Source organism: Coenobita brevimanus, chromosome 106 (assembly GCF_032717465.1).
Source record: "Coenobita brevimanus isolate Jiangsu-jjx chromosome 106, ASM3271746v2, whole genome shotgun sequence".
NCBI lineage: Eukaryota > Metazoa > Arthropoda > Malacostraca > Decapoda > Coenobitidae > Coenobita > Coenobita brevimanus.
Window position 1 is genome coordinate 16,384,672 of NC_137059.1, and position 72,089 is coordinate 16,456,760.

Genomic DNA, 72,089 nt, shown 5'->3' on the forward strand with positions numbered 1-72,089 from the left:
TGTCATCCACCTCACACTCTAGCTTTACATCTGTTTCTTCCTTTACCACTTCCATTATTCTGTTATGCACTTCACACTGTAACTTTGGACCTGGTTCTTCCTTTACCACTTCCATTATATTGTCATCCACCTCATACTCAAATTTACATCTGGTTCATCTTTTGCCACCTACACTATTTTGTCACCCACCTCAGACTCTATATATCTTTACATCTGGTTCTTCCTTTATCACCCTGTCATAAGATTCCCCCAAATTCTCTTAATTCCTGCCATAAATTAGTCTCCACTGAACAATACTGCTGATACAAAGGTCATTATTACTGAACAATAACTGCTTCTGCACTTGCAAGTACTATGTAACCATATTTTCAAATAAATAGTTCACTGCTGAGTTTTAAGCTATTAATGCAGTCTAAAATACCACTGGGTTCCTTATTTTACCAGTCCTTATCCAGTGTCTATGCAGCGGTTGTACAGCAGTAAATACAAAGGATATCACAACAGCTAAATGATCCTGGATCAACTCCTACCACTCATCCAGTGATTCACACTTCTTACAATGAAAGATATTATGAAGAGAGAGTATAAGCCACATATATTTGGAAGAGGCACCTCATGTAGGATGTACAGTACTGTACTGAGACAACGCAACATGTGCCTATATAATGTCGACACTTTACCATGTATATTTTACTCAGGTGGCTCTCTGATGACCACATTGCTTAGGTGTGCTTTGCAGAGTTAATTTCAGCTGTGGACCTGCAACAAGAGCTGCCATTAGACAAGAATCTCTATGAATTTAAAAACACTGCCCAGTGAGCCCTCATTTTGCATGTATCTAGTCCTTAAAAAAAAATAATAATAATTTGCATTTCAGCAGGTAAGCTTAGTAGAGAAATTTGAAGAAAGAGTGAGGTTATTAATGTAAAGGACTGGTTATATGAGTGGGAAAGTGAGGCTGGTATGGCAGAGTAAGTGGCAGCAGAAGTGTTAGGCATGGCAGGTAATTTAGAAACAAGAGTGGTCAAGGATGAGACCAAGCTATGATGATAGTGATGACTTCCAGGTAGTTAAGGGATGATGCAAAATTAAGAAACAATGACAGGTGTGTCTATCTATCGATCTAGAAAAGGGAAAATGTTCCCCCAAGCTAGACCTCACTAGATCATATAGCCCTGCTAGGTAAAAAGAGGGTGCTACCCCTCCTGGCATGGCAGCTACCGGGCGTGGTTTGAACTAAAGACCCCTGGTCCCAAGTTCGACACTCTACCACTGAGCCACCCTACCCCCTATATCTATCTAGAGCCAAACCATAAACCCATAAGGGGTGGCCGTTTGTCTCTGAGTTAGTGGTTTTACTAGTCCAGCGGATAAGGCAAACAATCGTTCACTTTTTCAGGAAAACATCAAATTTTGCACAGTTGTAGAAGGGACCCAGACAATCATTTTTTGAGATGGACCTCCAGAATCTTGGACCCCTGATGATCACCATCTTGGATTTCAAAATGGCTGCCTTTCAACCCATATTTTCTTCAATTACTCCAATAATATGATAGACAGAAACATAATTCCAATGGCTAACCCCAGGTTTTTAGGGTCTGGCACTTGAATGGAATGATTTTTCTGACCCGGCAAAGGTCGGCCATCTTGGATTTCAAGATGGTCGCCTTAGAACCCCATTTTCTTCAATAACTCCAATACTATGATAGACAGAAACAATTCCAATGACTAACCCTATGTTTTCAGGGTCTGGCAATCCAATGGAATCACTGTCCGATGTGGAAGGTCGGCCATCTTGGAATTCAAGGTGGCTACCTGCTGAAGCCCATTTCCGATATAACTCTGATGCAATGGCAAACATCTAATGCATGTCTTTTTGATGAAATTCTGATATTAAAACAATGTCCATCGCAGTCACATAATGACGTACACTGCAAGTTAGCCGTGTAGTACTTGCAGTTTCCTTTGCAAGCAGTTTTACAGTGGCAACTGATTAATTCTGAGCAGGTGTTCTGGACAACAGGCAACTTTGTCCATACAGGGTGCCAAGTACTGTTGCGTTTCTGCCAACCCCAGACAGATGGTGATGGGAGCTCTGGTTGGGAAACTAAAGCTTGGCCCCAAACATGTCCAGCCTGGTACTATGCTCTTTTGGTATGTTCCTCAGGTGCATCAGCTGTGAGAGGAATGTGTTCAATTGTCCTTGCCCTCTTCGGGAATAAGAACCTGTGCACGTCATTCACAGACTTCAAGTCCATTGTCCTGTCATACACCACTGCCATGAACCATTCTAGTTTGTGGAGTTCACTGGAGACAGATGCAGGTTTGGTGGACAGAGCATGAAAACTGGCTGTGATGTCAGGAAAGACCTCCCATGCCTTCCAGGCTGTCATCTTACCTTTGTTGGCAAAGAATGACACGGTATCACAACCTGTGAAGGCAAGAAAAAAGGCCAATGCCTCTGCTTTCCTGCGCCCAAGAGCTGATAAAACTGGTACGCTGCAACCGCTACCTCTTTCTGCCCCCAATCCACCCAGCGATCCCACTCAACTCTCCTGCCCAAAGACCCCAACACCCGCAGATCCAACTACAGTACTTAGCACCATAAATCACTGTACACATACATGAACATACCAACTGACATAACTCTTGTGTGTCTTGTAAGGTGGACTTGAGAATGAACTTGTAGTCTCTGAACTGAAAGAAAATGGTATAAATGTACTTCATACTCAATTTTGCAGAAATGGCCTCTCATATACCAGTATGTGGAAAAGGACAAAGCAAGTTGGGCTTTTATATTTCAGTTTTGGGCCAAGCAAGTTGGGTTTTTATATTTCAGTTTTCAATATTCACTTTTTACATTCATTATGTTTATACCTACCAACAGCTGGCTCTGAAATCATTTTCCAGTCAAATTATTCAGAACATTAAGCCTGATTAGAATTATAATGAAGTTAACTAAGATAACTGAAAATGTGATATAGCTTCATGGCAGTACCTTCTTTTCAATATGGGAGGCAGCAGCTGACGTAACTTACTAAAAACGTATATTTAGGGTATTTGAAAATCCAGTAAGAACAGAACTGAAACAGTCCTGGCAATGGTTGTGCTACATGATAGATCTCTAACCCTAGAAAATACAGGTGGTGTGTTTAAGCATAAACTTCACAGAACTGGGCCACCATCTTGGACTTCAAGATGACCGACACCAGATGATCATGAAAATGATTCCAATGAAAAGGTAGGGTTTGCCTTTGAAATTTTCCATCTATCTTTTATAGCCTTGCATTATAACAAAAGACCAATTTCAGCCAGCAGCCATACTGGACTTGAGATGGACCACCTCTGCCAGGTCCAACAATGATCCCACTGGATTGCCAGACCCTGAAAACATAGGGGCAGCCATTGGAATTTTGCTTCTATTTATCATATTATTGGAGTTATTGAAGAAAATACGGGTTGCTAGGTAACCATTTTGAAATCCAAGATGGCAGCCACCAGGGGGCCCAAATTTGGGGATCCATCTCGAAAATTGATCGTATGGGTCCATTCTACACCCGTGCAAAATTTGGTGCTTTCCTGACAAAGTGAACGATTGACCTGATAATTTGGCCTCAGCCGCTGGACTATACAGGGAGGGGCAATAACCGTCCACCAACCTACTTGTTGACAGGTAGGGAACGGGTGGGTAGGTTATACAAGGTCGGTTCAGGAAGTATCCGACTGTAGGTTCTACAAAATAAACAGCTAACCCGTTTAGCTAGGACACTATCTCCCTCAAGTAGGCCCCTTCTTTCCAGCATTCTTTCCACTGTCTGAAACATTTTTAAGACTGGGTTTTCAGTATCTTCTGCAGGTGTATATAACAGACATGTATATGTACAAAGGAAAAAGGGAAATAGATGTGTGTGGTAATCACAGGGGCATTTGTTTTCTGAGTGTAATAGGAAAAATATATGGTAGGATACTTATTGACAGAGATAGGGAAATAACACGAGGAATTATACTCGATTTTTTTTCACCTGACGATCCACTTTTGTGAATGTGGCACCTGTGCACTCCTGCCGCGTGATTGGTTGGTTTAAGTTTCATACATGAAGTATCCTATTTACAAAACACAGTTGTACCTAATATTCCAATTCTCATAAAGGGTGTTTTGCACTGACAGTGTACTATACAAAGAGACATGAAACGAGTATGTATCTGTGTTTCATCCAAACGGACAATGAATTTGAGGAAGTTGAATCTGAATTGAAATATTTGTTGTAAAAGGCACAGAGTTGTTGCACCTCTAATAAATAAATATATATACTTATGGACATATATACTTACGGATAATATGGGCGAAGGTATCGAAGCAATGGAGTAAGTGTGATCCATAATAAAGTCTGACATCTTGCTAGACGAAACAAATTGTTTTTGTCACTGTACTATACAGACAAACATGAAACGAGTATGTATCGGTGCTTCACCCAAACGGACAATGAATTTGAGGAAGCTGAATTTGAAATGAAATATTTAGTGTTGTAAAGGGTACAGAGTTGTTGCATCTCTAATAAATAAATAAATATATATACTTACGGATAGTATGGGCGGAGGTATCGAAGCAATGGAGTAGGTGTGATCCATAATAAAGTCATTTTTTTTAATATAGGGAGCTGCAACAACTCTGTACCAATTACGACAACAAAAATTTACATTCAAATTCTATTCTACCTATCTATCTATTGCCAGACGCCACAATCCCGTAAGGGGTGGCCATTTGACTCTGAGTTATTTGTTTTACAGGGAGGGGCACTAATCCTCCACCAACCCACTTGTTGACACGTAGGGAGCACGTATGGTTTGGTTATATGGTTACCACAACTTCCTCAAATTCATTGTCCATTTGGGTGAAGCACACACTCATTTCATGTCTGTTTGTATAGTACAATGACAATGCAAAACAGCATTTATGAGAATTGGATTGTAAGGTACAAATGTTTTTTGTAAATATGATACTTCAGGTATGAAACTGAAGCCAACCAATGCGGCAGGAATGCGCAGGTGTCACATTCACGAAAGTGGATCATCAGCTGGAAAAAAATCGAGTATAGTTGGGGAAGAACAGGGAGGTTCTAGGAAGGGAAGAGGCTGTGTAGATCAGATATTCATCCTTAGGTCTCTCATGGAAAAGTTCCTAGAGAAGAGAATGTTGCATGCCTTCACAGATTTGGAGAAAGCATATGACAGAGTGGACAGACAAGGAATATGGAAAATATTAAGAACATATGGAGTACATGGGAAGTTGCTGAATGTCGTGAAGTGTATGTATGAGGATGCTATGGCTGCAGTGCGTGTGGATAGCGAACCGAGTGATTTTTTTTGTATGAATGTTGGATTGAAACCGGGATGTGTCATGTCTCCATGGTTGTTCAACCTGTACATGGATGTGGTTATAAAAGAATTACAAGGCAGAGCAGTGGATGTTGGAGCAACCCTAATGAGAGAGAGAGAATCATTTGGAAACTTCCTGTATTGTTGTTTGCAGAAGTGAAGACGAAGGGGAACTGCAAGGCTTGGTGAATGAGTCTGGGAGAGTGTGTAAGAAACGGAATCTAAAGGTGAATGTTGGGAAGAGTAAAGTTATGGTCTTCGAGAGAAATGAAGTCACTGAATGTACAGTGAGGCTGGGTGAGGAGGAAATGGAAAATGTGAGTGAATTTAGATACCTGGGTAGTGTGATGAGTAAGGATGGAAATTTTGAGGGTGAAGTGCTTGAAAGGGTGCAGCAAGGAAAAAAGGTTGCTGGTTCTCTGAAAGCTGTGATAAGAAACTAGGATATGTGCATGGAAGTGAAAAAGTTGCTTCATGACAGTATTGTGATACCAACTGTAATGTATGGAAGTGAAGCTTGGACCTTATTGGCGGGATGCAAGTCAAGAGTGAAAGCAGTGGAAATGAGTTGTCTGAGAGAAGCAAGTGGAGCTACATGGAGAAGGAGACTGCCAAATGAGGAAGTGAGGGCACATTATGGTGTGGATGTGGATGTGACAGAAAGCATTAGGAGAAATACACTGAGGTGGTTTGGCCATGTGGAGAGGAGGGAGAGTGATAGACTAATGACGGGGGTGTATGTGCGTGAGGTGGAGGGGTAGGCCATGGATGAGATGGAGGGATGGAGTGGAGGGGTATATGAGAGAAGGAGGCATGAGCTGGGAGCAGGGGAGCAAAATGGCAGAGGACAGAGCAACATGGAGGCGATTTGTTTGTGGCCACCCCTTGCGGGATTGAGGTGTCTGGCAATAGATAGACAGATATCCAAAGCACAGTTAGTTTAAATTAGACCATAATCAGTATAAGAAATATGTTGGATTTATGGGAATGGGTTTTGAGTTTCAAGTCTGGAATGGACTTTGAAGGCTTGGACTCAGACCTACCTGACAGGCCCCAGGTGCAGACTGCCAGGGGAGATCAGGCCAGAGGACTGATGGAGACAACCTGAAAAGAATGGATAAGTGATACTTGACTTAGTGATTTATGGTGCTACCTCACACTTAACTCAAAACCCCTTGTATTTTTTAAAGTCTCCAAGTTAGAGTTAATAAGAAAAGAAAACTCACGTTGAGTTTAATTCATATTACCTACTCAGCTTGTCTATGAATACCCAGGTGGTTACTCTGGAGCAGAGCTTCTGAATTTAAAATGGGGGTTAACCTAGGCCAAGAGTTCCCCAGTCAAACACGTAGCATTTTTTGGAATTTAGTTTGAGAAGGGAACTAGGACAAGGTGTATGGTCAAACTGCACCCCAACACATCTTCACATTCCCTACTTTTCCACTCATATCGCCAATCACAAACACTGTCTCATACCTCCCAAACTTTTCCATTCACACTTCCACATTTGCCCAAAACTCTTCTTTCACTCTGCTTTCACAATCTTGCTTTGGTACACACACACACACACACACACACACACACACACAATCGCCCACATTTGTAATCCTACTTTCAAACTTATCCACACAATCCTTGAACCAACTGAACAATACTCTCTTGTATTCTTCTTCCATCTGTTGCACACAACAATACATACTCCATCTTTTGTTCTCTCATTCTCACCTATTCCCGCACATATATCCCATCCATATTCCCAATCTCTCAACCCTCCATTTAGTCTCAGTTAATTCACATATGTCTACTTTTGCACCATCAAGCACCTGGACAATCTCTATCTATCTCACCCCACCAAACACACCCCTTTCATTAAAAGTCATAATCCGTACCATGTCCTTTGCTCGGTAGTTAGTCGTCACCTGTTGGTCAGACCTGGTCCGATGCTTCTTCTTTGTATTTTTAGGTAGTTGTTTTCCGGGGAGGGGAACTAACTCTCTGCCAACCCACTTGCTGGCATGTAAGACACATGTGTTGGCTGGTTATAAGGTTACCATCCAGCGTATCAGATGATTTCCTGGTTTACAAGAAATCATTTGGCTTGCCACTCAATGCAGAGATACTCCCAAATAGAATACCACTACAGGTTTGTGACAGAGGCTTTGGGGGTATTTTAGGCTTTACAGTAAAGGACACTCTCCCTAACCCCACTGAACTGGACCTGGAGCAGTGGCATCTTCTCTGTGGGTCTACCCCCAAAAGCTGTCAAAGCAGAGGAGGAGGACAGCATGGGGGTCAAACCACCGTAAACCTCCCCGGCCCCTCATGGGGCCAAAGAACCTGGAAGTGGCTTCGGTCTCCCGGAAAAAGTACCACATCTCTCAACACAACACACACAACAACACCATTTTTTCTACACCGAGAAACAACTCCCCAGTGGTCATTTCTCGAAGACTTCTTCTAGCCGGGGACATAGAGAGCAATCCAGGACCTGCCAACAAATACATGTCCAACATGCTCAAAAACTATCACTTCAAGCCAACAGATAAAGGGTTCAGTTCAGTGGAATTCCTGCAAGAACTGGACCCATTACACCTGCACAACACTTGCATCCAGAAAATAATACTTACACAGACACCTGGACCTGCTCCTTATGCTCCTTCCCCCCACCCACTAACCCCCCCCACCAACCCCACTCCTACTTCTTCCAAACCTCCTTGGCCTAACCCACTGAACCTTCCCACACCATCCAATCCCCCAACCCCTCCCATTCCAACCCAATCTAATTTACCCCCAACCCTTACCTCCATCACAACCATTTTCTACCCCTTCCCCTCCACCCACACCCCCACCTCCCCCCTGCACTGCAGCACCCAACACACAGATGGCATAAACACCAAAGTGGAAAGTGTTAAGAATATATAGAGTAGATGGGAAGTTGTTGAATGCTGTGAAGAGTATGTACGATGGTGCGAAGGCTGCAGTGCGTGTGGATGGTGAACTAAGTGAATTTTTCTCTTTGAAAGTTGGGTTGAAACAGGGATGTGTCATGTCTCCATGGTTGTTCAATCTGTACATGGATGGGGTAATAAAAGAGGTACAAGGCAGGGTAGTGGATGTTGGAGTGGCCATGGTGAGAGAGGATAGTGTTTGGAAACTCCCTGTACTGTTGTTTGCAGATGATACTGTGTTGTTGAGTGAAGACGAAGGGAAGCTGCAAGGCTTGGTGGATGAGTTTGGGAGAGTGTGTAAGAAACGGAATCTAAAGGGTGAGAGAGGTGAAGTCAGTGAATGTACAGCGAGGTTGGATGGTGAGGAATTGGAAAATGTGAGTACGTTTAACCCCTAAAACGCTGATCGTCGCGTTTGCGACGCTCGGCCATAAGGGCAGGACGGCGGGTCGTCGCGTTTGCGATTTTAGTATATTTTGAATAACCGCGGGCAAGCAGGCTCCAGCTGGTATTGTCTATCAGTACCACCATCCTCTAGCTACAACTAGCATACTTTACCTTTGTACTACTGACCTCAGTTGTTGCCAAATATCGCGTTTTCCCCCCATACCCCCCCTACCACGGCCCGGCCAGCCTGGCTGTGATACATGGCAGCGCTCTGAGCGCTCAGAACTGTAAATCTGCGATCTCCTCTCACAAGCAGTTTATGCTACTAGGAAACGCTTGTTTCCCCAGTTGTAACACTAGCTTTTGCCTCTGTTTAGTGTCAGTTTACTGCAGGCTTTGAAAGTGAGATTATGGCGAGTTCTAGCTCTTCCCAGTCAGTGCAAGCGGCCGACAGGAACGAGAATAAAGTGGCGGACGTAAGGCAGAATAAAAAGCGCGCCGTGGTGATCTTTTGGGAAGTAATATGATTGAAAATAATGTAGTATACATGTTTTTAGTTGTGAAAATGGAAATGTTTGTTGAGTGATGGGAAAACCGCCGCCACAGTGCATGTCAGCCGTACGCTCCGTTGATTTTAGCCTTATTTTCAGTGCTTATTGTACAAATACGGATTCCTAACTACCTTTACGTTGTTGTATAAAGTGTACTGTGACAGACTGAGGCTGTGGTAGAAAGAAAACCGGGTTTCTGGAGGTGTGAGAGTGAAGACTTTGTTACCCAACTTTGCAAGTCTTCACAAGTCCTTTGGTAGTCAACGAAGGCTCAACATGTGGCTCAGGAGATAACTGAATGTAAGTAATATATGCCATAAAAATTTTAATGCTCTAGGGTTAATCTATGATTTTTGGCAAATATTTTTCCACAGGTACTCAGACCCCGCTACAACCCCGCCACAGGGGGGGGGATCGCGCGTACACAGCCGCGTTTTAGGGGTTAAGTACTTGGGTAGTGTGATGAGTAAGGATGGAGGTTTGGAGGGTGAAGTGCTTGAAAGGGTACAGCAGGGAAGAAAGGTTGCTGGTTCTTTGAAAGCAGTGATAAGAAACAGGGAAGTGAGCATGGAAGTGAAAAAGTTACTACATGACAGTATTGTGATACCAACTCTAACGTACGGAAGTGAAGCTTGGACGTTGTTGGAAGGACACAAGTCAAGAGTGAGAGCAGTGGAAATGAGTTATTTAAGAGGAGCCTGTGGAGTCATGTGGAGAGACAGGCTGACGAATGAGGATATAAAGGAGCGTTGTGGTGTGGATGTGGATGTGATAGGAAGCGTTATGAGGAACACACTGAGGTGGTTTGGCCATGTGGAGAGGATGGAGGGTGAAAGACTGACAAAGAGAGAGTATGTGAGTGAGGTGGAGGGGGGAAGAGGGAGGGGGAGGCTGAGGATGAGATGGAGGGATGGGGTGGAGAGGTATATGAGAGAGGGGGGTGTAAGTTGGGAGCAGGGGGGTGAAATGGTGGGGGACAGGGCGACTTGGAGGCGATTTGTTTGTGGCCACCCCAAACGGGATTGAGGCGTCTGGCGATGGATGGATGGATGGATAAACACCAAAAAACAAGAACTCACACAATACAACATAACATACACATTGCCATCTTACAAGAAACAAAACTACACAGAACACAAAAAACACCTACATTTCATAATTTCACCCCCATTCGACAAGACCGGGCTGACGGTGGTAGCAGTGGACTCATCATCCTGGTACACAAATCCATCAACTTTTCAGATACCAGTGCACACACAAAGTCACTTCTCCCACTACATAACACCACAACAGAAATACAATCAATTAAAATATGCTATCTATCTATCTATCTATAGCCCGACGCCCTAATCCCGCAAAGGGTGGCCGCAGACAAAACGCCTCCAAGTCACTCTGTCACCCACCATTTGACTCCCCTCCCCCCAACTCACCCCCCCCCTCCCTCATATACCTCTCAACTCCATCCCTCCACCTCATCCTCGGTCTACCCCTCCCTCTCCCTCCCTCCACCTCACCCACATACACCCTCTTAGTCAGTCTTTCACTCTCCATCCTCTCCACATGTCCAAACCACCTCAGTGTATTTCTCCTAATCTTTTCAACCACATCCACATCTACCCCACAACGTTCCTTCACTTCTTCATTCGTCAACCTGTCCCTCCATGTCACTCCACATGCTCCTCTCAAGTAACTCAATATGCACTGGTAACAAATCACACATAACAATCGCTAATACTGTACATACATTCCCCCCCCAATTGTCCCCCACAGTACCATACAATTACTCTCCACAAATACACCACATCACTAACATATCCAACATCATCCTGGGTGGTGATTTCAATGCCAAGGCATCAGCCTGGCATGTCAACAACCCTGACACTGACAAAGGGCTGATACTACAATCCCAAACAGATAATATTTTCATACTCAACAATCTCCATCAACATATCCACATCCCACACCAAGCCCTCTTCCTTCCATCATCTCCAGATATCACCTTTTGCTCCTCAAACTTCGCCCCCACAGCATCCTGGAGAGTGGTCAAAACCCCTGGCTCTGACCACCTCCCAATCATCATCACTACCAAAACCAGAATCACCCCAGCTGGGCCCAGACATACATGCACTAATTATAAGACATCCAACTGGGGGGCCTTCACAAGTGAAACAGAACAACACTTTGAAACATTAAACAGTACACCTGTCGAATTATAACAACAGTTCAGTGAAGGGTTGCTTTAAGTCAAATTCCTTCTATCTGTTTATTTCAAAGGTAAACTTGTACATATTTACGGTTATTAGGTTTGAAGTTTTCAAATGCTACTCCTAATAAAAGGAAAGGAAATAATTTCCCTTTCTGTGGAGATATAAATTAATATGAACCATAACTTGTAAAAATATAACTCCTATGATCGAGCTGCTGAAGCTTTGAATACTCAATTCAACACTTTAATATAGCCATGTAGAACTCAGAACTAAGAAATATAACTGTTTCAAATAAGAGTTTGACACAACAACAGTTTCACACTGAAGAGTCAAATTCGACAAGAGGTAAGAAATGAACGGCATAGAGTCATTACTGAACAAGACGGGGTTAAAGGCACACATCACCACACCCTAGTGATTTAATTATTTGAAATGAGTCTTTCATAGGTTACCTGAATTACCACAGCTACTGGGCTGATTTATAAACTCATCTTTGAAAGCTGGGTTAGGTTTGGTGAAATCATTAAGTTCCCATTGCTTTGACACGGGATACACTGATGCGTCCAGAGCAATGGTTGGTAAACTATGCGGCCAGCTGGGTATTGCCAATCATCGGTAAACACTGTCGTGGGCGACCTGGCCACTTCCATAAATGCCCAAAATAGGTACGGTATAGTTTTTGCCTTTGTCCATTCACTTCTTGCAGTCACAATGGAACAGTTAACTATCTGTGTTGTTTATGTACTAAAATTACTTACCTTGATATTGTGAGTTTGGTATAATGTAGGTGGAATTGCCGTACCAGTTTGGTAAAGCATTACCATTTTCTGTTGATTTTTTTGCTTTTGTTTTTATCATTACTGGTATGTTCCTTACGCCAAAACAGCACTTGTAATGACAGTTAATGTCCGGTACGCTTTACTTGAAGCAGTAGCAGGACTTTACCAATTCAGTTCATATTCCTTCAGTTTGTTTTCTGTTTTTTTCTGACTATTTTCAGGATGGTAAATTACCTTTTCCTGCCGAAAAATTTTCCACTTTTTATCATCACGACCTTTAAGCCATACATACAGTTGTCTGTCCAACTCAGCATACTCAAAGGTGGTTTTCATTTCCCAACATCCCAACTGGATGCCAGGGTAAGCTAGGTTAGGTTAAATTAAATTAAGTTAAATTATTAGATACAGTTAAGCTAGGTTAAGTCAGTCCCTTCCACCATCGCTGACTAAACGAAGTGACACAGCGGAACATAGCAAAAAACAACAGACAAACGGATTTCACTTGAAACGTTTACTTACTGCCCCAGAAATAGTCAGAAGAATAGAAAATATGGAAAGGCTGGGCTCATTTCATGAAGAATCAGAAATAAATTGTTGGTATAACTTTAGAAGTAACCAACGTTACCAATTTTCATTATATTACGTCCCTGAACTATTCTAACTAAGACTTACCTTTTAAACCTAGTTTGAGTTGGGGGAGCAAATTTTGTAGGGGTAGTCATATAGTGGCTTAGGTTAGGCTGTCGCTCAGTAACGGATGTCACGCCATATTGGCTGGTGCAGGTGTGTGCATTCGGTCTATGTCAGGCCCTAGGTTACGTTAGGTTAGTTAGGTCAGGTTAGGTTAGGTTGTTAGTTTGGGTTAGTTTAATGCAAAATAGCATGTTTTTAATTAATTTTGATCTTGATTTTGGGGGATAAACCCTCTTTTGGAAATCATACTCAAAATTCCAAAAGGGGGAATTTCCCCCCAAAATCAAGGTCAAAACTATTTAAAACACAGTATTTTGCATTGAAAAACATAAAAATAATAAAAGAAAACATTGGTTACTTCTAAAAATTTACCAAATTGTTTACCACCATGAAGTCAGAAAATACAGAGAATAAACTGGAATAGTATAGACTGAATTGGTAAGATCCATTTACGGTACTACATGACGTAAAACGTATATTTACCATTCCCAGTATTAAAGTCAGTGATTTCTATGTCTGTCATGAAAATTGGATGATTATTATAAAACAAGTGAATACAGCTGGAAAACTCTGAAAAAAAAAAAAAAAAAAAATTAACACGAACCCGAGAACACCGGATACACATCAAAATTAGCATACCACTTCAGTAACAATAACTTACCGGTGGTGACTATCCTTCAGTGCCAGAGTAATGGGTATTATTTCGGAATTACACCCAACTAACGCAGACTGGAGGTGATATGTTCACCATTTAGTTTGTGCAGTTTTAAATGATTTCTGTGCCCCCTCCACACGATCGTCCTGACGGGAATAAGACCCACAAAGCTACAGATGCTGATGTAGGTAGATGTGGAGTTAATGCGAAACATACGTCATCTGTGTAGTGGCTGGCGGATTATTTGTATGCGTTTTGAAGGGCAACAAAAGACTGGCAGATTATTTGTAGGCGTTTTGAAGGGCAACAAAAGACTGGCAGATTATTTGTAGGCGTTTTGAAGGGCAACAAAAGACTGGCGGATTATTTGTAGGCGTTTTGAAGGGCAACAAAAGACTGGTGGATTATTTGCATGCGTTTTGAAGGGCAACAAAAGACTGGTGGATTATTTGTATGCGTTTTGAAGGGCAACAAAAGGCTGGCGGCCTATAAGGGTCCAGCACAACTCACCCTCACAACAAATACAAAACAATTCCCCGTCTGAACGATTCCCCGTCATGTATTTTCATCTTAGTTTATTTAGCATGTACAGTATACTAGATTTTGAGTTACATGATTGCCAAGTGATTGCGGTTTATTGTTCCTGTAATAAATGTAAAATGTGGCATCAAATAGTGGTAACGAAAAAAATATAAATATAATGAAATGCAAATCAGACGATGTGCTGAACGATGTTTCACTTCGTCGTTTAACATTAGGCTGCATACAATCATTTATATAGTTGCCTTGTAACCTTAAGTGAACGATCGGTGTACGTTAAAAATATACGAACAATCATATTACGTGTATATAAATACGTAACTTTGAGATTGTCAACCTACTGTACCCAGAAATTGCTCTAAGCTTCACCAGATTTCACCGCTTGCGCAGATTTGAAGCTGAGCTTGGACCACCAGAAATATAATCAACAGGAGGGGGAAGTGTTGAATTATTTTCATATTTGTTTCTGAATTTTTGCATCACCTTGCCAGACAACCTATGGCAGGCAGCTCACATAACTGTGACCATGAGTACTATGACAAGACAGTGGCAGTAAAAATAATTATTATAATAAAGAAAAAAAAAAACGCAGTCCCCTGCCAGGAAAACTTAATTTTAATTGAAATTAACATGAAAAACTGAGGTGAACATGCACAGTTCAGGAAATGACATGGCAATTTTACTGAGAAGGACGGAAGCATAATCTATAAATATACAAAAGAGCCGCATTGTTTGTTTGTCTTTCAATCACGCCCAAACCAAGAGTAATGGGGTCTATAAAAGCCCGCGTTGCCCAGAAACAGGCGGAGATCCTCTGTTTGGCTCAGTGGTAATGTGCGGGCGTGTGCAGCGCGAGGGCCTGAGATCGAATCTCGGTCAGACCAGTGATTGATTTGTTAAGTTTCAGTTCGGTTATTACACAAAGGTCAGAGGAGTCGCACGCTGGGAACCATAGAGGTCAGAGGTCACTGCTTGACCTCCCTCTCTCGCCACACGACGGCGACCCACGACGGAAATCGGTGTCGATCTCTCACTACCCTGTCCAAACATAGTGCTCACAGCATTATATGTGAAGGTGAATCGGAACTCAAAACCAGTGGCATCCATAGACGACAAAATAAGTAGATGAAATGGAGGAAACTAGTAGCCAGAGTGCACAAATTATAACCTAAACCTATCATCGAGCCTAGAACTCCTCAGGCCAAGAGTGTGCCTAATACTAATGAACCAGTCACAGTCCCTGCTACCAATGAACCAACCACCAAGCCTACAACTCCAAAATTCAAGAACCTGCTCCTCCCCAAAGAATGCAAACTCACCGATGACGAGAAATTACAATGGTTTATGAAAGCACGTGGTGCACTACACCTGGGGAAAACAACTATCATACATGGGAAATACAGCTCCTTTATTAAATCATCAGACCACCAGGACAGACTGCTACTCACAACCACAGGTATGGAAGGCGTTATTCTGCATGAAAGTGGCCTTCAACCCTGAAATGCTGCTGGATGAATATAGTGCCATTACTCACGTCACCAGACACACTTCCAGGGGAAACCCTACAAACAACTTAATTGTCCTCTGAGAGGGCACTGTCTTCCCACCCATGCTAAGAATTGCAGGCTGTGGGTCGCCCTTCCCGGCTGAAAAATATGTAGAACCCCCAATAATGTGCTTAAAGTGCTGCCGCTGGCACCATGTTACATCCAAGTGCAGATATTCAGCTCGATGCCGGTTTTGTGGTGGGGATCACGATTCGCGTTCATATGCAAGAAAAACGAATGAAGGCGAAAATCTCACTCCCAAGTGTGCAAACTGAAGCGGTGAACACATTGCATCAAGAATAATTTACCCGCCTATTGAGAGGCACTCTTCCATCACGCCTCTAAGTACAAACATGCAACCAGCATCAGCCAGCTCCACTGGCTGCCAGGCAGGCACCACCCCTTGCTCAGGCTCAACGATGAAGAAGTTTTTGCTCCGATCCCCGCAAGTGGATGACGAGGCCCTGCTACTCAGAGTGCAGGAAGTCAGAGTGAATGCACCCCCACAAATTTATCCACGCAGCAAACACCCAGTGCAGTCCCTCCAGCCCTGGTCCCCAGAAGTGCATGGAGAGGCCCTGCTACTCTGAGTGCATGAAGTCAGAGTGAATGCACCCCTACAAGTCCACCCATGCAGCAAACACCCAATGCAGTCACTCCACCGAACATGGCCGACAACACTAAAGACTCCAGCCAAGAAATCATCTCTGCCATCAAGACAACAATTAAGAAAGTACTTCGGGAAACAATTGGTGCTGTTGCACAACTACAAACATAATGCAGGCAGTGTCACAGCAGTATCAAGCCCAAATGGAAATACAGACTGATATTCTCAAGACAATCGAACAGCAAACACAAAAGCAAACCAGTATCCTAGAAACGTTACTCAAATCGTTCTCTCCAACTTCTCCAACCCCTTCGTCATCCTCAGTCACCCCATACAACAAGAGAGACTCCCCAGTTAATATTCTACCTCCGTCCTCACTCGACGAAAGAGATCTCAGCCTGGAAATCCCCCTGGCTACCATGAAAACCAGGTACACAAACCTGGACACCAAAAAGAAGGAGGAACTCAGCCACTGCTATCAAACAGTCAAGGAACTATAATAGTGGCCTGGATGCGAGACGCCCTCAGTGAACCAATAACCCTGCCTTCCTCCCACCCTCCTGCCTCTCACTCTCAGTAATACAGACGAGAATTATGGTTGATCGTACCTGATATGAGTGCTCCCGCAGCGAGACCCCCCACCCCGCTACGTAGCTGCATCCCCACCCCCACCCCAGGAGGATACCACGGTGGGATGTGATGACAGTTGCCCGGCCTGAGAGTGAAATGGGCCCAGGTACACCCCGGCCATATGTCCCTCTTCCCTTCAACCTGCTCAATTACAACATCACAGGGAAACAAGACTACTCCCTTGCCGGAGCAGCCCTCGCCAGAATCGGGGTGAGACTGCTCCAGATACAGTTCCAGGCAGCACCACGGTAACAGCCACTGTACGTACCGGGGAGGGAACGGCCACTGTACGTCCCTCGGCTGTTTTCCCCTACAGCCCCGCGACGACAGCCACTGTACGCATCGGGGAAGGAATGGCCACTGTACGTCCTTCTACTGCAGCCACATCTGGAACCCACCTCGATGTGGCAGCTATTGAGCACACACTGACAGGGAAAGGCAGGAGGAATGGAACCGCTACGATGGCCACTGTATGCAGCGAGGATGGAATGGCCACTGTATGTCCCTCATCCACTTCCTCCTCCTCCTACGGGAGTAGCCCTACAGTAACGGCCACGCATGTACCGGGGAGGGAATGGCCACTGTACATCCCTCATCTGCCTCTTCCTTCTTCAGGAGCAACCCCGCAGCGATGGCCACTATACGTGCCGGGGAAGGAACAGCCACTGGACGTCCTTCTGCTGCTTCCCCAAGGGGCTGTGGAACCATGATGATGGCCACTGTACGTGTCGGGGAAGGGACGGCTACTGTATGCCCTTCATCCACAGTCCCGAGGGTTCTCCCGGGGGGGGAAGGTCCCTTGCGTGGCCCACCCTCCACCCCTCGGCTGCGTGGGATGCCCTTATCTCTCTCCCTCCAGGTGTGGTTCCCCGGAGGTGCTGCCATTCCAGGAGTGGTGGCGAGGTCCTGTCGCCGAAGGCGGGGTTCGTACCCTACAGTCTGCCCCTGGATGACGCCGGATCCTGACAGACGCGCCGTGGACGAGGTGCTGCAGACAATCCCTGATGGCTCCCCGACCTAGAGGCGACTGCAGTCCCAGGCCTCCCAGGGCCAGCCCACAGACCCTAAGGTGGGACCGCTCTGGCCCCACTCACCGTCAGCCCTCTGCCAGAAGCAAGAAGCGGCAGGCCCGACTTCTGACGCTGTTTGCCCCAGGTCCGAGGGCCCCTTGCCAGGTCGAGGCCCGAGCAGAAAAGGGCCTCCCTGCACCCCAGACCAGACACGCTCCCAGGCCGCGATGACCCGGAGAGCTGTCCCGTGCCTTCTGCGGGAGGGCTTCCCAGAAGGGCTCCCTCCCACTCCTGGGCGCCACCTCAGTTAAACCCAGGTCTCAGCAGCCCAGTGACGACGCCTCCAGATCCCAGTGTCGTGCTAAAAGACTTTATAGTGAAGTGACTCTCAGTGATATAAAACAGTGAGACAGAGACACCACCCATAAAGGTCTCTATTCCAGTTTATCCAGAGTACTGTGCATATGTCTAAGCACCCCAGAACCAGAGTAATATCCTAGTGTGTGGCAAAGAGACCAACCTACCACATATAGTCCAAAGAGACCGAGTGTATGAACAGTAACACAACGGCTATGTGATATTCTCCCGTGTATTAACTCAGACGTAAACACCGTGCCCATGTGATATGTTATGCTAGTATTAATTAACCTGTTACTTTACCCCATCCATATTCAGTGTATCTTTGTATGTATATTGAAAGGGAATTGAACTGAGACAATAGATTTGTTAAGGTATCCTGCCGAGTTTTTATGCCCTGTTCCTTTGTAAGTGTTCTATTTTCGGTCTAGAAAGAGGACCTCGCTCAGTCGCTGGTGTCTTTAGAGCGAGAAGTTGGTCTAAAAACATCCAGCATAACAGTACCACCACACCACAACAACTATCTTTGCCCACACGCTATCCCTCCACCCAAACACCTCTTACTCTCGTTACATGGAACATTGCATCCTTCCTCAAATGCAAATCACCGCTCGACAGTTACATAAGAGAAAATGACATAGACGTCGTCTGCTTGCAGGAGGCGAGAGTTTGGCACCTCAGACAGGTACGGTTGTCAGGATATGCATCATACACCACATTAAATGAAACTCATGGCCTCATTACGTATATTAAGCAGTCCATTCCTGTTAAGGAATGCAATGTACGTACAACTTATACAGGCTTGCACGAACTTGAAATCACACTACATCAAGGCAAACTAATTTTGTTGAACATCTATGTTAGGTCTGCACAGTTGCAGGTGAGTGACATCCTTGACAATGTTGGTGATGCACCCACAGTTCTCATGGGAGACCTCAATGCTGTCCAACCGACACCACAACCACTGTCACAGGCTCATTATGCCAGCCCCAATGGGACAGCTCTTTCTGCCCTACTATCAACCTTTCCATCTGTATCTGTTATCTCCCCTGCTCAACCAACACATACACGAGGTAATAGATTAGACTATGTTCTACGATTCAACACTGACATTCCATCAGTCTCCACAATAGTTGATACACTTACGTCAGACCACTTTGCCATCCAAACCACCCTCTCTATCCCGTCCTCAAGGATATCTATCCCACCCAGAGCTAGACTCTTCATTCCAGAAAAATATAAGGCTGATATAGTTAGAAACCTTGGCACATGGTTTGCCTCCTACACGCCCACTGATGCTCAGTCCTTTGACCTCACAGACAACCTCAAACTTCTCATATCCTACTATGCCCCCAAATCAAAGAGGCCCCCAATGTCCCAGATCAAACAACGGTATAAGACTGATCCTGCTGTCCGCAGACTTCAGAACCAATATACCAAAGCTAAAAGAAAATGGATAAGCACCAAAACTGATGTAAATTACACCATCTTTCAGAGGCTAGAAGGTCAGCTAATCACAATGAAACAGCATGTAAAAGAAAGGGAATGGGGGGAGTTTGTAAAAACCCTCTCACATGACTCAGACATGGGCTATGTATGGAAAAAAGTTAAGCAAATCCACAAACGCAACTCACCCCTTAACCGATACCCTCATTCCATCACAAAAGCCGAGACCCTTTCTCAACAATGTTCAAGTGCATCCTCCACCACAACCCTCCCAGCCCCAGTCCAAACTGCACTCGCAAGGCTAGTCCCCATTAGAGAGGATGACATTCTTAGAGCCTATAACACACCACATCCCTTAGACAATACCCCATTCACTGAACAAGAACTTTTCCACGGTCTCAAACAAGGTAAATCTATACTACTCCTGAGGAAGATGGTGTAACATATCAGAGTATAAGAATTCTAGCGGAAGTTCCGGGTAACCCTCTCCTTAAACTATACAATTTAAAATGGGAAGAACAGAAGCTCCCTAGGTCATGGAAACACGCCATCATTATTTCTATTCCCAAACCAAAACACGCCATCATTATTCCTATTCCCAAACCAGGTCGTAAAGGTGAATACAGACCCATCTCACTCGTCTCATGCCTCTGCAAAACATTCGAACGTCTTGTCTTAAATCGGCTCCTTTACTTCATAGAAGATAAACTCAGCCCACGGTTGTCAGGCTTCATAAAAGGCAAGGGTACTCATGTCTGTATTCAGTCATTTCTAACAAATTCTCATGATAAATATAATGTATTTGTAGACATATAGGGGGCATTTGACAAATTAAACCAAGCACCCATTCATCATCATCTCCCCCAGTATATCTCAGGCACACTACTCATTATCATACAAGACTGCATGACTGATAGATCCGGTACCGTTCTTTTTGAAGGCCATCGGTCCCAGACTCGAAATACTGAACATGGAACACCCCAAGGCGGAGTTCTCAGTCCCACCCTTTTCAGCATTCTAACGAATGGCTTGGCCACCAAAACCCTCCCCGATGGCTGTCAATTACACATTTACGCCGATGACATCCTCCTTCAGTGCCCCTCTAATCCAACCACCACCCTATCACTAAACATTCTTGAACAGAGCTGCAATGACCTGGGTTTAGTTATTGCCCCACACAAAACCAAAGTAATTGCCCCACCTGATCAAAAACCGGCTCCAACATTGCAAGGACATCCCTTGGAAACTGTACCAGCACACAAGTATCTAGAAATATACGTGGGACGTCAACAGGAGGCCAACAGGCTAGAGTTACAAAAAATAAAACATAATTATGCATGCAAGCGCCTACACTGTATGCGCATGGTTACATACGACTCTGTTGGCTCCTCTATTCCCATGCTAAAACTCCTATATACCTCACTCATCAGAACAATATTTGATTACTCAGCACCTGCCATCATACTGTTTAATGCCAAACAACTCAATCAACTAGACTGCATACAGAACGAGGCCTTGAGGATCATTCTAGGGTGCACTCGAAATGTTAAATTACACATACTACGTCTAGAATTAGACATCCCTCCCATTCATGACAAAATAACTCAAACAGGTCTAGCTCACTTCCTGCGCACAATCCGTGTCCCAGTCGTCAAATGCTCAGTCCTACCTTATCTACGACCAGACAACCCTCACCCCACCACAAAGTGGACGAAAATCATTATCATTAAAATTAACTCTCTTCATGTAAGGGACATCATACTAGCCCCTACACTCATTCTACCAGCACTACCTCTTTGGAAAATCACAGCCCCTGACATACATATTATGCCCCTATCAGATAACAAACAAAGTTCAAACCATCACTTTATGCAAGGCCTCTTTAAAACAGCATAATTCACACCCTACAACCACATGACATCTTCTACTGTGATGGCAGTGTACAAAATGGTGGCAGAGCAGGATCGGGAGTAATCCAGTACCGGTTTAGCTCCAACGTCCCAGACCAAGGTTTCACAGCAAGGCTTTCCGATCATTCTACCACAACATGTGAAACCCTCGCGCTCCTCCTAGCCCTACGTGAAGCAAGACGGCAAGGCGCACCAGCAGCCATTGTCTCGGACAGCACCTTAGCGCTAAATTCGCCCACCAGCAGAAATCCAGTCAACTATCCTCTAGTGGGAGAAATTAGGCAATTATTATCCGATGCTAAAGAAGCTGGACAGCGGATCTCCTTTGTCTGGTCTCCCTCCCACACTGGAATACTGGGCAAAGAACTAGCTGATCGCCTAGCTAACGAGGCGACTACTCGAGGTCAGGTGGACTGTGACGTTCACCTCTCCGTCCGCCAGATATCTCGCCTTGTGGGACGGCTTCTTCACGAACAATACAAAGAACAACTCGCTAGAGAAAACCCACAGAGCACCACTCTTCAACACTACTTAGGGTTGGCCGAACAACACAGAACCGACTATAAACGACTCAGAGGAAGACGACTACAGACGGTGATGGCAAGAATGAGAATTGGCTACCCTTACATCTGGGAGATTACCCAGACAGATCGGCCAGATCTCTCCCGATGTCGCCTATGTGAAGAGGAGAACAAATACACGCTGAGACATTATATAATGGTGTGTCCTAAAACCACAGACTTTAGGCTAAGAGGAAATACTACACTTAATGAGCAACTCATGCACCATTTACAAACACCTGTATTGGAGAAGATACTGGCTAAATATCCTGAATTCCTGAATCCAAGATAACAACTTGTCTTCCATAGGCCGGCAGGCTAAGACTTGCCACTATCCACCACAGTCTCTCTCTCTCTCTCTCTCTCTCTCAAACGCACACACACACACACACACACACACACACACACACACACACACTAAGAAAAATCTAAAAGTCAAGGAAATAAACCTAGATGTACCATCACAAGTAGAAATGATTGCATTAGAGATCGACACATCTGAAGGTAAAGTAATTGTAGCCAATTTGTACATGCCACCCAGATCAAACACATGGGAAAGAGACGAATAGGAGGACCTGGCAGAGAGTACAATTTAGAGTATAAGATCATTGCTACATAAAATGGAAGAGAAATCGGAAAGAATTATACTAACTGGGGACTTCAATACAAATATAAATTGGAATACTCTAGATATAAATAGCCAAGAAAGCTGTTGGGACCAAAAGCTCCTGGATCTCGTACAAGAGTTTTTCTTAACGCAACATGTGAGGGAAACCACCAGAAAAAGAGAACTTGATGTACCTTCAGTGCTAGATCTAATATTTACTAGGCAAGAAAATGACATTGACAATTTAATATATCACCCTCCACTCGGCAAAAGCGATCATGCAGTACTAAATTATAATTTCAGGATAGCATATGACATAGTAAACAGCAATGACAGTTACAAAAAGAGCCTAAACTATAAAAAGGGAAATTATCAAGACCTAAGGAAGTATTTCTTAGAAGTTGATTGGGAAATTGAGCTTAGAGGACAAGATTTAAATGCTGTATATAAAAAATTTTGTGAATTTTATGAAATAGGAGTCCACAAGTACATCCCACAGCACAAAGAAGCAGATAAGAAAATACAGAAATGGTTCAATACAGAATGTAAAAAATCAAAAGAAAGAAGAGATTTGTTGTGTAATAGGTACAGAAGACACAATAGTGAAAGGGCGTATAATAATTACAAACAGGCAAGAAACGACTATACAAGAATAAGGAGGGAAGCCCAAAAACAGTTTGAGGAGGATATAATAAATAAAAGTACTGATCAACCAAAGCTGTTTTACAGCTATATCAGAAGCAAAACCAAAGTAAAAGATATAATACAATCCATCACGGACGAGGGAATCACTTATACACAAGAGAAAGATATTTGTGAAGCACTAAATAGGAATTTCCAATTAGTTTTTACAGAAGAAAAAAATTTTGAGAGGGAATATGTGGAACACGCATGTCCACACATACTACCAGATATACAAATAGCAGAAAAAGTAATACAGGAGGAGTTAAGTAGATTAGACAGAGGAAAAGCAAGTGGTCCTGATGAAATTTCATGTTGGGTGTTACGAGAATGTGCAAAGGAGTTAAGTAAACCATTATTTTTAATTTTCAAGAAATCTTTGAGTCAAGGGAAACTACCTGATATTTGGAAAAAAGCAAATATAGTCCCCTTATTCAAGAAAGGAAATGGACAAAATCCTCTCAACTACCGACCAGTATCACTGACCAGTGTTGTAAGCAAGGTATTAGAAAAACTTATAAGAAAAGCTTGGGTAAATCATCTAGAAGAACACAGTATGATAACAGAAAGACAGTTTGGCTTCAGAAAAGGAAAATCATGTGTTACTAATCTGTTGAGCTACTATGACAGAGTAACAAACACAATACAGGAAAGGGAAGGATGGGTGGACATTATCTATTTAGATTTCAAGAAAGCTTTTGACACAGTACCACACCAAAGACTTTTATGGAAGCTGTACCATCAAGGAGGAATTCGAGGCAAACTGTTTTGTTGGATGCAAGGCTTTCTCATAAAAAGAGAAATGAGGACAGTACTAAGAGGAAACTACTCATCATGGAAAGAAGTGACTAGTGGAGTACCACAGGGTTCAGTGCTGGCACCAATCATGTTTCTAGTGTACATAAATGATATAAACAGTAACACTGGAAATGAGAGCTGTCTGAATATGTTTGCAGATGATGCAAAAATACAAAGGAGAATTACTAGCACAGACTCTTGTAGGGAGCTACAAGAAGAATTAAATAAACTTCATGAATGGAGTAGTACATGGCAAATGGAATTCAATGTGGACAAGTGTCATGTAATCAAGTTTGGTAAAAGTGGAAAAAGACCTGATTGGGATTATAAGTTAGGAAATAAAACCCTATACACATCAGAAAGAGAGAAAGACCTAGGTGTGATTATCAATAACAGACTATCTCCGGCTGACCACATCAGCGAGAAGGTACGGAACATGTATACACTGCTTGCAAATATGAGAATAGCATTCACATACATAAATGAAGACATGCTAAGAAGGATAATAACATCATTCATTAGACCAACCCTGGAATACGCATCAGTAGTCTGAAGTCCTCGTCTCAAAAAGCATATAGACAAGATTGAAAAAGTTCAAAGGGCCGCTACAAGATGGATACCAAGCTTAAGGGACCTAAGCTACGAAGAAAGACTAAATAAACTGAATCTACCAACACTACAGGAGAGAAGGAAAAGAGGTGACATGATAATGCTATATAAGTGCATATCAGGAAAGGAGAAAATAGACATAAATGATTACTTAACATATGGAGAGGCATCAGCAAGAGGACACTGCAAAAAACTGCATAAGAAGAGAGGTGATAAAGACGTAAGGAAATTCAGTTTCCCAAACAGAGCAATTGATCAATGGAATGCACTACCGAATGAAATAGTGTGTGCCAAAACAATTCACAAATTTAAGGATATGTACGATAAATATGATCTAAGACACGGGACAATACGAGCTTGACTCATTCCTGTAAAGATACAATTAGGTAAGGTAGGTAAGAACACAAATACATACATGCACACACAAACGCACGTACACACACCTTCCCTCCCAGATGCTGCACCCTCAACCTCACTCTACTAAAGTACTGCCGCACCTCCCTTCTTAATCCCTCTCTTTTCCACCGCCACATCCCACCTCACACCTGCACACCAAATATCCCTTCCACAACAGCACCTTTTCCTTCCCCAACAGCTGTACCAACTTTCCCCACTTAATAACCATGTAATGCCTTTATCTTTCCATACGTCAAGGTCACACTTCATGATTTGGACTGTAAAGATTTCTACATCAATCTGCCCTCATCTATATATTTGTATGGGTATCATCACAACTGTACTGTACATATATGTAGACGTGTATGAAGGTGTAAGTGTATGTATCTCTAAGTTTGCACATATATATGTATGCTCTTGCTTTCATTCTTATGTTTGTAACTGCATATTTATAGTCATATCTGTGTGCATGTATGTGTGGAAGTATATACGTATATGTTTGTTTATATGTGTATGTGTGTGTGTGTGTGTTTGTCTTTATGTGTATGTGTGTGTGTATATGTACGCATAATTCTGTATCTGTCCACTGTAAATTTGTACCCTTATACTGAACGTATGCCTGTGCATTCATGATTGTGCATATACATATATGTGTTTATAGGTGTATATGTACATATATGTGTGTGTGTAGGTATGACTGTATATATATGTATAGCTAAGCATATGTGTATGCATTATTAAGTGTAAATAATTTTCAAAACATATGATCACCTTACTAACCAGCAGCCATACCTGGCAAATGTGATAGTCTGCTGGCTAAGCTGCTGCGGCCTTTGGGCAGGAGCTGCTATATAGCTATGTCTCCTTTGTGATGTGACTATCAATTTATGCCCAATAAAAACAAAGGTCGGAGGTCCCCAGACCCACAGTGCAGAGTGTTCAGACCCATATATATTCTGAATCAGGAGGGTTTTAGGGGGTCAAAATTCAGATATGGGTCATTTAAGGTCACCGGTAGAGTGTTCACCTTCTTGGCCCGGGCAACGCCGGGTACCCCTGCAGCCCAATTTTTGGCATGAAGACGCACATGACCTCCAGTTCGGACATAGGCTATGTGAGGTTGACCTCCGAGGTCATTAAAGGTCACTGGTTGGAGGTCATTTGAGGCCACCGGTAATAGTAAACAAGTGCACACAACTACTGTGAGTTAATCTGTGAACGCTGAAATAAAAATATTCTTAGTAAAATAACCATTAGTAAGGAGGACGTATTGAAAGGAATTTACAAGTTAAAACCTCAAAAATAGCCAGGTCCGGACGATATATATGCAAAAATTATAAAAGAAACCAAAGAAGAATTATGTCAACCACTTTTGACATTATTTAATGACTCTTTAAGTTCAGAAGTTCCCGAGGCATGGAAGACCGCAAACGTAGTGCCCATCTCTAAAAAGGGTGATAAATCAGCTGCGTCGAATTATCGTCCGATAAGTCTAACGTCAATAGTAGGAAAAATGTTAGAGTCAATTTTGGCAAATAAGATTAGAGAACACTTAGAAAGATTTAATCTTATAAACGAAAGTCAGCACGGATTCAGGCATGGACGATCCTGCCTCACAAACTTGTTGTCATTCTACTCGGAGGTCTATGAGGCAGTAGATAGCGATAAAGCTTAAGATGTTATTTATCTGGACTTTAGTAAAGCTTTTGATAGAGTCCCACACGAAAGGTTAGTTAGAAAGGTTCGAGCACACGGTATAGACGGCGATATCTTAAAATGGATAGAATCCTGGCTGAAAGGACGAAAGCAGAGAGTATTAATAAATGGAACTAAGTCGGATTGGGGATTAGTAACTAGCGGTGTATCACAGGGTTCAGTACTCGGTCCATTATTATTTATTATATATATAAATTATCTAGACTTAGCGCAGCATCAGCAAATTTGCCGACGATACGAAAGTAGGGCGTATCATCAACTCGACTGACGATTGCCGTAACTTACAAAAGGACCTCGATACATTGTCCAAATGGTCTAGAACTTGGCAAATTGCATTTAACGTTGAAAAATGTAAAGTACTTAACGTAGGTAAGACCATTGGAGACACTAAATATAGCTTAGATAACAAAGAAATTAGCAACTCGGAATGCGAAAGAGATCTAGGAGTTATGGTTAATAACGACCTTAAACCAAGGCAACAGTGTATTAATGCGAGAAATAAAGCAAATAGGGTCCTAGGATATATTTCGAGAAGCGTGAGCAATAGATCTTCAAAAGTAATACTGAAACTTTATCTAGCATTAGTAAGGCCACATTTAGACTACGCAGTACAGTTCTGGTGTCCTTACTATAGAATGGATATTAACTAGTTAGAAAATGTACAGAGAAGAATGACAAAAATGATACACGATGTTCGGAACCTGTCATATGAAGACAGACTGAAAAGACTAAGTCTGCACTCGCTAGAAAGGCGTAGAGTAAGGGGAGACTTAATTGAGGTGTTTAAGTGGATGAAGGGTATAAATAAGGGAGATATTAGTAAGGTACTTAAAGTGAGCATACAGGATAGAACTAGAAGTAATGGTTTCAAACTAGAAAAATTCCGTTTCATTAAGGAAATAGGTAGAAATTGGTTTGGTAATAGAGTAGTAGACGAATGGAATAAGTTACCTAGTAAAGTAGTTGCTGCCTCATCCATTGAGAGTTTCAAGCATAGCTGGCTAGATAAGCATATGACAAATAAGGGGTGGATATAGAATAAAGAAAATATTATAACCAATACTAATTCATTATTTTTTCTTTTCAGGTTACATTATGATAGTCTCTATTCTCCTTTCACACTTTCCTGTTAAATGTCCACGCCAGTTTTTCTATATACTGCGTGGTGTTCTTTCTGACTTTTTCCTGCCGGCTTCAGCTGGAGGGTTTGGAGGGCGGAGGAGAGCCTTCTTCTTTGCTGTCCTTATCTCATTCTAGTAGTTCAGTTACTCTTCTAGGAGCTGCCTAGCATGGGCCAACCTGCCTACTGCAGTTATCCTCTCTTCTTATGTTCTTATGTTCTTATGGACCTCTTATAATCCCTCTTCAAAAGCATAAGAGGTACATGGTCTTTGTGGAGTCGAAAGAAAGAATGAACTAGCTAGAGCAAGCAGGATTAGTGTGTTCACCTACAGTATTTGGCCCGGACAGCGCCTGGTAGTGCAGTATACAAGTGTAACCTGGGGAGGGAGGGAGAGCAATTCTGTCATGAATGAAATGTTGACTCAGGCGATGTTATTCTCCTCTTTAGCCCTTTCTTATTTACGTCTATCTATCTATCTATTGCCAGACGCCTCAATCCTGTTTGGGGTGGCCACAAACAAATCGCCTCCAAGTCGCCCTGTCCCCCGCCATTTCACTGCCCTGCTCCCAACTCACACACCCCTCTCTCATATACCTCTCCACCCCATCCCTCCATCTCATCCTCGGCCTCCTTATTTACGTCATATCATAATTCTTTCATTATTCCTAGCGACGATTTTATTTAATATGGGCAAGATCGCCCTTATTAGGGGATTTATCGAGCGTTAAAGCTTGCCTCACGCATTTGAAAGATGTCTCCTCTTGGTGTACAGTCATACAAAAAAAGTATCCTTACAAAAGTGAAGCGAGTCATATTGAGACAACCGACGACGAAATCTGGAAAATATTGTGTGAGCGTGGGGTTCGTTGGTAACCCAGCTCTCTGCGGCAGCCGAGGGGGTCTGGCCCGTCCCTTCTACCCTGAGGTCGAGGGCCTATACTCATTTTTTTTTTTTTTTTTTTTTTATCGAGCCGAAGATGCACTTGACAGGTTGGTGGTGACTGGCTGAATGCAACATGTCCGAGTAACATTGTTGTATTTCAAATAAAATACAAGGTAATGTGAATCGAAACTTAATTACTAACTCAGATATATGTTAGATTCAGCCAGTCATCACCAACCTATTAAGTGCATCTTCGCCTTCATAAAAAAAACTGAGTATAAGTCCTGCCGACCAGGAGGTGGAGGTTCCTGCGCCTTCCACCCCTCTACGAACCTCCCTCCGCCACCACCTGGATCGGGGCCTTCCCTCCGCCACCACCTGGATCGGGGCCTTCCCTCCGCCACCACCTGGATCGGGGCCTTCCCTCCGCCACCACCTGGATCGGGGCCCTCCCTCCGCCACCACCTGGATCGGGGCCTTCCCTCCGCCACCACCTGGATCGGGGCCTTCCCTCCGCCACCACCTGGATCGGGGCCCTCCCTCCGCCACCACCTGGATCGGGGCCTTCCCTCCGCCACCACCTGGATCGGGGCCTTCCCTCCGCCACCACCTGGATCGGGGCCTTCCCTCCGCCACCACCTGGATCGGGGCCCTCTCTCCGCCACCACCTGGATCGGGGCCTTCCCTCCGCCACCACCTGGATCGGGGCCTTCCCTCCGCCACCACCTGGATCGGGGCCCTCTCTCCGCCACCACCTGGATCGGGCTCTACCCGACCGCGACCGGGCCTTCCCGGACACAAAAAAAAAAAAAAAAAATAGGAGGCGAGGGAACTGATGGCATGAAAAGGACATTTTAAAGAAAGATTGATAGATAGATTGATTGATTGATAGGTAGATAAGTAGATAGAGAGATAGATATAGGAAGATATACAGATAGAGAGATAGATATAGGAAGATATACAGATAGAGAGATAGATATAGGAAGATATACAGATAGAGAGATAGATATAGGAAGATATACAGATACTAGATAGATAAAGAGATGGATAGACGGACAGATGGATAGACAGTCAACATTTATAATCGAAAGGAAGAAAAAAATTGGAACGGAAATTTTATAAGAAGGTAGGACTTAAAACCATAGATAGATAAATAGCTGCAAATAGATAGATATAAGGTTCCAGCTAGATAGATAAATAGATAGTAGATAGATAGATAGATAGGTCCAGATAGATACACAGATAGATAGATAGATCCAGATAGATACACAGATAGATAAATAGGTCCAGATAGATACACAGATAGATAGATCCAGATAGATACAGATAGATAAATAGGTCCAGATAGATACACAGATAGATAAATAGGTCCAGATAGATACACAGATAGATAAATAGGTCCAGATAGATACACAGATAGATAAATAGGTCCAGATAGATACACAGATAAATAGGTCCAGATAGATACACAGATAGATAAATAGGTCCAGATAGATACACAGATAGATAAACAGGGCCAGATACATACTCAGACAGAAGGGTGCAGATAGATCGAGGGATAGATAAACTCACCAGGAGGAAAAGGAAGCTGGTGGCAGGGATGGGAATTTTAATGGAAAGTAAGAAGTAGATAGACATATAGATAGATAGATAGATAAGTAGATAGAAAGGTAGGTAGATAGACTGATAGACAGACAAACAGATAGGCGGAACGATACATAGGTAGGTAGGTAGGCGGGTAGATAGATAGATAGAAAAGTAGATAGACAGGTAAATAGATTGTTCCCAATGGACAGAGGTAGATAGAAGGGTGCCGATAGATACACAGATAGATAGAGTCAGTACTTGTAATAAACAGGGTGATGGGAGGCAAGGCAGGTGGTTAAATGTGAAGGACATTTGAATGGAAAGGAAGAATTAGATATATAGATTAAAACTGTCTACCTACCAACCTACATTCCTGCCTACCTACCTACCTACCTAGCTACCTACCTACCCTCTTACCTACCTACCTTCCCACCTATCTACCTTCCTACCTACCTACCTACCTACCTAAGTCTATCTATCTGTCATTCTAAATCTACCTACTTCTTTACCTATCTATTATGACTAGTAACCAAGGAGACTCTGGTATAAAAATATGTATAAAAAATCAATTATCAGTTTTATTAGGTTTAAATGTAATTCGTCTTTGTATCTATCTATCTATCTATTTGTCTAGTAACCAAGGAGATTACAATAGGAAATAAAAATAAACAATACCATGAAAATCAATACTTGTTTTTATATTGTTTTTAATATTCCTATATTCATGTCTGTCTATCTATCTATCTGTCTATCTATCTATCTATCTATTTATCTTCTGACTTGTAACCAAGGAGATTCACAGAACTGCCTTACATACAGCATTAAGTATCGGAGTAATATTTTAAAAGCTATATCTATCTGTTTATCTATCTATATCTATCTTTCTATCTGGTCCAGTTGCCAATAATCATAATGATAATAATAATAACTAATTTAAATATTACTACTACTACTACTACTACTACTACTGTTGCTGCTACTACTACTACTACGGTAATAATAATAATAATAATAATAATAATAATAATAATAACATTAATAATGATACTAAAGGGCAGACACCAAAGCAGCACTGCATCAAGTGAGTGGATGGTAAGAGTCTGCACCTATCAAAATAATAGTGATAACAATAATATAATGTAGTAACAGTAACAATAATAATATAATAAAAATATTACTACTGCTACAACTACTACTGCTACTACTACTGCTACAACTACTACTATTACTACTACTAACAGTAGTAATAGTAGTAGCTGTAGCAGTGGTAGTCATGGTAGTAGTAGCACTTGTAGTAGTAATATTATTATTATTATTATTATTAGTAGTAGTAGTAGTTGTTGTTGTTGTTGTTGTAGTAGTAGCAGTACTGGTAGTAGTAGTAGTAGTAGTAGTAGTGGTAGCAGTAGCAGTAGTAGTAGTAGTAGCAGTAGTAGTAGTAGTAGTAGTAGTGGTAGCAGTAGCAGTAGTAGTAGTAGTAGTGGTAGCAGTAGCAGTAGTAGTAGTAGTAGTAGTGGTAGCAGTAGTAGTAGTAGTAGTAGTAGTAGTGGTAGTAGTAGTAGTAGTAGTAGTGGTAGTAGTAGTAGTAGTAGTAGTAGTAGTAGTAATAGTGGTAGCAGTAGCAGTAGTAGTAGTAGTAGTGGTAGTAGTAGTAGTAGTGGTAGTAGTAGTAGTAGTGGTAGTAGTAGTAGTAGTGGTAGTAGTAGTAGTAGTGGTAGTAATAGTGGTAGTAGTAGTAGTAGTGGTAGTAGTAGTAGTAGTAGTGGTAGCAGTAGCAGTAGTAGTAGTAGTAGTAGAGTAGTAGTAGTAGTAGTAGTGGTAGTAGTAGTAGTAGTAGTAGTGGTAGCAGTAGCAGTAGTAGTAGTAGTAGTAGAGTAGTAGTAGTAGTAGTAGTAGTGGTAGTAGTAGTAGTAGTAGTAGTGGTAGTAGTAGTAGTAGTAGTAGTAGTGGTAGCAGTAGCAGTAGTAGTAGTAGTAGTTGTAGTAGTAGTAGTAGGAGGAGGAGGAGGAGTAGCAGTAGTAGTAGTAGTAGTAGTAATAATAATAATGATAATAATAATAATAACAATAACTACTACTACTACTAATAATAATAATAATAGTACTACTACTACTAATAATAATAATAATAGTACTACTACTACTACTAATACTACTGCTACTCCTACTACTACTACTACTACTAATAATAATAATAATAATAATACTGCTACTCCTACTACTACTACTACTACTACTAATAATAATAATAATAATGTTACAGATTGCAACGAGACGAATGCTTTTTGCTTCCCTGGATGAAAGTGTGTATAGAATTAATATTTATCTATCTGTTTCTCTATCTATCTATATGGTCTGTCTATTTGTCTATCTCTATTTGTATAACTATCTATCTGTCTCCATCTATCTGTTTATCTATCTGTATCTGGCTAACTATCCATCTATCAGTTTGTCTGTCTATCGGGGTCCCTGTCTGTCCGTCTTTGTGCATCTGTCTGTCTGTCTGTCTGTCTATCTATCAGTCTGCCAATCTGGCTGTCTATCTATCTGTGTTTATCTCTGTTTATCTATCTGTCTGTCTGTCTATCTGTCTGTCTATCTGTCTGTCTGTCTATCTGTCTGTCTATCTGTCTGTCTATCTATCTGTCTGTCTAGGTATCTGTCTCTGTCTATCTGTCTGTCTATCTGTCTGTCTATCTATCTGTCTGTCTGTATCTGTATCTTGGTAAATCTATTCATCTATCTCTGTCTATCTACCTATCTATCTGTCTGTATCTGTATCTTGGTAACTATCTATTCATCTATCTCTCTATCTATCTATCTTTCTATCTACCTACCTATCTATCTATCTGTCTATATGTGTATCTGGGTAACTATCTATCCATCAATCTCTGTGTATGTCTATCTATCTATCTGTATATCTGTATCTCGGTAACTATCTGTCCACCTCTGTGTATCTATCTATCTATCTATCTATCTATATCTGTATCGGTAGCTATCTATCCATCTATCTGTCAATCTATCTATCTGTCTATCACTCTGTGTATCTGGGTAACTATCTATCCATCTATCTCTGTATCTATCTATCTATCTATCAGTCCGGGTAACTGACCGCCTGTCTGTCTGTCTATCGATCTATCTATCTGTCTGGTTAACTGTCTGTCTATCTATCTATATTTATCTATCAGTCTATCTATCTATCTATCAATTTAGTTTCCCGGATGAAGATGTATTTGGATTCAGCATCTATCTATCTATATATTTGTATCTATCTATCTATCTGTCTGGGATGAAAATGTTGGTAATTAGTAGGTATCTATCCATCTTTATCTATCTCTGTCTATATATCTCTCTGTCTATCCATTTCTCTCTCTGTCTGTCTATTTGTCTCTCTCTCTGCCTATCAGTCTATCTATCTGTCTGTCTGTCTATCTTTTTATCTATCTGTCTATCTATCTATCTTTCTGTCTACCTATCTGTCTATTGTTACGGAACAGAGAGAGATAATGAACACTTCAAGTGAGAATACTAAAATCACTACTGTCCCGCAACGTTCCAGGTTCAAAACAAAAGAGTTAGGTAAAATTACAAGTTAAAGTTTAATGCTCAAACTAACAACAAAACATTCAGGACTCATAAGGATAATGTAATGGCAAAAAACAGATTAAATATATGGTTAACTGCAATAGCCTCTATTAACACGAATTTAGCAAGAGTAAATTTATCTAAGTCAACCCTGATAAAATGAGAAAACCGGATAATGCTCAGTTAAAGCAAGATATTATATTAATACAGATACAAAATATTACTAATACTAGCTGACAGCAAAAACTCTACCAGGCTCACGAATTAACGCCTTATGCTATACAGTACAAGAAAAATGGTAACAACACTTATACTCAAATTATACAGCAGCTAGATGGTTGGAGACTTCCTGAGCACTCACAAAAATAATAATACACTATACAGGGGAGGACAGAGTAGTGAACAGAATGAGGAGTAGATCTAAGTGGCAACTAATGCAGAGACTGAGCTCATTATATAGGGGCCGGCAGAGCTTGATTCAACTTGTAGGAAGGACGCGCAGATGAAGGCATAGAGGACGAAGAGTTGACACTCCTGCTCTGAACAACAGAAAGAACGACTTACTCTACTATAAGGGGGAGAAGGGGGGAGTGAGGTAGAACACGCAAGCCTGGTCACTATGGAAGCCACGTGGCGAATCGTGATCAAACATGCAGCATACTGTACGTTAGAATTATACAAAGGATGATGAAATCATAGGCTATGTAACACTATTCATCTATCTGTCTATTTATCTATCTGTCTATTCATCTATCTGTCTATTTATCTATCTGTCTATCTATCTGTTTATCTGTCTGTCTGTCTACCTGTCTGTATCTATCTATCTAGTTGTCTCTATCCATCCGTCTATCTATCCGTCCATCTATCCATCCATCTGTCTATCCATCTATCTATCTATCCATCTGTCCATCTATCTGTCCAGCGGTCTATTCATCTATCCATCTGTCAATCCATCTGTCTATCCATCTTCCTATGTGTCTATCTATCTAAGTCATTTGTCTGTTCGTCATTTTCTCTGTATATCTATCTTTTCATCTATCGGTCTATGTAGGAAATATGCTGAGGGAAGACTAAACCATACAAAATACTTAGGTTCCGTGGCCTTGAATGGGTAAGTCTGGGTTTACTTGGGTTTACATTTAGTTCAGAGGTGAAGGGAAACATCTGCGGCGTCCACCCAGGCGACAAACCTCTTCTTATTCCTTGCACCTCGCCGTGGGAAGGGCCCAGGTGAGGCGGTGTCTACCACAAGGACGCGCTGGTTGCCCACACGTTGTACTGTACCTGTAGCGGCCCCACAGAAGCACTTATGGGTCTGGTCGGCCACACACACTAGGAAGGGGTAAGCAGCAACAACAACAACATACTGGTGAGATTTATACACGCTGAGTTCAATGTAGTGGTGGTGGTGGTGGTGATGGTGGTAGTAGCGTTGGCAGTAGTAGTAGCACTGGTAATATTTGGTAGTAGCAGTTGCAGTGGACGGCCAAGTAAGTTATATTTGAGGTGCGGTTTGACTAGTAACCAAGGAGACTCATTGCTACCTGATAACTAAAGCTGGTTAAATGTTATGGCAGCAGGACTCAGTATTGCAGATGTCAAATTGGCCAGTTGCATCAGATGACAACAGACGCCTTGTGCAGCAGCAGGGAAAGGGTTAAGTGCAACCTCTATCATCACTGACCTATTGCAAAGGACGCGCCAACACTGCCACAACTGCCTTTAACCGTCCAAACATTTCAAGGACACATTGCAAGGACAGCGGCGCCAAGTTGCAGGCGCTGACCGTTAACGGCAACTTCCTGAGATGTGTTTTGCTTTTAGTAGTCATTTGTTGGACGTAGGCTATTTATTTAATCTTGGTGTCCCGTAAGCATTTTCTTGCATTTCTGTCAAGTTTAACCTCAGAATTCTCATCATTTGGCTACATTTTGTTTGTTAAACAGTAACAAGATCTTGACGCAGAAATGGCGCCAGTCTCGAGGAAATACTGTGGTCAAGATCGAAAAAACACCAGGTCAACGCATTTCTCGACTCATTTTGGCTTGTTGTGCGCAGGTGACGGGTAGCAGAGGACGTATAAAAGGTGCGGAGGCAAGCAAGTTATCAGTTAGTCATAGGAAACCGTATGGGGTGGTCGATGGTGCGTCCTCCGCCGCGGGTATACTTCTTGGCTCCCCCCCCCCCATTCATTTTCCTGGCTAGCCTATGCCCTTGTTATGGTATTACTATTACAGTGTACCTACCATATAGCCTACCTAATTTTGCCTTACTAAAATATGAATAGTCGATGATAACCATGTGTGTGTGTGTGTGTGTGTGTGTGTCAAAAGGCAATATCTTGGAAATGCCAGAGGATAAAAAAAAAAAAAATACGTCATTCTACCCCCCCCATCAAAAAATGAGGTTCTACAGGTAATTTCCCATTGTAATACAAATTTGAGTATGGAAGATAAGTGTATAAGTATTAAATGGGGGGAAGGCCGGTCCGACAACTGCAAATGCGCCCCCCCCCAACAGACAGAAGGCTCCCCCAACTTTTGCCCTAATGTACTTGCATCCCCCTTGTGTGTGTGTGTGTGTGTGTGTGTGTGTAGAATCATCAACACTCTCTCTCTCTCTCTCTCTCTCTCTCTCTCTCATACCTTCTTACCTCCCATCCCTCCTTCCCTACCTTGTGTGTGTGTGTGTGTGAGTGAAAGAATTATAAGAAAAATTGGATATATATGCTGAGAACTATCAAACATGCGTCCCTTCTCCCTTCACGGAGGGTGGCCAAGAGGGTGAGAAGGAGGAGGATTAGAGAGACATACACATCTTTATGGTCCTTCAGTGGAGGAGTCATACAGCCTCTTGTTCTCTCTCCAAGTGACAGGCAAATCAGAAATCCGTCAAATCAGGGTATGGCAAATCGAGTAAAGTGTAATCTCTTATGCTTACTTAGTAACTGAAAAGAACAAAGGAAGATAATCAAGGAGATTGGGAGATGGAGTTAGGCTATTTTTATATATATATATATATATATATATATATATATATATATATATATATATATATATATATATATTTAAATAGTTGAATCCTCCATCACAAATAGTATAGTTCCCGCTGAATTATAAACAGAAAACCAGAGAGAGCGAGATAGAGAAAAATCCTCCGCCTGATCTAACGGAAATGTGCGTATGCGTTAACTGGTTTTTTCTCGATCTTGACTGTGGTGAGGACGCAGGGCCGTAGCATCGTCTTATTTAGCCTCTGAACTACGGTAATTAAGGTTCACAGAACCAATTATCTCCTTAAAGATAAACTCTACCATTACTTGCTTATTACAAGCACGTCAGAAATAATCAAGGAATTACCTGTAAACATTAAAAAGATAAAAAAAAAAAAAAAAAAAGCGTTGCCAGTGTTGAGTGATGGTACACCTGCAGGAAGCTCCCGGAGATGTAGTCTTTTAAAAGAAACGAGGAACGTATATTACTATGGTGCTATATTTCACTTTATTTCCATTATTTTTCTATGAAATAAAATTTGTACTATCACTTACCGTACTGATTTATTAAAACAAGGGTAAAAAAATCATGCAATGTTGGCTTAATAGTCTTATATTTAACTGGAGGAGTCTCAAGCACAATGTTGCCTTGGTCACGTGACCCTTGAGATGCAGAGTTGCAGACCATCGGGCAGTCAGTCACCCCACGGGTCAGGAAGGGGGGGGGGGTGTTGGTGTGCACAGCTGGTATTGGTGTTGTGCGTATATTGGGCGTTTGGGATTGTGTTTGCTTTGATGAATGGACAGACTGGATTACTGTGGAGGCGAGACAAGTGGCACAAGTGCCGGGAAGGCCAGACTATGCCTATGCCTGGTTTGGACACGAAGTGCGTTGAAATTTATTATTATTATTATTATTATTATTATTATTATTATTATTATTTTACTACTACCATACTGTTGGCGTTTGCCTGATTCTCTTGTGCCCCGCCCCCTTGGCCACGCCCACTCACCCGTCGGCCCGAGTAGGAGTTCTGAGCCAGTCTTTGCAGTGCCAATGTTGGGTAAACATGTCAGGCGCTTTCGCTAATCGAAGCAACAGAACTTTTACTTAACCCATTAACTGCAATGATATCTTTTCCATTTAACTAGGAAATGTTTTGTAGTAGAGGATGTTGGAAAAAAGTACCAAGGAACGTCATCGGCCTGAAAGGTTTGTAAAGTAACGAAGGTTCCCTCTATGAAAATAAAAACGTACACATTCTACAAAGAACTTAGTGTTTTGACATTTTTCCTTAAATTTGGTATCCACACACACACACACACACACACACACACACACACACACACACACACACACAAAACCCTTTTCCCTCTATTATATATCACTGATCACCTGTATAGAATTAAATTTCTCATTTCAAAGAGAAGCCAATGACATTTCATTTTCTTAGTTCTTTATTCAAACCTCTGATATTAAGGAAATTAATGAAGGAAATAAATAGGGAAAATTACAATATGGTTATGATACTGTGGTAACTTACCAGCCATGACAAATAGGTGACTTAATATGTTTAATAGCGGCACAGCTGCGATGTGTTACTGCCAAACTCCGAACTTTTTTGGCGGCAAAACTCAGCTGCAGTTGCGGGAGGAGGCAGGTTGATTCTTTTCAAACTGATTTTGATTTAGCAATTTTAGTGCTTCCTTTGTCATAAAGAAATGAATTCAAAGTAAAAATAAATAATACGATACTATTTCGTTGTAAGGCTCATTATTCTATCAATAAGAAGAATAATTATCTCAGCCAATCAGCAACGAGCAGAGCTGGAAGAGGGCGGGGCATCAGTAGGGGGCGGGGCACAAGAGAAACTGGCCAACGCGACCTGTATACTACTACTACTATTACTACTGCTATTATTATTATTGTTATTATTATTATTGTAATGCTGAGTAGAATTTGGCTCGACCTCTCGTTCCAAATCAACTCAACACTGAGCGGGGTCCTCTTTCGAGACCGGAGCTAGTGCAATGAAGAGAGGCAGGACATAAAAAATTTCGGCAACACCATACACGTATATTACTTCAGTTAGACACAAGACATTTCAGTAGACATTACATCACAATATAGAGCAATACAAAACCTTATTTAAAATATTGTGTATCTCGCAGGATACTAGCTTCTTAGTTATTAATGACAATACAACAAATCTTAGTACTAGGAGTACAGTAAATACCCGTGCGCGCGGACCGCGGGAGGGGAGAGAGGGGGGGGGTTTGTGATTTACCAGGAAGGGGGGGTAGGGAGACAAGGAGAGTGACTTAGAACGGCGAGGGAGAAGTTATGGTAATACTTAATGAGGCCCGATATTAACAAGGGAGTTTAGGTGTTTTCTATTGGCAAGAATTCTTTGATAATTAACTCTGGTTCTTATTTGGACTTCAAGAGCGGGGGTGAGGAGTGGGGAGGGTTTTCAGGGATAGCGTACGGAACAAGGGAGTACAGTTATCACTCGCGGTCCTCGTATCTCTGGTAACACTAGATTTCCGTCAGCACAACTTATATACTACACATCTCCCTGGTAGGTTATGTAGGCTCGCACTTCCCAACGCGTAACAAAGTCGGAACCCTCGTAACTTCCATTCCACTGTACTGTATTACTCAGAGTTTAACCAATAGCACTCTAATGATGTATTATTCTTTCCTTGGGCTCTAGAGAGAAGTCCTTAGTAAACTCGGGATGACATTCGCACGTATCTTCACTTGGGGTCTCTACCCCTATTCTCGCCCGTTAATGTAGCATTATGTCCTGGGTTACCCCAATGGAAATTACATGAAATCACTGCACTAGTCTTATTCTAAGAAAAAAAGGAGTCACACTTAACCTACTTCACAATTGCGGATCCTCGTATCTCTGGTAGAGAGAAACACAGTTACCTCGGCGATGATCCGGTCGGGCTGAGGGTGTCGCCAGGGTAGGGCGAGCCGGGAGGGCACGGGGCGACTCACCAGAGCGTCCTCTCACGTCCGGGGGCTTCCCGACTGGGCTCCGGACTGGGGCCGAAGAGGGCTAGGAACCTCTGGGTCAGGTCCCGGCGTCGCGGGGGCGTGGTGAGGTCTCGCCCGGGTGTCCTGGGGCGGGCCGGAAGAGGCGACGGACTGCGGTCTCCTATGGGCAGGGGCGCCGACAGGGAAGGACTGCAGCAGCGGCTGTCACGGGGGCCCGACAGGTGGGTCTTCTCAAGGGCCTCGCGCAGGGAACAGAGGCCGGGGGAGACAGGGAGGTCTTTCCTCCTCACTATACCCTGGGAGCGACCATCGATCGTCTCCACCGGGGTGCTGAGGGAGCGACCGTTGATCGTCTCTACCTGAGCTTGCAGGGAGCGACAACTGATCATCTCTACCTGATTTTGTTGTGAGCGACCATAGATCGTCTCTGTCTTTTTTATAGGGGAGCGACCATTGATCGTCTCTACCAGTGTGCTGAGGAAGCGACCGCTGATCATCTCTACCTTAGCTTTCAGGGAGCGACCATTGATCGTCTCTACCTGATTTCGTTGTGAGCGACCATAGATCGTCTCTGTCTTTTCTTTATGGGAGCAACCATTGATCGTCTCTACCAGTGTGCCGAGGGAGCGACCGCCGATTGTCTCTACCTTAGCTTTCAGGGAGCGACCACTGATCATCTCTACCTGATTTTGTTGTGAGCGACCATAGATCGTCTCTGTCTTTTTTATAGGGGAGCGACCATTGATCGTCTCTACCTTGTTGTGGGGGGAGCGACCGCCGATCGTCTCTACCTTACCACTGTTAGAGCGACCGTAGATCGTCTCTACCTTAGGGGTGCTGTCTGGAGTACAGTTTCTGACTCCACCCCTAGCTAACTCGGTGATTCCGCCACGCGAAGGTAGTGTCTTTTTCCTACGGTGGCGGCGGCGCGGTGGTTGTGTTTCACAAGGGCGCACGGCCCGGGCTGACGTATGCCGCTGTTGCCCGGAGTGGTGGTGGCTGGCGGCAGCTACCCCGGGGAGTCCAAGTGGGGGGAGTCCGAGTGGGGGTGTCGGCATCTCTGAGGGCAGACTCCACTGCTCCTGGTCTGCCTTGATGTCGGGGAGACTGCGGTATTCTCCGGAATATTCTGGAGAATCGATGCGGTCAAACCCACGCATTTCACCACCGTGTTCTTGAAAAAAGTCACGTCCCTGTGGCTGGAGGTGGAACGCTAGAGTGTTGGAGGTGGTGGAGATGGGCTGGAGGTGGCGGAGTGTGTGCTGCCAGGCGGTAGTATAATAATCCTCCTCTTGTGTTTGGTCATAGGTGAGGAAAAGGGCGGAGGGGGTGGTTGTGTGCTTGAGGATACTTAACAGGTGGTGGGGTCCGTGAAGCCGGCGGTTCCTGGCAAAGGAAGGGGCCCATACAGCTTGCTTAATCTTCATGTTGTTTGGTGTGGTTGTCGGAGTGGTTGGAGGTGGAATGCCGGACAGAGTGGGCGAAGGCCGGGTTTTGTGTGGTAGTAATGCGGCGTTAAGTCTCTGGGGAGTACAGATAGGAGGGATTTGGGCCCGATGTAGCTGGACAGTGTGAAGTCGCGGGGAAGTGGGGGGTGTAGGGGTGTGGGAATATCGGGCGGGTGGGCGTGAGAGGCGGCCCGAGCGGGTAGTGGTGGTGGTGAGGGTAGGGGTGGGGGGGGATGGGGGCGTTGGGGGCGGGCGGGTTGTCTTTCGTGCCGCGGGTGTGGTAGCACGTGGTATTGGTGGAGTGGGCGTACGGGTGGTGGGCAGGGTAGGGGGGGAGGGGAGAGAAGGGGGTGTTCGTGAAGGGGTGGTGGTGGTGATGGTGCGGGCCGGGGGAGAGGGAGGGGGCGTTAGGTGTGGGCGTGTTGTCTCTTGTGCCGTGGGTGTGGTAGGACGTGGTATTGGTGGAGTGGGCGTCCGGGTGGTGGGCAGGGGGAGGGGAGTGGAAGAGGGTTGTGGTGAAGGAGTGGTGGTGGGGGTGGAGGGGGTGGTGATGGGCTGGGGGACGGGGGTGGCGGCAGGAGCCGGAGATGGGGGGGCGCGGGCTGAGGGGCAGGCCACGGGTGGGTGGGGCGAGGGGGAGGGGGGGTGGCGGGGGAGACGTCAGGTGAGGTGCCTGGGGCGGGAGAGGTGGAGGCGGTAGGGGGGAGAGGGGGAAGGGGAGGAGGAAATGTAACACTCAAATGTGGTTGTAGAGGGTGGAGCGGGAGCTGTGGGGGGTTGGGGGGGCGGGGTCGTGGCGGGGAGAATGGGTGTTCAGAAAGGGCGTACGTGTCGGTTTCGGAGGGTACGGGGAGTGCTGTGGTAGTCCACAACCACCTGGTAAGGGTTGGGGATTTTGGTGATGGTGTGTGGGCCCGTGAAACGGGGGGCAAGTTTGTGGGGGGTGGGGAGTTGGGCAATGACTACTGTGTCACCCTGCTTGTAGGGGTTGGCGGCCGTGTCGGGTCCAAGATCTAAGTTTCGCTGTAGGTGGTATACTCGCCTTTTTAGCGAGTGTAGCGGGTCTGTCGCCGGGGCAGAGGTGGGCAGTTGCAAGTGATGGCGTAAGGGTAGTAGGAGGGGGGTTTCGCCAAAGACCCTCTCGTGGGGGGAAACCCCGTCCTCTCTGGGGCAGGAATTCATGCCCCACTGGACGATTTTGACATGCGCTGGCCAATCGTTGTCTTTGGTAGCCTCGATTCTGGTCCGCAGCTGATTTGCCAAGGTACGATGGCTGCGCTCACACACCGCGTTCCCTTGAGGCCAATATGGTGAGGAGTGGGAGATTTTGTATCCAAAAATCCGGGCCAGCTCTTCCCAGACTTTCCCGGAGAATTCGGGGGCATTGTCAGAATGGATGGCCTGGGGAATGCCAAAGTAGGGGAAAACGTGTTGGAGTAAGGCGTCGGCGACCGCGACGGCGTGATGTTCTTTAGCGGGGCAGGCTATTATGAACTTGGAGTACGTGTCAACAAACGTGATCACGTACTTATATCCTGATTTAGGAGGGAGAGGTCCTACCACGTCGACTGCTAGGAGCTGCCAGGGTTTGTGGGCAGAGATATGGCCAGAAGGCCCGGCGGTCCGGGTAATGTCTTTCCCGAGCGCACAGGCACGGCAAGCTTGAATAATTTCCTTGGAGAGGGTGGAGGGGTTCGGGGCCCAGTAGATGTCATTAAATACCTGTAGCAATTTTTTGGTGCCCAAATGGATGCCGTTGTGGGCGTGTAACTGGCGCAGGGTGTCACGTGCCGCATCGGGGGCCAAGAGGATGTGTCCGGACGGGGTCAAGAGGTGGTCGCCCTGTCGGCACAATTTGGGAAACAGGTAGGCTGGGATCCAGGGGGGGCGTTCTTTGTGGTGCCAGAGTTCTAGCAGGTCCTGATCTGGTTGGACGGCGCGGATGGGAAGGCGGGAGAGGGCATCTGCGTTAGTGTGGAGCTTCCCGGGTCTGTACAAGATTTCATATTGAAATTCCTCTAGGGTGTCACGCCATCGGACGGTTTGGGCGTTCTGGGAATCCGATTGTCGCAGCCACCGGAGTGATTGGTGGTCGGTTATTATAGTGACTTGGGTCCCAGAAAGATAAGCTCTAAAATATTGGAGGGACCAGATTATGCCGAGGCATTCTCGCTTGGTGGCGGCATAATTTTTCTCTGCCGGGTTCAGTGTGCGGCTGGCACAAGCAGTAATGTGTTCCCGACCAGCCTGTACCTGGGCTAGAACAGCGCCAATGGCGTCCAGGGAGACGTCCGTGTAGAGGCGAAAAGGGAGGGCGTAGTCGGGAAAGGCCACGATGGGGGCTGAGATAAGTTTGTCTTTCAGCTGTTGGAAAGCGGTTCGTCGGTCCTCTGTCCAGAGGAAAGGTTCTCCTTTCCTCATCAGATCGTGAAGAGGTTTAGCAATTTGTGCAAACCCCTTCACGAAGCGGCGGTAGTAGGATGCGAGCCCCAAAAAGGCACGAATGCCGTGAACATCTTGCGGAGGTGGTATGTCCGCTATGGCGCGCAGCTTATCGGGGTCTGGGGAGATTCCTGCTTGGGAAATGGTATGGCCTAGAAACACAACGGTTTTTGCGGCCAAGACACATTTGGCTGGATGTAACTTGAGGCCTGCCTGGCGAATTCGGGTGAAAACTCAGCGGAGGCGCTGCAAATGATCGGCCCAAGTTTGGCTAAAAACGATGACATCATCAAGATAGGCCAAACAGATCTCCCAAGTGAGGCCGCTTAAAACAGATTCCATCAGCCTGGAAAACGTTCACACGGCGGTAATCGATGCAAAACCGCATCGTGCCGTCTTTTTTTTTTACTAGAACGACGGGGGAGGACCACGGGCTGGTGGAGGGGGAAATAACGCCCGCCTCTTCCATTTCGAGCACTTGGCGGTCTTCCTCTTCTCTCTGTCGGGGGTTCTTCCATCGGGAAGGCTGTCGTATCGGGGGGCCTGTCGTATGGATCTCGTGAGACAGGTATGTAGTGTGTCCTATATCTGCGGGCCCTGCCGCAAACAAATCCTGGAACTCCAGGAGGAGGCGGCGTAAGGCGTCTGACTGTTGGTCGGAGAGATGGTCAGGGATGGGGGGAAGGGGGGCGGGGCATTGGGGGGGGAAGGGACGCAGGGCTCGGCTTCTTCCATCTCTCCGACGATAAGCCCTTTGGGAAGGGTGAGAGGGGATGGTGCGAGATTGGCGATGCGAATGGCAGCGCGGTGGGGGGGGAGAAAGGTAGGGGAAACGAGGCAGGCGGAGAGGGCTCCGGCAGGGAGGAGGGGGGAGAACAAAACGGATGGGCCTGAGGGCCTGTTCAGGGGCACCCAGGCCTCGTGGTGTGAGGGGATGGTAACGGCGGCGGAAACGGTGGCAGGGAAGGAGGGGGCAAGAGTGGGGTGGGGTTGCGCGGGGGAAGGGGGAGGCGAAGAAGGGGAAAAGAAGGAGTGCGAGGGTTTTTTTTTTTTTTGTGTGTCCTCCGACCGGGGTGGAGCGGGGTAGGGGGTGGAACTGGAGTTGTCGGTTGCGACAGTCGATAGTGGCTCCGAGTTTTTGAAGTAAGTCTAGCCCTAAATAGCCGTCATAGCTCTGGCAGGAGGAATAAAAAATGATGAAGGGGTGTTGGGTAGATACTGGTTGGTGGGTGTCGACCCATAGGGCCCGAGTTTCCCCACGGATGGGCAGGGGGCCATCCCCCGCATCTATAAGGTGGGTGGTAGTGGGGCGGAGCGGGCCAAACCGCGATTTGTAGTGGGAGAAATAATGGCTGTAAAGACAGGATCTGGCTGCTCCCGTATCGACTAGTAGTCTGGCCTTCACGCCATTGATTTTCATTTTGTGGTACACTGGGGGGCGATACTTAGGGGTGATGGCCCCCGCCACCGTGGGTTGGTGCGGGGGCGGGCCTAAAAATCCAGCTGGTTAGGGCTCTCGTGTTCCTGTTCCTGCTCTAAGTCTCCTGGTGGGGGATCGTCCGCTGGCGCCAGCTCGTCCCCTGGGGCCTCGCCTTCTAGGGCAGAGACCTTACGCGGACCCGGGGTTGTGCTTTTGCGGCGAGCAGCTTTCAGCTGGTCCCGTACGTCATGAAGGGGGCAACAGGAGTTGCAGGCTGTGAATTCCCACGGGTTGATGAGAATTAAGTTTGGGTTTTCTCGTGGGGCGGGGCGCCGACGAGAGGGGTACGCCCTGGGTGGGCTAGGCGTCGGGGTCGGGCTGGTGTGGGGCAGGGGCGGACGTGGTGCGGCTGGGGGAGCCGGGGGCCGAGTGGGGAATTTCTTGACAACATTGATTTGTTGTGGAGGAGGGCAGGCGGTCAGGAGGCGTCGTATCAGCTGTATATCCCTATCCATGTCTCCTGTCGGATCGTGGATAGTAAAGTGTTGCTTCACAACACTTGGGAGTACTCGGAGCAGAGTATTGAAGGTGTGCTGGTCCCGGGTTTCTTCGTCTGATTCCGGGTAGGCAGCAGTAATCAGGCTTCTTGCCTGCAACAGGGTATTATCTAAATCCCCGTTATAAGTAAAGCTATCCAACTTGGATAGAGCCACCACTTTCCCTAATGATGGGGTGATGGCTTGGACTGCGAACTTGGTAAAGTTCTGCCAGGTGAGTTCTGGGACAATTTTTGGCGCAATGTTAGCTGCGGCTTTACCCAGTAGTGGAAGTGTGGCTGCAATTTTTTGTTGGTCATTATCGAAGCCAATATCCAATAAGGGTTTAACTATTGCAAGATATGTTTGTATGTCATACTGGTCAGGGTCAAACTTGAATAACTGGACGTGCGGTTTAGTTGCCATTTTTCCAAATATTTCCTATTTACCTCTCTTCTACGCTCGGATCTAGAACCACCGCTGGCCACCAGTGTAATGCTGAGTAGAATTTGGCTCGACCTCTCGTTCCAAATCAACTCAACACTGAGCGGGGTCCTCTTTCGAGACCGGAGCTAGTGCAATGAAGAGAGGCAGGACATAAAAAATTTCGGCAACACCATACACGTATATTACTTCAGTTAGACACAAGACATTTCAGTAGACATTACATCACAATATAGAGCAATACAAAACCTTATTTAAAATATTGTGTATCTCGCAGGATACTAGCTTCTTAGTTATTAATGACAATACAACAAATCTTAGTACTAGGAGTACAGTAAATACCCGTGCGCACGGAGCGCGGGAGGGGAGAGAGGGGGGGGGTTTGTGATTTACCAGGAAGGGGGGGTAGGGAGACACGGGGAGTGACTTAGAACGGCGAGGGAGAAGTTATGGTAATACTTAATGAGGCCCGATATTAACAAGGGAGTTTAGGTGTTTTCTATTGGCAAGAATTCTTTGATAATTAACTCTGGTTCTTATTTGGACTTCAAGAGCGGGGGTGAGGAGTGGGGAGGGTTTTCAGGGATAGCGTACGGAACAAGGGAGTACAGTTATCACTCGCGGTCCTCGTATCTCTGGTAACACTAGATTTCCGTCAGCACAACTTATATACTACACATCTCCCTGGTAGGTTATGTAGGCTCGCACTTCCCAACGCGTAACAAAGTCGGAACCCTCGTAACTTCCATTCCACTGTACTGTATTACTCAGAGTTTAACCAATAGCACTCTAATGATGTATTATTCTTTCCTTGGGCTCTAGAGAGAAGTCCTTAGTAAACTCGGGATGACATTCGCAAGTATCTTCACTTGGGGTCTCTACCCCTATTCTCGCCCGTTAATGTAGCATTATGTCCTGGGTTACCCCAATGGAAATTACATGAAATCACTGCACTAGTCTTATTCTAAGAAAAAAAGGAGTCACACTTAACCTACTTCACAATTGCGAATCCTCGTATCTCTGGTAGAGAGAAACACAGTTACCTCGGCGATGATCTGGTCGGGCTGAGGGTGTCGCCAGGGTAGGGCGAGCCGGGAGGGCACGGGGCGACTCACTAGGGCGTCCTCTCACGTCCGGGGGCTTCCCGACTGGGCTCCGGACTGGGGCCGAAGAGGGCTAGGAACCTCTGGGTCAGGTCCCGGCGTCGCGGGGGCGTGGTGAGGTCTCGCCCGGGTGTCCTGGGGCGGGCCGGAAGAGGCGACGGACTGCGGTCTCCTATGGGCAGGGGCGCCGACAGGGAAGGACTGCGGCAGCGGCTGTCACGGGGGCCCGACAGGTGGGTCTTCTCAAGGGCCTCGCGCAGGGAACAGAGGCCGGGGGAGACAGGGAGGTCTTTCCTCCTCATTATACCCTGGGAGCGACCATCGATCGTCTCCACCGGGGTGCTGAGGGAGCGACCGTTGATCGTCTCTACCTGAGCTTGCAGGGAGCGACCACTGATCGTCTCTACCTGATTTTGTTGTGAGCGACCATAGATCGTCTCTGTCTTTTTTATAGGGGAGCGACCATTGATCGTCTCTACCAGTGTGCTGAGGGAGCGACCGCTGATCGTCTCTACCTTAGCTTTCAGGGAGCGACCATTGATCGTCTCTACCTGATTTCGTTGTGAGCGACCATAGATCGTCTCTGTCTTTTCTTTATGGGAGCGACCATTGATCGTCTCTACCAGTGTGCCGAGGGAGCGACCGCCGATCGTCTCTACCTTAGCTTTCAGGGAGCGACCACTGATCGTCTCTACCTGATTTTGTTGTGAGCGACCATAGATCGTCTCTGTCTTTTTTATAGGGGAGCGACCATTGATCGTCTCTACCTTGTTGTGGGGGGAGCGACCGCCGATCGTCTCTACCTTACCACTGTTAGAGCGACCATAGATCGTCTCTACCTTAGGGGTGCTGTCTGGAGTACAGTTTCTGACTCCACCCCTAGCTAACTCGGTGATTCCGCCACGCGAAGGTAGTGTCTTTTTCCTACGGTGGCGGCGGCGCGGTGGTTGCGTTTCACAAGGGCGCACGGCCCGGGCTGACGTATGCCGCTGTTGCCCGGAGTGGTGATGGCTGGCGGCGGCTACCCCGGGGAGTCCGAGTGGGGGGAGTCCGAGTGGGGGTGTCGGCATTTCTGAGGGCAGACTCCACTGCTCCTGGTCCGCCTTGATGTCGGGGAGACTGCGGTATTCTCCGGAATATTCCGGAGAATTGATGCGGTCAAACCCACGCATTTCAATTATTATTATTATTATTTTCTAATCTTTCCACATGACCTACAAACAAGTTATCAGTTCACCTTTAATCTATCGAAAATCAAAGATAGATACATACGCCTATCAACATACCTACCGACACGTGGACACGCATTTTGCCCACTGCGTACCATCCACTCACCCGATGTAGTGATAGATTTATTAGATAGATCCATAAATAGTCTAAAATAGATTAAAAGTAGATTAAGAGACATCAGTATTATTATTTCTACCTGTCTACTTACCTGTCTCTATATCTGGTAGGTACCATCCACTCACTTGATGTAGTGATAGACTAAATAGATACATAGGTAGATAGTTGCAAAATTAGATTAAAAGTAGATTAAAAGATATCAATACTTTCTCTACCCGTGTGTCTACCTACCTATCGGACTGTCCAGTTAGTACCATCCACTCAACTGATGTAGTGATAGATTGATTGAATAAATAGATAGACGGATGGATGGGTGCAAAAATAGATTAAGACCAATATTTTTTCTCTATATCTAGTACATATCATTCACTCACCTGATGTAGTGATAGATATACTGGATAGATTGATAGATAGATGCAAGAATAGGTTCATGTAAATATTTGTTTCTATCTTTCTATCTATGTAGTATGTTTTTTTTATGCGAGGAAGAAGGAACCAAAGGCTGAGCCCGCAAAACAGTTCCTTCCAAGAAAAAAAATACAAGAGATGCAGTGATAGATTTATTGTACAGATAGATAAATAGATAAATGCTAAAATAGGTTAAAAGCCAATATTTTTTTCTGTATCTTTCATTCTATCTAGCTGGCTATCCAGTAGCTACCATCCACTCACCTGATCTAGTGATAGATTTATTGGACAGATAAATAGGGGGAAAAATAGATAGATTAACTTTTTGAAACTAAAAAAGAATGATTTTTTCCGTTCAGTCTGTATATCTATCTGTCTGTCTACGGTATCTACCTCGTAGCTATCATCCACTCACCTGATGTAGTGATAGATTTATCGGATAGATAGACCCAAAAATAGATTAACTTTCAATTTGATGAGTAAGAATGATTTTAGTTTTCTTTGTCCATCCATATCTATGTCTGTCTATCTGTCTATCTGTCTGATGCATTGATAGATTTATTGGATAGACAGATAAGTAAAAATACATTAAAAGACATCAATATTTTTTCATTATGTCTGTCGAACTATCTTTTTAGTACAGACCATCCACACACTTGATGTAGCGGTATATGAATTGGATAGATTAATAGATGCAAAAATAGATTGAACATGATTAATAACAATTCTCTATCTATCTATCTATCTGTCTGTCCAGTACGTACTATCCACTCACTAAAAACCGTATTGTGATTTATTGGATAGATATATAGACAGATAAATACATAAATACACTTTTTCAATAAATTATCTATAGAAATGGACCTCTGGCTATCTGCCTGATGTCCATCCATCTCTAGTACGTACCATCCACTCACCTGATGTAGTGATATTTTTGGATAGATGGATAGGTAGATGCAAAAATAGATTAGTTTTGAATTTGCTGAATTACTGATGTTGATTTTTTTTTACCATCTATCTAAGTCTGTCTATCTGGTACATGCTATCCACTCACCTGATAAAGTTATAGATTTATTGGATTGATAGGTAAACAGATCTAGTATGTAGATAGACATGTAAATAGATAGACAGGTGCACTTGATGGATATATAGATATCCACCAACACCATTATGTACCATCCACTCACTGATGTAGTGATAGATTTATTGGATAGATAGATATATAGATAGATGCAAAAGTGGATTAAAGATATCAATATTTTTCTCTATCTAGTATGTGCTATCCACTCACCTGATGTAGTCAAAGATTTATTATATAGATAGATAGATGCAAAATAGATGGAAGGCATCAACATTTTTTTCTGTATCAGTCTATCTATAACCATTTCCATCTATTGAGTACGTACCATCCACTTACTTGCTGTAGTGATAGATTTATTGGGTAGATAGATGCAAAAGTATATTAAAGGCATCAATATATTTTCTTTATCTCTGTCCGTCTAGTATATACCATCCATTCACCTGATGTAACTGTTGCTTGATTGGATAGACAGATAGATGGAAAAACAGTTTAAAAGACACCAGTAGTTCTCTCTCTCTCTCTCTCTCTCTCTCTCTCTCTCTCTCTCTGGTACATACCATCCACTCACCTGATGTAGTGGTAGATATATTGGATAGATGGACAGACACATACATACATAAATAGGTCAACTCGATAACGTGAATGTTTTGACACTGATTCTCTCTCTCTGGTACATACCATCCACTCACCTGATGTAGTGGTAGATATATTGGATAGATGGACAGACACATACATACATAAATAGGTCAACTCGATAACGTGAATGTTTTGACACTGATTCTCTCTCTCTGGTACATACCATCCACTCACCTGATGTAGTGGTAGATATATTGGATAGATGGACAGACACATACATACATAAATAGGTCAACTCGATAACGTGAATGTTTTGACACTGATTCTCTCTCTCCGTCTATCCGTGTATCTATCAGTCTGTCTAGTACGTACCATCCACTCACCTTAAGTAGTGATATCCGTATTTGATTGACAGAAAGACAGATAGAGCTTGATAGATAGGTGGGTAGACAAACAGACAGATAGACCAGGCTAGAAATAATAATAATAATAATAATAATAATAATAATAATAATAATAAATAGTAACAATAATAATAATAATAATAATAATAATAATAATAATAATAGTAACAATAATAATAATAATAATAATAATAATAATAATAACCAGAGGCCACCCAAGGGGGGAATCACACCAGCCGATACATGTCTAGCGCGGCTCGGAATATGACCTTGACCTTGACCTGCCTTCACCAGTTTCCAACTTGTAGATTTTCATCCCTACTACACACGTGTACAATTTTGTGATGATATCTTGAGCGGTTGCGAAGTTATCGTAGTAAAAGACACAGACGTACACACAGACAGACAAATTGAAAACAATACCAGCTTGGCCATCGCGGCTGGTAATGGTAATAGTAATCATCATCATCATCATCTGACCCTGTTTCATCCCTGAGTGGCATTACGTGAGCAATAAACCCCAACCATCCCTTGGATATAAACCTTCATCGGCTCAATCCGATTGGAGCGCCGTAATTACCCACTAAACCACCAGGCGCCATTTGGCTTGTCACTCAGTGTAGAGTCACCCACAGGCAGAAGGAAGGAATGAAGGAAACACAAAAGGAAAGAGGGAAAGACAGAAAGCAAAGGGCATTCATCTGAGAGCAGCACTACATCGAGTGAGCGGATGGTGAGCGCCCCCACGTACCACTATAATAATAATAATAATAATAATAATAATAATGATAATGCTATATTGTTTTTCGCTATTGATAGATGTGTGGGTAGATAAACAAATACATCCACACACAGACTGATAGATTATACACAGTTTCACCACAAGTGCATCAGATGTCTATTATTATTATTATTATTATTATTATTATTATTATTATTGAGGCGTTTTGTCTGCGGCCACCCTTTGCGGGATTAGGGCGTTCTGTGGAGTTCTTACTGATATTGTAGATACTATTTCTATTTTTTTGTTGGGGGGGGGGGGTAAGATGTAGGTCAGTGGTTGTCAACTATGGCTGGTGAGCCAAAGGTGGGTCGCGAGAGGAATTTTGATGAGTGGCAGGGACATAGAATAGGCCTGATGCTTTCACTGTATTTTATTGACGTAATTGAAACTGTAATTATCCTTATTACACTATTAGCGTATTGACAATAACTACGATAGGCTATATACCGGTTACTATCTCTCTCCCTCTCTCTCTCTCTCTCTCTCTAATATTTTTACGCCATGGGTGGCGAAGTCTTGAAATATTCCAGATTGGGTCACGCATTATAAAGTGTGGCAACCGCTGATCTAGAAGGCTGGCATTGCAACACCGCTGATCTAGAAGGCTGGCATTGCAACAGCGCTGATCTAGAAGGCTGGCATTGCAACACCGCTGATCTAGAAGGCTGGCATTGCAACACCGCTGATCTAGAAGGCTGGCATTGTAACAGCGCTGATCTAGAAGGCTGGCATTGCAACACCGTTCGGGACAGAGCCTTGACATTGGCAGCAGTGATGTATCTTGGCTGCGTCTTTTGCCATCATCTTTCTTCCCTACCACTACCGCCCTCTGCCCTAGTGTTTCTCTCGCCCAGATTTGTTGGATTGGTTGCATTTCTCTGCAGCTGTATTTTCTCTACTTCTGTATTCCGAATTTTCTGTATTTCTCTGTTTACTGTATTTAGCTTTTTATGTATTTCCTGTAATTCTGTATTGCCGTATTTCTATATGTTCTCTATTTCTGTATTTTCTGTATTTCTTTATATTCTATATTTCCGTATTTTATGTGTTTTTTTTGTATTTCTGCCTTTCCGTGTTTCTGTGTTTTCTGTATTTCTGTATTGTATTTTTTTTCTGTATTTCTGCCTTTCCGTGTTTCTGTGTCTTCTGTATTTCTGTATTTCCTGTGTTTCTGAATTGTCTGTCTTTTCGGTATTTCTGCAGTTCCATAGTTCTGTATTTCTGTATTTTCTTTATTTCCTGTAATTCTGCATTTTTGTATTTTCTGTATTTCTATATTTATCATTTTCTGTAGTTCTGTATTTTCTGTAGTTCTTTTTGTATTTTCTGTATATATGTATTTTCTGTATGGTATTTGTTTTTTCCGTATTTTCTGTACCTCTGTTTCCTATAATCTGTATTGTCTGTACTTCTGTATTTTCTATATTTCTGCATTTCTGTATTTCTCTGTTTACAGTATTTCTCTATTTTATGTATTTCTGTATTCCTGTATTTCTGTATTTTTTGTATTTCTATATTTTCTGTTTGTATTTCCTGTACTTGTATTTTCTGTATTCTCTGTATTTCTTTATTTTCTGTTTGTATTTCTTGTACTTGTATTTTCTGTATTCTCTGTATCATTTTCTGTTTGTATTTCCTGTACTTGTATTTTCTGTATTCTCTGTATTACTGTATTTCCTGTACCTGTATTTTCTGTATTCTCTGTATTTCTGTATTTTGTGTATTGTATGTCATGTAGTTTTTCCTTCCTACTTTCCTCATTTTCTTCACCTTTGGTCTTTTGCTCTTTGTCTTAATTCTCTCATCTTTCTCCCTCAGCATTTGTTTACTGCCATTCCCTTTCCTCTCCTTCCCTAGGCTCATCTTTCTCCCTCAGCATTTGTTTACTGCCATTCCCTTTCCTCTCCTTCCCTAGGCTCATCTTTCTCCCTCAGCATTTGTTTACTGCCATTCCCTTTCCTCTCCTTCCCTAGGCTCATCTTTCTCCCTCAGCATTTGTTTACTGCCATTCCCTTTCCTCTCCTTCCCTAGGCTCATCTTTCTCCCTCAGCATTTGTTTACTGCCATTCCCTTTCCTCTCCTTCCCTAGGCTCATCTTTCTCCCTCAGCATTTGTTTACTGCCATTCCCTTTCCTCTCCTTCCCTAGGCTCATCTTTCTCCCTCAGCATTTGTTTACTGCCATTCCCTTTCCTCTCCTTCCCTAGGCTCATCTTTTCTCCCTCAGCATTTGTTTACTGGCATTCCCTTTCCTCTCCTTCCCTAGGCTCATCTTTCTCCCTCAGCATTTGTTTACTGCCATTCCCTTTCCTCTCCTTCCCTAGGCTCATCTTTCTCCCTCAGCATTTGTTTACTGCCATTCCCTTTCCTCTCCTTCCCTAGGCTCATCTTTCTCCCTCAGCATTTGTTTACTGGCATTCCCTTTCCTCTCCTTCCCTAGGCTCATCTTTCTCCCTCAGCATTTGTTTACTGCCATTCCCTTTCCTCTCCTTCCCTAGGCTCATCTTTCTCCCTCAGCATTTGTTTACTGCCATTCCCTTTCCTCTCCTTCCCTAGGCTCATCTTTCTCCCTCAGCATTTGTTTACTGCCATTCCCTTTCCTCTCCTTCCCTAGGCTCATCTTTCTCCCTCAGCATTTGTTTACTGCCATTCCCTTTCCTCTCCTTCCCTAGGCTCATCTTTCTCCCTCAGCATTTGTTTACTGGCATTCCCTTTCCTCTCCTTCCCTAGGCTCATCTTTCTCCCTCAGCATTTGTTTACTGCCATTCCCTTTCCTCTCCTTCCCTAGGCTCATCTTTCTCCCTCAGCATTTGTTTACTGCCATTCCCTTTCCTCTCCTTCCCTAGGCTCATCTTTCTCCCTCAGCATTTGTTTACTGCCATTCCCTTTCCTCTCCTTCCCTAGGCTCATCTTTCTCCCTCAGCATTTGTTTACTGCCATTCCCTTTCCTCTCCTTCCCTAGGCTCATCTTTCTCCCTCAGCATTTGTTTACTGCCATTCCCTTTCCTCTCCTTCCCTAGGCTCATCTTTCTCCCTCAGCATTTGTTTACTGCCATTCCCTTTCCTCTCCTTCCCTAGGCTCATCTTTCTCTCTCAGCATTTGTTTACTGCCATTCCCTTTCCTCTCCTTCCCTAGGCTCATCTTTCTCCCTCAGCATTTGTTTACTGCCATTCCCTTTCCTCTCCTTCCCTAGGCTCATCTTTCTCCCTCAGCATTTGTTTACTGCCATTCCCTTTCCTCTCCTTCCCTAGGCTCATCTTTCTCCCTCAGCATTTGTTTACTGCCATTCCCTTTCCTCTCCTTCCCTAGGCTCATCTTTCTCCCTCAGCATTTGTTTACTGCCATTCCCTTTCCTCTCCTTCCCTAGGCTCATCTTTCTCCCTCAGCATTTGTTTACTGCCTTTCCCTTTCCTCTCCTTCCCTAGGCTCATCTTTCTCTCTCAGCATTTGTTTACTGCCATTCCCTTTCCTCTCCTTCCCTAGGCTCATCTTTCTCCCTCAGCATTTGTTTACTGCCATTCCCTTTCCTCTCCTTCCCTAGGCTCATCTTTCTCCCTCAGCATTTGTTTACTGCCATTCCCTTTCCTCTCCTTCCCTAGGCTCATCTTTCTCCCTCAGCATTTGTTTACTGCCATTCCCTTTCCTCTCCTTCCCTAGGCTCATCTTTCTCCCTCAGCATTTGTTTACTGCCATTCCCTTTCCTCTCCTTCCCTTGGCTCATCTTTCTCCCTCAGCATTTGTTTACTGCCATTCCCTTTCCTCTCCTTCCCTAGGCTCATCTTTCTCTCTCAGCATTTGTTTACTGCCATTCCCTTTCCTCTCCTTCCCTAGGCTCATCTTTCTCCCTCAGCATTTGTTTACTGCCATTCCCTTTCCTCTCCTTCCCTAGGCTCATCTTTCTCCCTCAGCATTTGTTTACTGCCATTCCCTTTCCTCTCCTTCCCTAGGCTCATCTTACTCTCTTTCTCTCTTTCTCATTCCTCTCTCTCCTTCTCATTCCTCTCTTTCTCTCTTTCTCATTCCTCTCTTTCTCATTCCTCTCTTTCTCTATGTTCTTCTTCGTTTGGTTTTCTTTCCTTTCCTATTTTCTTTATTTTTTATACTGCCTTAGTCGATAACTATTATTTTGTCTCCTCCTTTCCTCTCTCTCTCTCTCTCTCTCTCTCTCTCTCTCTCTCTCTCTCTCTCTCTCTCTCTCTCATTTCCCATTTTCTTTCTCTGTTTATATTAACGTACTTGGTAACTGCATCTTATTTTCTGAATTTCGATGCTGCATTATTTATTTATTTATTTATATATTTTATTAATGGATGTCACCCCCAGTTAACTCTACACTGAGTGACAAGCCAAATGGTTTCTTGTACCCCATGAAACCATTTACTACGCTGGGTGGTAACTGTATAACAAACAAGATGATGCCTGGTTTAATAAAGGAGAAGGAGGAAGAGGAGGAGGAGGAAATGGAGAGGAGAGAAATAAGAGAAGAGGATGAGTGAAAGAGGAGAGGAGAAGAGAAGAGAAGGAAAAAGGGTGAGGAGGAAGGAGTGAAGGAAGGAGGAACAGGAGGAGGAGGTGGAGGAGTAAAATATAAGAAAAAGGAAGAAGCAATGGAGGGAGAAGACAGAAGGAAGAGGAAAAAGAGTTAGAGACGAGGGATGAGGAGAGGAGGAGTAAGAGAGGGGCAGGAAAAAGTGGAGGAAGATGGTAAAGAGGGAGAGAAATAACTTGGAAAGAAAGAAGAGTAAAAGATGACGATGAGGAAGAGTCGAGAAGTAAAACAGGAGGAGGAAGAGAGAGGAGGTAGAAGACAGAAGGAAAGGGAAAAAGAAGAGAAGAGAAGGCAATAAAAGAGGAAGAGGAGGCAGAGTAAAGGAGAGAATTAAGAGAAGACAAGGAAGAGGAGTGTAAAAGAATAGGTGAAGGAAGAGGAGAAGGAGGGAAAGTAGAGAGGAGGGAGAGGAGGAGGAGGAGGAGGGAGAATGGAGAGGAGGGAGAGGAGAAGAAAGGAGGGTAGAGAGAAGGAGAAAGATTAAAAAGAATATTAGGAGGAGGAAGAGGAGGAGAAGGCAGAAAAGGAGGGCAGGATAAAATGGCTGGCTCTCTCACCCCCTTTGTTATGTTTATTTGATGGAGCACATATGTCCTCCTTGTGGCCCTCTTCTGGCTCTTTTCCCGCCTTCCTTCCTCCAGTTTTTACTTCCTTCCTTCATTTTCTTTCCCTCCTTCCTTCATTTTTCCTTTCTATCCTTCCTTCGTTTTTTCTTTCCTTCCTCCCTTCATTCATTCACTTTTTTTCTTCCTTCCTTCCTCTCTTCATTTTTTCTTCCTTTCCTTCCTTCATTGTTCCTTCCTTCCTTCAGTCTGGTTTGGGTCAGTCTGTCTTCCTGTCATCACTGCATGTCTCCTTCGTCCCTTCTTTCCTCTCCTTTCTATATATCTCTTTGTCTTCCTCTTTGTTATTCCTTTATTTCTTTGTCCTTTTCTGGGTTTCTCTACAACCTTTACCCTTCCCTTTTTCCCTCTCATTAGTATTTTCCCTTCCTTATATTTTTCCCTGCCTTCCTTTCCTTGTTTTCTGGTCGTCCCTTTTTCCTCTGTCTTTCCCTTGACTGACTTACCTTTTTAGTTTATTCCTTCCATCTCCAGACGATTATTATTGATCTTGAGGGAAGCTTTGGTAATCAAGGAGTCAGCTGGTAATCAAGGAGTCAGCTGGTAATCAGAGTCAGCTGGTAATCAAGGAGTCAGCTGCCAATCAAGGAGTCAGCTGGTAATCAAGGAGTCAGCTGGTAATCAAAGAGTCAGCTGGAGTTTCGTCTGACGCCTCTAGTTGTTAAAATAGCCTGTTAGTAAAAAGAATACTCTGGTACAATACGTAACAGGATAGTAATAGTAGTAGTAGTAGCAGCAGCAGTAGTAGCAGCAGCAGGGGTAGTAGTATCAGTAGTAGTAGTAGTAGTAGTAGTAGTAGCAGTAATGTGGTCAGGACAGGTGTGGCAAATCGTGCATCAGTCGCTAGGTGTGTACTGTTGACTCTCACCTGTGTCTTGTTCTAGTCTTTGTATACATGTTATTAGCCTTCAGTGTCAGCCAGTCTTATCCCTCTACATTCTTATCCCTTGCCACTCGTAGCCCTTCAAGCCACTCCCTGCTCTTTCTCTCTCTCTCTCTCTCTCTCTCTCTCTCTCTCTCTCTCTCTCCAATTATTATAAAATCCCACGTCTAAGGCAATCACTGTTTTATTGTATTCCATTCATGACTTTCTTCTCTATTACTAACATGCATCAAAGGTTAGTGAAAAGTTTTTGTTTTAATTATATTTATTTCTAATCATACATAATCCTATTTATTTCTAATCATATTTGAGGAGTCAACTGCTTGTGTCAGGACGCATTACATTGATGATGGCTGTAATATTACAAGAGGTGTAACTTGTGCTGTTGGGTGTAGAACACCTTGAATACTTTGTGTCCTCCACAGCTAACCTATAAGACCAGTCAAATAATGCACCAGTCTGAGAGTTAAAACCTATAATGCCAGTGACCCGACTAAGTTGATGCCAGGCATAGCTTTTGTATTGAACTAAGCTGTTAGTGCATTAAAATCCATACTACCTATCAGTGCCATGGGTCACAAGAATACCAACATTATACACAGCAAAGCAGTGCCTGACACACTCAAGTTGGCTGTATGACAGTATTGCTGAGGCCATGTCTAACAAATGGCACACAGCAACAGTGACATACTAAACACAATTATTGCTGAGGCCATGTCTAACAAATGGCACACAGCAGCAGTGACATACTAAACACAATTATTGCTGAGGCCATGTCTAACAAATGGCACACAGCAGCAGTGACATACTAAACACAGTTATTGCTGAGGCCATGTCTAACAAATGGCACACAGCAGCAGTGACATACTAAACACAATTATTGCTGAGGCCATGTCTAACAAATGGCACACAGCAGCAGTGACATACTAAACACAATTATTGCTGAGGCCATGTCTAACAAATGGCACACAGCAACAGTGACATACTAAACACAATTATTGCTGAGGCCATGTCTAACAAATGGCACACAGCAGCAGTGACATACTAAACACAGTTATTGCTGAGGCCATGTCTAACAAATGGCACACAGCAGCAGTGACATACTAAACACAATTATTGCTGAGGCCATGTCTAACAAATGGCACACAGCAGCAGTGACATACTAAACACAATTATTGCTGAGGCCATGTCTAACAAATGGCACACAGCAGCAGTGACATACTAAACAAAATGGTGTTACTGTATGTGGACATGCATCAAGGTTTTGCCTGTGTCCTTTGTTATACTGCTACTTAACACAACTTGTAATAATCCAGCCACTAAGGCACTAACTGCACTCTTACGTCTATGGCCACACTACAGTTCTTAATACTACATACTAATACTAATACTGTACTTACAAACACACTGCCTTATGTCAGTCTCTGCTTCTATTTCTACAGCTCTACATTTTCTGTCATCAGACTACACAGTGGACTAAGCCATGTACTCTCTCAATACTCTTAGTTTAGTGATTTTCAGTTTTTCATCCCATATACCGGTACCACATGAACATTTTCTGCAGTGGTGACGTACCCCTCACCTGGCATGAGGACAAAAATGTATGGCTTACTGACATTATTATACAATGCCTATTAAACTAACAAAATGTATGGCTTACTGACATTATTACAATGTGCCTATTAAACTAACACAAGTATATGGCTTACTGATATTATTACAATGTGCCTATTAAACTAACACAAGTATATGGTTTACTGATATTATTACAATGTGCCTATTAAACTAACACAAGTATATGGCTTACTGACATTATTACAATATGCCTATTAAACTAACACAAGTATATGGCTTACTGACATTATTACAATATGCCTATTAAACTAACACAAGTATCTTGCTCTCGTGTTCCTGAACTCGATTCTTCTGAATTCTCTACACTCTGGCTTCGGCTTTCCTGTCATTCTCTGACTAAATATATCTGTGCTGTTTACTTATCCCCTAATTCTACTGACTATCAAAAATTCTTCGACTATCTTACTTCTACAATGGAACACATTCTATCCATTTCTCCTTTCTCTGAAATCTCCATTCTAGGAGATTTCAATGTTCACCACCACCTTTGGCTCTCCTCTCCTTTCACGGATCCACCTGGTGGACAAGCCTACATCTTTTCTATCCTTAATGACCTAAAGCAGCTTGTACAGCACCCTACCCGTATCCCTGACCGCCTTGGAGAGAGCTCCAACATACCTGACCTCTTCCTCACAACTAATCCTTCTGCTTACCCTGTTAATCTTTTCTCTCCGTTGGGCTCCTCCGATCACAACCTTATTACCTTAACCTGTCCTATCACTCCGGTACGGCCTGTGGACCCTCCAGGGAAACGTCGTCTCTGGCATTTTGGAGCCGCGGACTGGGAGGCCCTCAGGCAGTACTTCTTTGATTTTCCCTGGAATGATCATTGCTTCCATGGCCGGGAGCCATCTGAGTGTGCCTTGCGCATTACGGAGGTTATTCTCTCGGGCATGGAAGCATACATTCCTTTCTCATATCCTTTGACTAATGCAAGAAAGCCTTGGTTTAATCACGATTGTTCTAATGCTGTCCACAACAAGGAGAGGGCCTACAAAAGGTACCGGAGCCAACCCACCCCTGACTCACATCATCTTTACGTTTCTGCCCGGAATCGTGCTAAGTCTGTTCTTCGCTCTACTAAAAATAATTTCATCCATACTAAATGCTCTCAACTCTCCAACTCGAATTTTTCCCGCTCCTTCTGGCACCTTGCCAAAAATCTTTCTAACAACTTTACCTCGTCATCCTTCCCTCCTCTTTTCTACTCTTATGGTTCTGTAGCTATTTCTTCTACTGATAAAGCAGATCTCTTTGCACAGACTTTCTCCTCCAATTCCACCTTAGACGATTCCGGTGCTGTTCCTCCATCACTTCCCCCCTCTGACTTCCTCATGGCTGACATTAAAATTTCTTCAGTTGATGTATTTTCTGCCATCACTGGCCTCAGTACTAACAAAGCATATGGGCCTGATGGGGTCCCTCCTGTTGTTCTCAAGAACTGTGCTTCTGTGCTTACACCCTGCCTAGGCAAACTCTTTCGCCTTTGTCTGTCAACTTGTACCTTTCCTTCTTGCTGGAAGTTTGCTCTCATTCAGCCAGTCCCAAAGAAGGGTGACCACTCCCAACCCTCCAACTATCGTCCAATTGCTTTAACGTCCTGTATTTCAAAAGTTTTCGAGTCAATTCTCAATAGAAAAATTTTAAGGCATCTTTCCTATCACAACCTTCTTTCCGATCGTCAGTACGGGTTCCGTCAGGGACGCTCCACTGGCGATCTTCTCACCTACCTTTCAGACTCCTGGTCATCCTCCTTTCGGGACTTTGGCGAAAGCTTTGCCATTGCACTTGACATCTCAAAGGCTTTCGATCGAGTCTGGCATAAATCTTTAATTTCCAAACTGCAATCCTACGGTTTCTATCCTTCTATCTGTGCCTTCATCGCTAGCTTCCTTTCTGGTCGTTCTATAGCCGCTGTTGTAGACGGTCATCGTTCTTCTCCTAGATCTATCAACAGTGGTGTTCCTCAGGGCTCTGTCCTATCATCAGCTCTCTTCCTTTTATTCATCAATGATCTTCTAAGCTGTACATCTAACCCTATCCACTCATATGCTGATGACTCCACCCTTCACCTTTCCATTCGGTTCCCGCAACGCCCATCTCAACAGTTACTTCAACAAACAAGGGATGAGGCTATGGCACACCTAATGTCTGACTTGGCTCATATATCTGACTGGGGTAAAAATAATATGGTTGTTTTTAATGCATCTAAGACTCAGTTCCTACATCTATCAACCCGACAAAATCTTCCACAGGTATACCCACTAATGTTTAATAATATTCAGCTTAATCCTGCATCATCCTTGAACATGCTTGGGGTTTCATTTACTCGGGACTTATCTTGGAAAGATCATATTACATCTCTTGTAAAATCTGCTTCCAAGAGATTGGGTGTGCTAAGCCGACTCTGCTCTTTCTTTATCCCTGCACAATTGTTGACTCTATACAGGGGTTTTATCCGCCCCTGTGTGGAGTACAACTCTCATGTGTGGGGAGGCTCCCCACATACAGCTCTTCTCAATAGGGTGGAGTCAAAGGCTTTTCGTCTCATTAACTCTCCTCCTCTTACTGACTCCCTTCAACCTCTGTCTCTTCGCCGCACTGTTGCATCTTTATCTCTTTTCTATCGCTACTTTAATGGTCACTGCTCCTCTGAACTGTCTGTTTGCATTCCTCCACCTCTACGACGGGCGCGTAGCACCCGTCTGGCAGCAAACTCTCATCCCTTTTCTGTCCAACTCTCTAATGCAAGAGTTAACCGTTACTCCCAGTCTTTCATTTATGCAACAGGTCAGCTCTGGAACTGTCTCCCTCTGTCTGTATTTCCTGCTGCCTATGATCTCCAGTCTTTCAAACGCAGTGTGTCCAGGCATCTCAAAATGATCGGATCCTGAATTTGGCTCTCTATTGTATTTTGTTTTTCTCTTGGAGGGCACTGTTACTGCAGGCTCATGGCCTTTGGTTCCTTCTTCCTCGCATAAAAAAAAAAATGGCTTACTGACATTATTACAATATGCCTATTAAACTAACACAAGTATATGGCTTACTGACATTATTACTATCTATCTATCTATAGCCCGACGCCCTAATCCCGCAAAGGGTGGCCGCAGACAAAACGCCTCCAAGTCACTCTGTCACCCACCATTTGACTCCCCTCCCCCCAACTCACCCCCCCCCTCATATACCTCTCAACTCCATCCCTCCACCTCATCCTCGGTCTACCCCTCCCTCTCCCTCCCTCCACCTCACCTACATACACCCTCTTGGTCAGTCTTTCTTTCTCCATTCTCTCCACATGTCCAAACCACCTCAGTGTATTTCTCCTAATCTTTTCAACCACATCCACATCTACCCCACAACGTTCCTTCACTTCTTCATTCGTCAACCTGTCCCTCCACGTCACTCCACATGCTCCTCTCAAGTAACTCATTTCCACTGCTCTCACTCTTGACTTGTTCCCCTCTTGCAAGGTCCACGCCTCGCTTCCATACGTCAGGGTAGGGATCACAATACCATCATGCAGTGACTTCTTAACTTCCATACTCACCTCCCTATTTCTCATCACTGCTTTCAGTGTACCAACAACCTTTCTTCCCTGCTGTACCCTTTCACGTACTTCATCCCCCAAAGTTCCATCCTTACTCATCACACTACCCAAGTACTTGAATGCACTCACATTCTCCATATCCTCACCATCCAACCTCACTGCACACTCTGTGACTTCATTCCTCTCAAACACCATAACTTTACTTTTGTTTACATTAACTTTCAGCTTCCTCCTCCTACACACTGTCCCAAATTCATTCACCAAACCTTGCAACTCCCATTCATCTTCACTCAACAATACTGTATCATCAGCAAACACCAACACCGGAAGCTTCCAAATCTCACCCTCATTCATTAGGGCCACCCCCACATCCACTGCCGTACCTTGCACCTCCTTTACAACCCCATCCATATATATATTAAACAATATGCCTATTAAACTAACACAAGTATATGGCTTACTGACATTATTACAATATGCCTATTAAACTAACACAAGTATATGGCTTACTGACATTATTACAATATGCCTATTAAACTAACACAAGTATATGGCTTACTGACATTATTACAATATGCCTATTAAACTAACACAAGTATATGGCTTACTGACATTATTACAATATGCCTATTAAACTAACACAAGTATATGGCTTACTGACATTATTATACAATGCCTGTTAAACTAACACAAGTATATGGCTTACTGACATTATTATACAATGCCTGTTAAACTAACACAAGTATATGGCTTACTGACATTATTATACAATGCCTATTAAACTAACACAAGTATATGGCTTACTGACATTATTATACAATGCCTGTTAAACTAACACAAGTATATGGCTTACTGACATTATTATACAATGCCTGTTAAACTAACACAAGTATATGGCTTACTGACATTATTATACAATGCCTATTAAACTAACACAAGTATATGGCTTACTGACATTATTATACAATGCCTGTTAAACTAACACAAGTATATGGCTTACTGACATTATTACAATATGCCTATTAAACTAACACAAGTATATGGCTTACTGACATTATTACAATATGCCTATTAAACTAACACAAGTATATGGTTTACTGACATTATTATACAATGCCTGTTAAACTAACGTGTTGATTCATCACTGTGCCAACATCACTTACTAACCCAGGGAAGTTACTGTGTCGGCACTACTGTTAACTTTGTAAAGTTAATGAGATGGCTGGCCTTGTTTCTTTGCTACTATATTCTTTTTTTTTTTCTTTTTTTTTTTTTCCGAGGGGAAGATGCACTTGACAGGTTGGTGATGATTAGGTGAATGCAACACGTCCGAATAGCATCATTGTATTTGAGTTAGTCAATAAGTTTCTATTCACATTACTGGTAATTATTTGAAATACAATGATGATATTCAGACATGTTGCATTCAGCCAATCATCACCAGCCTGTCTAGTGCATCTTCGCCTCGATTTAAAAAAAAAAAAAAAAGTTGAGTATAGTCATTCCTCAGCACAGTGTCTGAAAGGGCTACTCTCATGTCTTCCTGTTGCCCACCCCAAATATTCCTATCGCCTATGCCAGCTTGTTGACAACCACTGGCTTACAGGGTTAGCCACGGCAAAAGCTACAGTTCTGGTACCACTCTTATGTTTGAAGTGGAGGCCTAGTTGACTCCATTATTTCTTAATATGTGAGTATGTTGTTATCAATGTCAGTAGGTTGATGGGTTGTTCTCTGTAAATTAGTAAACAATGACAGATGTAGCCTATTAAGGTAGTGTAGGTGTTGGGGCAGCAGTCGTTGTCAGTATACAAGGCTGATATTGTAATTGTTACTAACTGGATATACTTTGTTCCATGCAATGCTGCAGTCAATGTACCTGACTAATCTTTCTTGACTGACAAAAGTTATATAATAAAATGTCATTATTTACTGTCCTTCCATCTGTCATACAACACACCATGCAGAGAGTCAAGTTACTTAGGCTGCTTTGACATGCTCTTAATTTCTTGCCAATACTGTCAACTCTGGAACTGTCTCCCTCTGTCTGCATACCTACTGCCTATGACCTCCAGCCTTTCAAACGCAGTGTGTCCGGGCATCTCGAAATGAACATCTCTTGCATTTGACACTGTTATTTTCTTTCTTTGAGGGAACAATATGCAAGCTCCTGGCCTTTGGATCCTTCTTCCTTGCATAAAAAATAAAAAAAATTAAGCCAATCACTCCTTATGCCTGCCGCCGCCATCATGCACAATAAAAGGGTCACTTCACCAAAACACGTCACCTTCAAAACCTTTTTTTTTGTGTGTGTGCTTGGACCTGTTCAAACCAAGCATGCCACCTTTGACAACACAACAGTTATGCTTCTTGTGTAATCCTTCATTAATTCCACGTGTCACTCTGCCACGGTCATAACAATATTCCCATATATTTAAATCTTACTCCAGCCGTCTCTTCAAGCACCTCACCTTCCATTATTGATGCCCAACATTTCTTGCTGTTTTGTCTGTCCATTACTCTACTGTATTATTAAATGTACTGCTTTAGTGTGTCTTTATATCATGAGCTGGTGTTAGGGCTGGTGTGGTGGGGTCAGGTGGTGTTAGGGCTGGTGTGGTGGGGTCAGGTGGTGTTAGGGCTGGTGTGGTGGGGTCAGGTGGTGTTAGGGCTGGTGTGGTGGGGTCAGGTGGTGTTAGGGCTGGTGTGGTGGGGTCAGGTGGTGTTAGGGCTGGTGTGGTGGGGTCAGGTGGTGTTAGGGCTGGTGTGGTGGGGTCAGGTGGTGTTAGGGCTGGTGTGGTGGGGTCAGGTGGTGTTAGGGCTGGTGTGGTGGGGTCAGGTGGTGTTAGGGCTGGTGTGGTGGGGTCAGGTGGTTAGGGCTAGTGTGGTGGGGTCAGGTGGTGTTAGGGCTGGTGTGGTGGGATCAGGTGGTGTTAGGGCTGGTGTGGTGGGGTCAGGTGGTGTTAGGGCTGGTGTGGTGGGGTCAGGTGGTGTTAGGGCTGGTGTGGTGGGGTCAGGTGGTGTTAGGGCTGGTGTGGGTGGTGCCGGTGTGGTGGGGTCAGGTAGTAAAACATGTTAATGTTGAAGGTGTTCAGCCACAGCCGGTAGATAAGGTAGCCCAAGACGGCTGCCAGGCCAATCTGGCTTATTACTATCCTGGCCACCATCTTTGGCAATATCTTGTCAGAGTTGATGGCAACAGCGGTGGCGTTCCATATCAGCACCGATGGTTCTGTAATATTAATAGATTTATAAATACCTTCTGGTGGCGTTCCATATCAGCACCCATGGTTCTGTAATATTAATAGATTTATAAATACCTTCTGGTGGCGTTCCATATCAGCACCCATGGTTCTGTAATATTAATAGATTTATAAATACCTTCTGGTGGCGTTCCATATCAGCTCCCATGGTTCTGTAATATTAATAGATTTATAAATAAATTCTAGTACCATTGTTTGGTCATTCCTGCAGTACGGCTCCTATTATGCTCTGAAGGTACACCTCCTGACAAAACACACACACACACACACACACACACACACACACACACACACACACACACACACACACACACACACACAGGCACTGGCTCGTTTCCACCTGACGGGTTGAACTGTGGGGAGGGGGTAGTGGTGACCGGGAGGGGGTAGGGGAGATGACTCAGGAGATTGTTGTAGCCGGGAGATGGGGAGGGAGGGAGGAGGGGTATGGGGTACAATAGAGGGACTGATGGGGGCAGAGGGCATAAGGGAGATGGTAGTGGAGGGGGGAGGGAGGGAGGGAGAGGAGTATGAGGTACAGTGGAGGGATTGGTGGGGGTAGAGGACGTAAGGGGGATGGTAGGGGAGAGGAGAGAGGGAGGAGGGGTGTGGGGTACAGTGGAGGGACTGGTGGGGGTAGAGGGCGTAATGGGGATGGTAGGGGAGGGAGGGGGGTATGGGGTAAAGTGGAGGGACTGGTGGGGGTAGAGGGCATCAGGGGGATGGTAGGGGAGGGAGGGGGGTATGGGGTACAGTGGAGGGACTGGTGGGGGCAGAGGGCATAAGGGGGATGGTAGGGGAGGGGGGTATGGGGTACAGTGGAGGGACTGTTGGGGGCAGAGGGCATAAGGGGGATGGTGGGGGAGGGGGGAGGGAGGGGGGTATGGGGTACAGTGGAGGGACTGGTGGTGGCAGAGGGCATAAGGGGGATGGTAGGGGAGGGAGGGAGGGGTATGGGGTATAGTGGAGGGACTGGTGGGGGCAGAGGGCATAAGGGGGATGGTAGGGGAGGGGGGAGGGGTATGGGGTACAGTGGAGGGACTGGTCGGGGCAGAGGGCATAAGGGGGATGGTAGGGGAGGGGTATTAAGGTAGTGGGTATAGGAAGGGTGGGCATTGGCAGTTGACAGCCACTGCGTAGAAAGTGCTATAAACATTTGCATGTGTCATGAATAAAGGGATAACAATGTATATTAAATTATTCAGGCTAAGTGTTCAGGAAGCGGCACATGGAACAAACCAGCAGTGCTACACGTGAACACACAGGCAGGGCTTTGTACCCTGCCTGGGGCTGTACAATGTGGCTATGCTGGTACCTGTACCTCTAGGTAAGTATGGCCAAATATCACAGGGAACTGAACACACCGCGTTGTTCACGGCTTGTTTGAACGATTTGATGACATAGAATATCAGAGGTAAGATGTGACAGTGGTGGAGCACTATTGCACACACCACTATTGCACACACCACTATTGTACACACCACTATTGCACACACCACTATTGCACACACCACTATTGCACACACCACTATTGCACACACCACTATTGTACACACCACTATTGCACACACCACTATTGTACACACCACTATTGCACACACCACTATTGTACACACCACTATTGCACACACCACTATTGCACACACCACTATTGCACACACCACTATTGCACACACCACTATTGTACACACCACTGTTGCACACACCACTATTGTACACACCACTATTGCACACACCACTATTGTACACACCACTATTGCACACACCACTATTGCACACAGTACTATTGCATACACTATTATTGCACACACCACTATTGTACACACCACTATTGTACACACCACTATTGTACACACCACTATTGCACACAGTACTATTGCACACACCACTATTGCACACACCACTATTGTACACACCACTATTGCACACACCACTATTGCACACACCACTATTGCACACAGTACTATTGCATACACCACTATTGCACACACCACTATTGCACACACCACTATTGCACACACCACTATTGCACACACCACTATTGCACACACCACTATTACACACACCACTATTGCACACCACTATTGCACACAGCACTATTGCACACAGCACTATTGCACACACCACTATTACACACACCACTATTGCACACCACTATTGCACACACCACTATTGCACACACCACTATTGCACACACCACTATTGCACACACCACTATTACACACACACCACTATTGCACACACCACTATTGCACACACCACTATTGCACACACCACTATTGCACACAGCACTATTACACACACACCACTATTGCACACAGCACTATTGCACGCACCACTATTACACACACACCACTATTGCACACAGCACTATTGCGCACACACCACTATTACACACACAGCACTATTGCACACAGCACTATTGCACACAGCACTATTGCACACAGCACTATTGCACACAGCACTATTGCACACACCACTATTGCACACACCACTATTCCACACAGCACTATTGCACACACCACTATTGCACACACCACTATTGCACACACCACTATTGCACACACCATTATTGCACACACCACTATTGCACACACCACTATTGCACACAGTACTATTGCACACACCACTATTGCACACAGCACTATTGCACACACCACTATTGCACACAGCACTATTGCACACACCACTATTGCACACACTATTGCACACACCACTATTGCACACACCATTATTGCACACAGTACTATTGCACACAGTACTATTGCACACAGTACTATTGCACACAGCACTATTGCACACACCACTATTGCACACACCACTATTGCACACACCACTATTGCACACACCACTATTGCACACACCACTATTACACACACCACTATTGCACACCACTATTGCACACACCACTATTGCACACACCACTATTGCACACACCACTATTACACACACCACTATTGCACACCACTATTGCACACACCACTATTGCACACACCACTATTGCACACACCACTATTGCACACACCACTATTGCACACACCACTATTACACACACACCACTATTGCACACACCACTATTGCACACACCACTATTGCACACACCACTATTGCACACAGCACTATTACACACACACCACTATTGCACACAGCACTATTGCACACACCACTATTACACACACACCACTATTGCACACAGCACTATTGCACACAGCACTATTGCGCACACACCACTATTACACACACACCACTATTGCACACACCACTATTGCACAGAGCACTATTGCACACAGCACTATTGCACACACCACTATTGCACACACCACTATTGCACACAGCACTATTCCACACAGCACTATTGCACACACCACTATTGCACACACCACTATTGCACACACCACTATTGCACACACCATTATTGCACACACCACTATTTCACACACCACTATTGCACACAGTACTATTGCACACAGCACTATTGCACACAGCACTATTGCACACACCACTATTGCACACACCACTATTGCACACACCACTATTGCACACACTATTGCACACACCACTATTGCACACACCATTATTGCACACAGTACTATTGCACACAGTACTATTGCACACAGCACTATTGCACACACCACTATTGCACACACCACTATTGCACACACCACTATTGCACACACCATTATTGCACACACCACTATTGCACACACCACTATTGCACACACCACTATTGCACACACCACTATTGCACACACCACTATTGCACACACCACTATTGCACACAGTACTATTGCACACACCACTATTGCACACACCACTATTGCACACACCACTATTGCACACACCACTATTGCACACACCACTATTGCACACAGTACTATTGCACACACCACTATTGCACACAGTACTATTGCACACAGTACTATTGCACACAGTACTATTGCACACACTACTATTGCACACACCACTATTGCACACAGTACTATTGCACACAGTACTATTGCACACACCACTATTGCACACACCACTATTGCACACAGTACTATTGCACACAGTACTATTGCACACACCGCTATTGCACACATCACTATTGCACACACCACTATTGCACACACCACTATTGCATACAGCACTATTGCACACACCGCTATTACACACACCACTATTGCACACACCACTATTACACACACCACCATTGCACACACCACTATTACACACACCACCATTGCACACACCACTATTGCACACACCACTGACCCACACACTGCTGTCACCAAGAGTCTCCAGTCACAGGCCACTCTGTCTATCTACCTACTTATCTATCTAGCTTTGTAGCCTTCTGTCTTTCTATCTGTCTATCTTTGTCTTTCTATCTGTCTACCTTTCTGTCTTTCTATCTGTCTATCTTTCTTGCTTTCTGTCTGTCTATCTTTCTGTCTTTCTATCTGTCTTTTTCTGGCCTTCTGTCTGTCTGTCCATCTGGCCATCTGTCTTATCTATCTCTCTGTTTATCTCTCTCTCTGTCTAGCCTTTTGTCTGTCTATCCATCTATCATTCTAGTCTTGTCTGTTTCACCTTCTATCTGATTACCTGTCTATCCATTTATTTTTCAGTCTGTCCATCCATCCATCCATCCATCCATCTCTTTCTGTACCTGTATATCTCTTTACCGGTGTCTGTTTACAAAAAGATAAGGTGATATATAGAGGGGGAGATAGATAGACTGCTGGACAGATGAATGGATAGTCAAGGTAATTCAGTAATAATACCTGGTAACTACTGAATACCTGAGTAACACAGCACAGGATGGAACTTCTTAGCTCAAAAAGTCAGATAAATCTTTAACATTGCATAAACACAATACAGTAAAGACGGATATAAAGAATGACAAGAAAATAATAGAACACAGTTTTTTCTGTACGTCTTCAACAGACCGCTGAGTCTAACCTTCCTTGCAGAAGGAACTGAAGGACCCACAGTCTTGTTCACCCCTACATAGTGCACCCAGCCACAGGTCTGAGAAGTCTTCCAGATCTTGGCTGCAGTTATGCCGGTGTACGACATTCGTCTGTCCATAGGTTTTTTCATACAGGGCAATCCATTTTGGGCTCACCTGCAACATCAAAGCACTCATGATCATGGGTAAATGGCAGACACTTTAAAATGGTGCTCTATCAACGAAGAAGTGTGGTTAAGTTAATGGTTATCGAGTAAATGACAGTCATGCAGAGGGACCACCAAAGTTTTGCCGAGTGCCAGTCTGCGTCAGCAATACCACCCACAACACTCAGTTTGACATGGAGGCCTCAGCTGTACTGCTGGGTAAACAAACACTGTACAAGTGTCTGGCACAAAAATCAGACTAAGGCTCTTACGTTTACCAGTTAAAATAATGTGCTAAGCAGTGCATC